At 38.2% G+C, this 72,089-nt stretch overlaps 4 protein-coding genes across 4 annotated transcripts; 1 reads left to right on the top strand and 3 right to left on the bottom strand.

Moving 5' to 3' along the window:
• Positions 1 to 8,901: 8,901 nt before the first annotated feature.
• Positions 8,902 to 11,034, bottom strand: LOC143578276 (uncharacterized). The gene is made up of 3 exons (XM_077061906.1): positions 10,784 to 11,034; positions 9,493 to 9,551; positions 8,902 to 9,398 (listed from the first exon to the last, which is right to left on the bottom strand). The coding sequence occupies exons 1-3, from the start codon at positions 10,871 to 10,873 to the stop codon at positions 9,056 to 9,058; spliced, it is 492 nt and encodes a 163-aa protein (XP_076918021.1). The 5' UTR covers positions 10,874 to 11,034; the 3' UTR covers positions 8,902 to 9,055.
• A 6,337-nt stretch (positions 11,035 to 17,371) lies between these two features.
• Positions 17,372 to 19,239, bottom strand: LOC143578269 (uncharacterized). Its single transcript, XM_077061902.1, has 7 exons — positions 18,977 to 19,239; positions 18,796 to 18,895; positions 18,531 to 18,716; positions 18,388 to 18,449; positions 18,178 to 18,280; positions 17,965 to 18,058; positions 17,372 to 17,794 (listed from the first exon to the last, which is right to left on the bottom strand). Exons 1-7 carry the CDS (start codon positions 19,237 to 19,239, stop codon positions 17,457 to 17,459), a joined length of 1,146 nt encoding a protein of 381 aa, XP_076918017.1. The 3' UTR covers positions 17,372 to 17,456.
• Positions 19,240 to 46,942: 27,703 nt separating this feature from the next.
• On the bottom strand, positions 46,943 to 47,473 carry LOC143578268 (uncharacterized). Its single transcript, XM_077061901.1, has one exon. The coding sequence runs from the start codon at positions 47,471 to 47,473 to the stop codon at positions 46,943 to 46,945; it is 531 nt and encodes a 176-aa protein (XP_076918016.1).
• A 19,768-nt stretch (positions 47,474 to 67,241) lies between these two features.
• LOC143578275 (putative UPF0481 protein At3g02645) lies at positions 67,242 to 69,362 on the top strand. Its single transcript, XM_077061905.1, has 2 exons — positions 67,242 to 68,421; positions 68,698 to 69,362. Exons 1-2 carry the CDS (start codon positions 67,377 to 67,379, stop codon positions 69,183 to 69,185), a joined length of 1,533 nt encoding a protein of 510 aa, XP_076918020.1. The 5' UTR covers positions 67,242 to 67,376; the 3' UTR covers positions 69,186 to 69,362.
• Positions 69,363 to 72,089: the final 2,727 nt, after the last annotated feature.

Here is a 72,089-nt window from a genome sequence, read left to right as displayed (position 1 = left end):
TGCTGCCGCCAAGGCTTCATTCTTTTCCGCTCGCGCAGCATCGAGCTCTTTCTTCAGGCGCGCAACCTCACTCTCCAATAAAGTTTTTTCAGTATTAACCTGCGCGATAGTTTGGTCATGCGCCTCCACTGCCAACTCCAGGTCACGCGCTCGACGCGCGTACTTGGCCGCATCTGCCTCTGCCACTTGCAGTTTCTCCCGCGCAGCTTGCAGCTCAAGCCCGCGCTTCACAAAAGCAGCGTTGGAACTTGCCCGGTTCTCGCTAAGTTCTGCTTGGTGTTTCTCAGCTTTCTCTCGGGCATCAGAAAGATTCCAAGCAGAAATCTTAGCCTCTTGCTTGGCCTCCGCAAGGGCATCACGTACCTTTATATAATCATTGCGAAGCTCTTGGGAGGCAGCAAAAAACGCAGACCCAACAAAAAGGTGGTCATTAAGCAAATCCACGCGAGCGCGGTCCTCTTGAAACCTCCTTTCAGCTGGAGGAACAGAGTGAGCCCAAAAGTCTTCACATACGCCCAAGGATTGGAATGAGCTCTCTTCAGTGATACTCCAGCTCGGGCGGTATATGTGATCGGCTCCCTACAAACACAAAGCAACGCAAAGAAACGTTTTAGTTATCTAAACACTAATTTGGAAGTCTGCACAGCGGAGCAAAATAAACTTATACCTGAGGAGAACCGGCAGAAAGATTAGCGCCAGCTGATGAGCTCCTGCCTGCCCCATGAGAAAAGGGCTGCGCCACGAAATCTCGTGGCGCTATAGGGCTTACGCGGCCACCATCAGAATTTTCAAAATTAACCTCCTCATCATCCTCTATAACAGGTCTCTTCTCCTGCGACTTGGAAGAATAAAAAATAGTCTCACGAGAAGGGCTGCGCGTAGAAGGAGGTGAGGGAGGTCTTGACGCTGTTAGAGCAGCGCGAAAAATAGTCTCCTGCTCTTTAGTGATCCCAATGAGGGGAGATTCAGTACTTGTTGGAGCAGGAGCAGAACTAACAGCGCCATCGCTAACAGTACCACCAGCAGCTTGTGTGCCAGCTATAATTCCTATGAAAAAACCAACAAGGAGAAATGATTCATGACTTGAACTAAAGGAAAAAATCAGACAATCAAAGCGCAATATATACCTTGGCGCACCGCAGTCCGCGAATTAAGCATCGCCATGAAGTCAATTTTTCTCCTTTTTGAGGGCAAAACAGAGGACTTCAAAACAATTTTCGGCATAGCCTTGGCACCTTGCTGCGCCTGAGGTTGAGCCACCAATGTTGCCGGCTCTACAAACATTTGAGTGAACAAAGCTTCATTAATAACTCCATTGGAATCACACTCATAAAACCATAAAATATAAACAAAGTATACCTGTTGGAGAAGACGAAACAGCAGGCGCAGCACCGCTTCCCTTGTCCGCCGCGCGCAGAGATGAGGTAGCAGCACCATACCTCGTGTGGACTGGAGGATTGCCCACACCTTGAGGCAAAGAAGACAAGGAAAACTTGGAAGTAAAACCCTTGGTTTTCTCAGGTTCCTTCACTTGAGTAGGAGGAAGATTCTGGGCAACAGAGGCATCATCTTTTTTCTGTTTTTTACTGGCCCCTGCGCCAGTTTTGCCTTTAGCCTTGCGCTTGAGTTTTTGCGCTTCAGCTTTTTCCTCCTCCCCTCCCTCTTCCACAGGCTCCAACTCATAATTAGCGAGTGCATCTACAATACTCGCAACAGAAATGTTAAAACCAAATTTGGCATTCTAAGGGCCTAAACACAAATACAAGGGCTTACCAGGCGCATCGCTGTCAAAGCAAAATTCTAAGTCGACAGGGATGAACATATCATCGAAGCGATCAGGGAAAGCAACTTCCCCAGCGTCCAGGGCGACAGAGCCACCTTCTGTATGCTCGTCATAGGCGGCGTGGATGTATTCCTTGCTTTCTGCATAAAACAAGACAAGTGATATCAGCAAAACGAATTATACTCGCGCAAAATTAATGCAATGAACAAACAACCCACCTGAGCCATCAACATGGATGACAGGCTCAGTCTCGCTGTCAGTCCACCTCTTGCCCATACCAACCCCCACCAACGCTTCCTCGCAAATATTCTTGGCGGGGGATGGTTCAGCAGTTAATTTTTTAACCCACGCGCCAGATGGATTCTTAAGAACGTCATCATCCGCGGGCGCAGAAGTAATCGCGCGCATGGTCATACGAATGGGAATAACACCAGCCTTGATATAAAAGAATTTTTCAGCCCAGTCATGAAGGCTTTTGAAGGTAACAGTGCAGCACTTAACCTTCTGACTGCACGGTGTGAATGAGAACCAAGAAACTTGGATTTTCGGCTTATAAAAATATTGAAAGCGCCGAGGGGTGGGCTCCTCGCGCTGAGCTTTGCACATGAACTCAAAATGAGTCATGCGCACTAATCCACAGGGATGGACTTGAGATATATGAATCCCGTAAAATTGGAGGAGCGCACCTATAAACCTCGTCATCGGAAGACGAAGATTACAGTGGGTGAAAAAGTGAGAATATAAAGAGATATAGCCTGCGGGAGGATCCGCCGCCGTTTGCCCGGTCGCCGGGAGCAGACAACCATACTCAGGGAGAAAACCCTGAGAGGCGACGAGATTATCAAAATCAGGTTGTTTCAACTTGCAGGGAATCTCATCCCATCTCTTCACAGCCTTGTTCTTCCCTCCCTCCTCCGACGAGGCCTCGGCAACCCGAGTACCCTTGCCGGTTTTCTTCAAAGTAGACATAACCACTGATTTTACACGGCCTTTACTATGGGAAATTGTGGTGTCTGGGTTATCAGACATACAATTGCGAATCGAACAATACGGTTACTTTAAGCACGGAATTCAGGGACAAAGACGAAAGCTCTTAATCGGAATGTAAATGATTGGCAAAAGCTCTGAAAATGACAGTGGAGATGAAGAAAAAACGGTTCAAAAGGTTTGGTTTTATAGGCCCAGGAGAGAGAGAGAGAGAAAAAAGTAATAATCAGATCTACGCTCACGCGCCCCCACTCGCAGGCGTAGGTCAACATAAGCGCGACACGTGTTCCTGACACTGTATGAGGAGACGTGAAAAGCCACTGTAGCACCTCGAGCACACGAAAGGTCTGACACATAACGTCTCCATCTCTGATGCATGTCAACATCAACCAACCATGTGCATTGACGATTCGTTTTAACCAAAGGGATGGAATTTCGCGCAACGCGCGTACAAGAAAAGAAAAAGAAAAAACAAGACCTATTGAAAAAGCAAACTATTAAGTCTAATATCTATCTTACCTCGCTCGCGTGAGACAAGACACACATTAGACTGGGGGGGCTTGAAGGGGTATGCACCCGCCTTAACATCGAGTGGGGCGGGTCAACCCACAAGATATAGACAAGAGGCTTGAAATCAGGATGTCATGAAGACACAAAGCCAAAACCTATGCGCAAGCGCATGAAACATCTGCGCGTGGCGCATATCACATATGCACACAACACACACATTTAGTGTGAGAATAAAGAGAAGACCTTGCGCATCCCCGGGATAGGCGCATAAAGGCCGCGCGTAAGCGACAAACAACAAATGAGACAATAGTCTAATCCAAATCAGGATAAGGACAACCATGATTGTACTCATCAGACAACCTTCCAGAAGGTATCTTTTAAGGAATAAAGAATGTGCTGATGTTGACAGCTGCCAATGAAGGGTGGACAACTCAGCAAAGCCCATGTGCCACCGCGTGATGGTACATGGGTCAGGTGAAATACCTTGGTCAGAGAATAATCAATGAAAAAGCACCAGGTGTCCTAAGTACACGTGGCGCGAAGCAATAGGAGGAGGCCAAAAAGGCCCTAATGGGGTCTGAGCCCAATCATTGGAAACCCTAATACCATAAATACCACACCACCTCCACAGTTGGAGGCAGGCAAGAAAATGTATTCTAAGTCCTTTACTCATTTTTACCTTCTGATTATCCTCTCCTACAATATCTGATTCTCACACCGGAGGGTTACCCCAAAGAAGACCCCTCTGTCCCTTTCTGAGGGGTAAGCTCACGGTGCTGTTCGTTTTGTAGGTGGAAGAACTCGTATCTCGGAAAACCATCGGTGATATAGCACACTCGTACCCGAGGAACGTTGATCGTATACAAGTAAGTCGATACACGCTTCTTCACTCACCAACCTTTGTGTTGAAAAAATCTATTTATGCAATGTTACAGGTTTGACTTTAGGTTGACTCGAGGACTTGAAGAAAAAAAAACGTTATCGGGACTATTAAGATATTAGCAAAACGAACAATATATTATTTACTATGATTTGAATTCGGTTATTGTATGAACAAGTTATGTGACTCTTTGTGTTTTTATGAATTTAAATGAGTTGATTAGATATTGTCACTTAATAGTGTCGTGTGCGATGAACAATTGGTTGCGCCCCGACGTTTCCATCATGGTCGGGGTGTGACACGGCCTAACACATAAAGAAAGTTGTCGTTAAAAAAAATGTATCTAGAAAACATTTAATAAATAAAAATGTCGTTGTATATTTATTTTAGAGTATCAATTTAATATATTTACTTGTAAAGTAAAGCACACACATAAATTATTTATGTAATAAAAATCCGTATCTAGTTAAATTGATATTTTAACACATCATTTTAATAAGTTTTTTTTATGTATGATCAGTCCGTTGAGCATGTTTATTAGTTTCATACTTTCATTAATATTTTTTTCTTCTGGCTGATTTATGTTATGCTAATTACTTGGGTGATCAACTCCTTCTAGTATAACTCTCAACTAAAATATATGAACAAGAGAGCGAGTTAGATCTATGCTTGCTATATGTGGCAAACTCCTATTTGAAGCTAAAGAAAAAAATAATGTCTTGAACTTGAACACACTAAATGAACCTCTAGAGCTTGAATATATGATTCTTCTTTGCCTTGGTTCTTCTTTCTTGAGCTTGATTAAGTCAGACTAGTTTAAAAGTTGCTGTATAGAATGATGAAGGTATTTTTATGAATGTAGTGCATTTTGTCTTGTATGTGCGGGTATATGTGTAGTTGGTTAACAAATAATAGAAATGTGCTTATGTATATAATGTGACATCCTTCGATTTCGAGTCAAATTATATTTATTTTGTATTTGTTTTTATGTTGTAAACCGACCCGATTTATACCCAAACATTTCAAATATATAAAATATTGGATTTTATGTTACTAAAACATTCCCGCTTGTCTAATTTGAAAAACCCCTTTTTCGGATTCGAAAACGGACTTAAAACGCTCAAGATACATCAAAAACGAACTTCTGGACGCGAACCGACGTGCAGACCAGCAGCAGATCAGCAGTTGAGAATTGAGATGTTATGGTTTGGAGTATGTGGTGGTTGATTTATTTATACTAGAATTTTAAGCAGTTAATTGTTACAAATAAATGTGCTTTGACTTTTTATTGTCAAAACTAATACCAAAAAAATAGTGCCTTCAATGTCCAATGTTGCAAAATTTAATGAATTCTTAAGCATTTTTGGAATATTAATTAACGAATAAAAAGAAGGGTAGCATGCATTCACATTATTTTCCAATTGAGAATGATTTAAATGAACTGAATTTAATGTGTTTATTTCATAATTCATAACATTCAATGTGAGATGTTAAAAGCACATCCACATAAATTGTTTGGTTTGAATTCATTGTATTGGTAAATCGATTATTGGTAAAGATTATTGGTAAATCGATTCTGACAATCGTAAGAATTAAGCATCTGTACGAGCAGAAAAAAAAATGGCCTTAAAGACCTAGCGAATTAAATAAATTATTTTCTTTAAACGGCGATTAACGTTATAATAACGATCATGGCAAGAATTTAATGTTTTATATAGATGGTTCAATGATTTTATATTTTGTAAAAGTATATATATAAAAATTAAGTGTCCCTGTAAAAAAGCATTCCCAGGCAAGGAGTCTGACTCGCCTTTGGCTGAGACGGGTCGTAGTATGTTCTTTGATAAAGCAATAATCATATTTTATTTTAATGAATATTTCCTTTCATAAAAATTGTACAATGAATGCCTTTTAAATTTTTATTTATGAATGTGCTTATGGGTTGTACATGAAAAAAAAATATAGTGTTTCTAATTCATGGAACATTTAAAATTCTTCTATTTAAGGTTATTGACTTATTGTAGTTATTTTAGAAGGCATTAACTATTAATAATAAATGCAAAAACTAGACAAAGTGTTGGACTGTTGATGAGTTGGCATAACTTAACGAGTATCAAAGTTAAAACACGTTTTGCTTTTAACTGTTGCTATTTAATGAAAATTTGAGTTCGGCACCTTGCTAAGTTGTCTTGTACTAATAAATATTGCATTTTAATGAAAATTCGTTTTGCATTGAAAAAGTTAGAACAGTCTAAAATTAAAATTCATTTATTTTTACTCTATGAAAATATAAAGTGTGTGGCAAAAAGGTTAAAAACAAACAAACAAAATGCCTTCGGGTAAAACTATTTTGTCACAATAAAAAAGTATAAGAGTGATAAAGATATGCTTTGAGTTGTTATAGCTAAACACATTCAACATATAATCATTTTAAAAAAAAGCCATAAAAAGTATAATGTCACACACGTAATGTTGACTAGAAATAGTCAGAACTGGTCACCATTGTTCTAATGCAAGTCGACTTATTTTTTAAACAAGATCTAATAAACTCGCGATGCTTTAATTATTTTGTGAGTCAAATCATTCAATTGACTTTTTATACAATTCTTATTAGCTTTTATTAACATTTGTTCATTTACAGGTTTTGTTTTCTTTAAATGTAATAAGATTATATTTTATATATTGTATTGTAATCATTATTAGTATAATACAAAATCTTTAAAGTATATTACACTAGTTTTTATCCTCTGTATTACGGGATTTGTTTTACATTATTCGTTCTTATATTTATATATTTTTCTGGATTTTAATTTTATTTATTGTAAGAAAATTAATAATATACTTACGGTTTGATGATGAAAGGATTTCACAAATAAATGAGATGTTATAACCCGGTTTAAAAGTTATATGGGTTTGGTGAGACCCATGACCCGCTTATTATTTTTTCTATAAAATTGTTTTATAATTATAAATAATATCTTTTTTTTAAATCGGATATTAATTTTTAGTATATCCCTATTTCATAAGATTTTCATATCAAATATTTGGTGAGATTAATTTTTAATATAATGAGATGTTATAACCCGTTTAAGGGCTATCTGGGCTTGGTAAGACCCATACCGGTGAATTCGAGTCAAATGCATAAGAATCCTCCATTTACAAATAAAGCAATATGGTGGCTTGAGAGGATGTAGGGAGCAACCAGTAAGATTTTAAAGGTTTCGTTTATATATATTTAAGATTAAGATATTAGAAGTTTGCCTTACTGTCAAAGTGGTGGGTGGTCTCGAATCACTGGTTTCGTTTATATATATTTAAGATATTAGAAGCTGCGTGGAATCGAATCATTGCTTGAAAGAAACGCGGGGCTGGCCTTGGGGTGGGTGGTCTCCGGGAGTCGAAGCTTGCCTTACTGTCAAAGGTGGTGGTGGAAATTCAAATCAATTCGTTCGCAACTTTGTGTTAGAGTTATAAACACCATGCATGGCTCTAACCGTTGGGCCAAAACTATTGCAATAAGTATAAGTGTACAACATTGATATTTATTCAAGCATTAAGGTGATGGTGAGGGTTGGCAACGAGGCGTGCTTTTAGACGGAAAATTGGTGTGGTGACGGCCCGTTGTGTGATAAAAACGCCAAAGATCGGATCAGAGGTCCAATGGTCTTGGAAGTGGTTAAAGAACTTGTGCTTGGATCAACAATGGAGTGATATCGGTATGCTCATGAACGAAATTCGTAAACATACCATAACTAGTAGGGGTGTTTGCAGTCCGGTTTTGATGGTTTTTATGTCAAATCGTAAACCAAACCGTTAGAACGGTTTATTTATTCCCAAAAACCAAAACCGAACCGTTGAACTTTAAAACCGAACCAAACCGTACCGTTACTAACGGTTTGGTTCCGGTTTGGTTTCACGGTTTAGGTTTTATAAGGCTAAAATAATGAAAAATAAAATGACTTGTTAAACAATTTCATTGCATATTATGCTTCAATTTCAGGACCTGCATAAGCACCATGGAATCGATAGGTTAAATTCATTTAAAGCTTGTTAAACTAATTTATTAAAGTCTTTTTTTTCCTCATGTGTCTGTTAAATGGAATTCAAATGAGAAAAGCAATTACAGCTTATTAAAAAATTTTATTAAAGCTTGTTAAACTAAACAATTTCTTTTAAAGTGTAATAATCCATGTTTTATTTATATAGTTGTTTAAACATCATCGTTATGTAGAACAAGAAAAGAAGAATATGTAGAAGCAATTAAAGTAGATATATAGAACAAGCAAAATATTATACAAAATTTTCAAATAAAACACCAAACCAAACATAAATTTTAGACAATCAAATACCAATAATACACAATATAAAAAAGATTAAATAAATTAAAATCTTACGGTCCGGTCCAGTTTTATACGGTTTGAAAGTTTTAAAACCGTAAACCAAACCGTTCGTTACGGTTTGAAAAGTTTGAAACCGACTGACCGAAAGATGACAAAAAAAACCGACCGTGAAACCAAACCTATGACCAGTTTGGACGGTTTCACGGTTTAAAACCGAACCGTGAACACCCCTAATAACTAGAGATAAATGGGTGTTTATTAAACACACGAACATAAACAAACTTCCTAGTGAACATTCGGTTCATTTACAGTACTAATTGAGCCAATGTAACAACCCCACAAGCTAAGCTAAAAAATATCAACTCATCTCCCATTTGCATTACAAGAAATATATTAAAAACACAATAACCATTGCAAGCAAAGGTTTAAATGTTCCATATCCTACAACTAAAAAGACACAATACCAGACTAAAATAATACTCCTCCCTACTACATAACACTAGATAATTGAACATATGATAAAAATACAAGACCTCCAAATTAGCCAAATCATCTCTATTTTCTTTTCTTAGCCGGTGGTTGTTCTTCCTCGTCATCGTCTTCATCCTCATCCTCGTCACCATCCTCATCATCGTCCTCGGCATCATCATCCTCACCATCATCGTCCTCGTCATCATCGCTACCTTGATTCCCATTTGTCTCGGGATCTTCAGCATCTCCTTCATCATCATCGTCGTCGTCTTCTTCCTTTTCATCACCCGAGAAATCTTCATCTCCAGCGTCATCTTCTGGCTCCTCTGCATCTGCATCGTCATCATCGTCGTCGTCCTCAGTGTCACTCCCGTCTTTGGCTTCCGGTTCGGTTTTGCTCTTTTTGTGCAGCTCAGAATGTGGAAACCTGCAAAATTTTGAAATACAAAAAAGTATAAATATCAAAGTTTTGAACTCGAAACTGTTCCACAAATAATATTTGTTCGGCAAATGAGTCTAACCGTCGATCATTCTCAGTTAAAATTTGCAGCGCATGTGCGCCCTGAAGAAGAGATCCCGTCTGCAATTGCAACAGAATCTTTATACTTCAAAGCAGCATATTATTACACAACCTTGCAGCTTTAGATCAGTACTAGTAAAAGTCTAAAACAGTCAAAATCATAGAAGCATAATAAAAGTCAAACTTCAAGAAAACTAAAGATCTTGATATCAAGACCACTGAAATCAACCAAGTAGCAAAATAAGAGTTCTAGCATACAAAAGATCAAAACTTTTTCATACCCGACGGCATAAAATCTAAATCTTTCAAACACCATAAATCTTGATAAATGTAAAAAAAAAAAAAGACTTCAAATTAAAATTTGTGACTTTATAACACCATAAATCTTGAAAAATGGAAAAAGGACTTCCAAATTAAAATCTTTCAAACACCATCAATCTTGAAAAAAAAAAAAAAAAAAGACTTCAACTTAAAATTTGTGACTTTATAACACCATAAATTTTGAAAAATGTAAAAAAGACTTCCAAATTAAAATCATTCAAACACCATAAATCTTGAAAAATGTAAAAGAAAACTTCCAAATTAAAATCTTTCAAACACCATAAATCTTGAAAAACGTAAAAAAGACCACCAAATTAAAAATTGTTAATTTATAACTGTCATACTTCCCATTGCAAATAAACCTTCAATCTTGTAATAATTGAAGAAAAAATAATGATTTTTAAGTAAAACCACATACTGACTATTTGTTTCAAACAACAAAACCTGCTTAACTTAAAAAATACCAAAAAAAAGAAAAAAGAAAAAGAAAAGAACAACTCATTATCCAAAAAAATTCAAACTTTCATCAAAATACCATACCAAAGGAACTGTCATACTTCCCATTGCAAACAAACCAGCAATCTTGTAATAATTCAAGAAAAATTGATGATTTTTAAGTAAAACAGCATAATGACTATTTGCTTGAAACAACAAAATCTGCTTAACTTTAAGAATTCAAAAAAAAAAAAACAACTTATTATCCAAAAAAAATCAAACTTTCATCAAGATACCATACCAAAGGTCAAAAACACAACCCTAAAATTTGGGGAAAACATTATAACACAGCAGCAAATTTAACAAAATCAAAATCCAACTTCATACCACAAAAAAAAAAAAAAAAAAATCTGGTCCAAATTACACAAGATCCAAATATCAAACACCTGGTGTGCATCCCAAAAACAAGTCAACTAAACCCAATTTTTTCACCAAACTTGATAACCAGATGTTATACAAATCAAACTAATTCATACCATCATGATGACACAAGCAAAAGAAGCATGAGCAGCCATTGTCCTCACACAAACCCCCAAATCAGAGCTTAAAGATTTGCCTACTTCCATTGAAATTGCAAAATTGAAAGACTTTAGGGTTCAACTGAAGGATAAAGCTTGTGAGAGAGAAGATAAAGCTTGTGAATTGAGGGTTTTTGTTTGCTTGGTGTAATGAATGCTCTAGGGTTTTGTGGGGGTGTGAATTGGGAATCTGGGTGTAAGTTGTGGGGGTGATTTTGAAAATGTTGACTTTTGTTTTTGTTTATGTTTTTTTAGATCTATAAAATTTGAATTTTGAAAATGCCTCCAGTGTCATGAGATTAAATTCAAATTGTGGCATACATTTCAAACAAGTACTTGTATATAATATTTTATATTTTTAAATTTAGGCGGCTATTAGATTAATGTAGGCGCTGTCTGGTTTTGTTTTTTTTAATTGAATTTTTTTTATTGAGATAACTCTTTAGTAACATCCTTTGAAAAACAGGTTATTTTGTGGGTTTAAGATGACTACCTAGCGGTACGTATGGTGACTTTAAATACTTTGTTAAATTTCATGCCTCTTATGCCTAGACGTCTCTGAACAAGTCTATACATTTAGCATTTAAAGATCAAAATTTTAAATATGAATTAAAAAATCAGGCGGCGCCTAGATTAATCTAGTAGCCGCCTGAATTTTAAAAATCCACCAGGCACCTAAGAAAATCCACTGACGCCTAGATTTAAAAAAACTAGGTGGTGCATGAAACATTTTTGTCGAGCAGGTCAGAAAACGAGTCGCGCTGACAGGAAACATTCTTGACAGGTGTCGCTTGATCATTGGGTAAGAAAAAAATACGGCTTGATTGGTTTCAGCTGGACATAATAAAACCTGTGGGGATTTGTATGAACTTTTGAGAAGTAGCACAATCAAAATAAACATTTTTATCATTTTCCTTTATGCAAATCTTTTTTTTATGAGTTTAAATAAAGACTCAATTACAAATTTTGTCCTTTAAAATAAGACGAATTACGGTTCGTGTCCTTTTTTTAGTTTCCTTGCAGGCGGTGTACTTTAAACTTTTTTTTCCTACAAGTTTTGTCCTTTACGCTAACTGGGTTAGAAAAAGTCAGTTAAATCCCATCACGTGAGGCACATGTGAGGGTAGTTTTGTCCTTTCATATATCTCTGCAACTAAACCCCCCTTTATCAGTCTTCCCCCTCTTTTTAACCCAACCCCACCTTCAATCGATCAGGGTACGATTAGGTCTTCAATCAATTAGGGCTCGATGCGAAATTCAAATACCAGGGCTCAATTGATGATGGCTTACTGTGTTTGTGGCAAGGTAGCAGTTGTTCGAACTTCATGGACTGATAGAAATCCAGGTCGTCGGTTTTTCTCTTGTCCGGACATGGTAAGTGTGTAATTCGATTTAAGTTCCAGTCAATTGTTTATACTTCATGTTTCTCCTCTTTTCCAGACATCGGATTGCCCCTTTCTTGGATGGCGTGACCCACCAATGTGTGAACGGGCATTGGAGATTATCCCGGGCTTATTGAAGTCGAAAAACAAGGTTGAACAAAGTTTAGAGAGTTATAAAGAACAAGCAAGGAAGATGAAGAACAGATTGGTCATTAGTCGGATCATTTTCATTGCAATTGTAATTGCAATGAAAATGTAACTAGTTGACTGAATTTGAAGTTGTTGACTATTTGTATTTTGACTTTATTAGTTAATTTAGGACTTTATGCAGTTTAAGTATTATGTATTTTGACTTTAATTTGGATGTAATTTTGGATCCCTTTTAAGCAATGTATCATCAGTTTATTTTGGATTTAATTTGGATCTTTGGTTAGTTTATTTTGGACTTTTGGATGGATGCTATACACAATCTGCACATTGTGCACTATCTACACATGATGCACAATCTGCACATTGTGCACTATCTACACATTCATCTACAACATCCATAAACCATAAACCAAGAGATGAATACTGCATAATATGATCTGATCTGATCCAAGGGCAAATAAGTAAAAACTGCACAATATGCACAAAAAGATGAATGAGTCATCTGCACAAACATCCATCTGCCAAACCATTAAATTATGTAAAATCTGATCCAATGGCAAATATGTCCAAACCCTTAAAATAAGTAACATCTGATCCATCTGCAGTTCTGCACAACAATTACCAACAACCATAAATGCAAACAACAACCAAGTTAAATAATGAACAACCATATTAAAAGCTACTTGTCATTTAACAACTACTAAACATTAATCAACCATATTAAAGTCAACAACTTAAAGCAACATTAGTCCAGACAACAACTTAATACATCCATACCATGAAAAACTTGAAAAAAAGTCTAACAACTTAAAAATATCCATACCATAAAGTCATAAAAACTACAAAAACAGTCAAACAGTAGGCACATTAATCAGCAAGATTTTTCATGCATGATCTCTTATTGTGACCCTTTTGACCACATGTCCCACAAGTGTTTGATCCTTTTGGCTTTGTCTTTCTCACTGCCTTCACTTTCTGACCTTCACCCTCCACAGTCTTTCCCTTACCCTTTGCATCAACCTTTCCCTTGCCCTTTGCATCAACCTTTGACTTTTTCCTTGAACCACCATCTTCCCTTTCCACTGCTGACTTTTTCCTTGATTTCTTTGGCCTTCCAATTTGCTTTTTGAATTTAGGAGCTGTGATCTGGATTGGGACTTGTGATGTGGGCCACATACTCATACCATTGATGGGACACACCTTGTAGCTATACACTGTCTTCCACCTATCCATTGTGTAAATTGGTTTGACATGTCTACAAGGTATCCCAGTTATCTCCCATCTCCTACATGCACATGTACTTGTGCTCATGTTCACTACACACTGATCACCATATGGACCTGTTACCTGATAATGATCCTCACCATTCCAATGCACAGAGTACCTATCATCCAAATATGTAAACCATTCACATCATTTACAAGACAAGTAAATATTCACATACAACTCACCTGCTTGCTTCCTTCTTCACTGACTCCATAATTTGTGTAGCATATGGTGTTAGTAACCCTGATGACCTATCAATTACCTTCAACACAGTAACAATCTTCCTCATCACATATTCTCTGATGTATTCCAGCAATGTGATAATAGGCTTGTCCCTTCCATCTACCAGCTTTGAATTGAAACATTCACACATGTTGTTGGTCAACACATCAGACATTGCTCTACCTATTATAACAAAACACAACAGATAAAGGACAAAACTTGAAAGTTATGAGAGAATAAAGGATACAAAATTAAAAACTTACCAGAGAAGTGTGACCTTGACCATGTTTCTGGTGGGATCTTAGATACCCAAAGATGACACCTTTTGTTCAAGTTTTTTAGGTTGTTCATCTCTCTCTTATAGTGTGTAGGTGATGTACATCTAGCCAGCTTCCAAAGAGCATCCCTTAAAAGCTTTCCTTTGAAGAGTGATCTTAGGTTATCTTCAATGTGCCTCACACAAAACCTATGCTCTGCAGAAGGAAACAACTTATCTACAGCCTGTATAAGACCCTTTTGCCTGTCACTAATAAAGGTAAACTTGGATCTGTTGTTTATATCCAAGTCATCACCAAGGCATTCCAAGAACCATTCCCAAGAGTTCAATGTTTCAGCTTCAACTACAGCATATGCAACAGGGTAGTATCTATTGTTTGGATCTAGAGCAACTACTGTTAAAAGTTGACCAGGCCAAGCACTTTTAAGGAAAGCCCCATCCAGTCCCAACAGATCCCTACCTATTGCTTTGAACCCCTTTTTCAAAGACCCCAAACAGATGTATATCCTCTTGAATTGTCTTGTCTCAGATGTTGGATCTGAGCATTCTTCTAATTCAAGCTTCACTGTTGTATCTGGATTAGTCCTCTTCAACTCTTCAATATAATCCCTCAATAACCCATATTGGCCTCTGAAATTTCCAATTATATGTTCCCTGGCCAACATCTTTGCCCTATAAGCTTTCATCTCAGACACACCAACTTCAAACCTCCTTTGAAACCTTTCTTTGATGGATTTAACTTTCAGCTTTGGGTCATCTTGAAGATCAGTAACCAAATGGTTTGAGAGGAACCCGGCTGTGCAAGCATAAATTTTCCTAGATTGAAGGCATTTATGTTCATTTATCAACCTTGTAATTTTCCATGAAGCTGTTCTCTTTTGGTATGACAACAACAGTACCCAAGGGCATCTAATAACAAGTGGGTCTTTCCTTTTTCCCCTACCCCCAATACTTTTCTGGACTGGTCCCTCATCTTTATTAGCACTGCTAGATCCAACCCCCTGCATGTGGGACCCATCTTCCATATCTCCTTCACACACAGCCCTCACCCTTACCAAATCATCTTTTCTTATCCTAATTTGTCTTCTTGTTTCAACTGCATGTGCCTTGATCATATCCTTCACCTCTGCTTTTGTACCAAAAACTTGTCCCACATGGAAAAGATAATCCATGTCCCCCTCATTTCTTTGTTTCTCATTATACATCCTATCATTATCCAACATCACATCATCCATTTCTATGTCCAAACCCTCTAAACTACAATTTGCATCCTGCTGTTCAACTTCAAAATCAGTATGCAGTCTGAAATCCCTCATATCTACATCTACATCATGTGTTTCACCATCTTCATAGTTGAAGTCACTATCTGAATCACTTTCTGAATCTTCATCACCATCCCTAGTTTTCTTAACATTTTTAGATTTCTTTTTGTTCTTAGATTTCTTCACATTCTTTGGTTTCTTAACTGGACAACCCTCTAGATGTTCATCATCATCAGAACTCTCATCTCTCATTTCATAGTTAGAATCCCTACTATCATCAGTTCCACTTTCATCTGAACTTGAAGACTCATCTCCACTTTCTTCATCTGAAATTGAAGAATCTTCACTATCTCCATCCCCACCTTCATTGTAATCCATATCCACCTCATTTGTAGGCTGCACACCATATCCACCTCTATCCCCACCTCCATCTACATCACCATTGTAATCAATCTCCACCTCATTTGTAGGTTGCACACCAAAAGCATCCTCTCCAAACATAGGGTCAAATTCTGGATCCTCATGACATATATCAATCTGGTCTTGTTGTTCAACAACACCAACATTATTCTCTTCTTGAACATTCACATTTGCATCCTGTTTGTCTTGTTCCACAACTACCTTTTGAACAACAACCTCATTTGTGCTATCTTGCCATTCCAACAACAACCTTTTCTTAACTGAGTTTGCTTTATCTAGTACGACCTCACTTGCAAGAAACTCCTCATCTGTTATCTCTTCAATGGTAAACTTTGAGGGTGAGCAGAAGTATGTGTGTACAGAGGTGAACTCATGCTCAACATACACATTCATTAACTGATTAAAAGCTCCAATATACTTAGCAAATCCCCTAACATCATCATCACTTCCCAAAGCTCTAAGCCCCCAATCCAATTCTGAACCCGGTACTACATAATGGTAGAATCTAACCTTATCTGTAGGATAGGATAATTCAAGCAAGATTCGATCAAGCTCGTGAACTGAAAACTTGTCAATATCTAGCATGTCAACAAAATGGACAACGGCTCTGTTATAAACCCGTCCAGGAAATTTGGTGAAACTGCCACCATGGTGCAGCTTGATCGTGAACAAATGTGGATTATTTACTACACAAACAAGATTAAACAGCTGTTAGTTAAATAAAACCAATTATAAACCCTAAAATTATAAACCCTAAAGTTTTAACTTACCATAAAACGAATCAGCATTTGATTGTTCATCAGCTTCACGAATGTAGAATCGAGGAGGAGGAGGATCATCCATCTTACGTTTTTAAGTTTTGAGAATGATGTGCAATTTAAGGTATTAACTGTCGGGTTGTTGAGTCGAGTCGGATACGAGGGTTTTTAATCGCCGGGAATTGAATCGATTGAAAGGGAGGGGGAAGACTGATAAAGGGGGGTTTAGTTGCAGAGATATATGATAGGACAAAACTACCCTCACATGCGCCTCACGTGATGGGATTTAATTGACTTTTTCTAAACCAGTTAGCGTAAAGGACAAAACTTGTAGGAAAAAAAAGTTTAAAGCACACCGCCTGCAAGAAAGCTAAAAAAATGACACGAACCGTAATTCGTCTTATTTTAAAGGACAAAATTTGTAATTGGGTCTTAAATAAATAAAGCAATTAGGTTTAAAAATTAAGAACACAATTATTTAAAAAAAAATAATTCAGACGTACCAGGGTTATCGGTTGAAAAGCCCCCCCCCCCCCCCCTTTTTTAAATATACACACACAATAGACTAGTAACCCTATTTCTTACGATGGCATAGTTCCACTCTATATTATAGAGAACCTATTGTGAAGCATTTCCTATGTCTACATAACTAAATATGTTGGTTATAATTTACAAAACTAAGTTACTAACAGCTTGGTTCTAAGCAAATCTACATCAATACACATATTTACATAATTAATACTAAATCAAATCATCCAAGGTTTGAAAACATAATTAAATAGTAAGTAATCATACCATCCAACAGAACATAAAAATTTAACTAAGCCACTAGGAACAACCCATGAAAATAAGCCAGCATATATGCATAATAACATAATAATTATTAATAATTAATTACACCAACACAAGAGCCAAATACTCTTCTATAGCTTCACTCTCTCTAGTAAGCTCCATATCATAATCCGAAAACGCATCTTCACTCTGTAAATCCCCGGTTATCTCATCTTCCATCTCCACATCCCTTGTTTCTGGCTCAAACATTGGTGTGTCTCCATCAGTTGGGACGGTCCCACTCCCGCCATCTGATGAGCTGGCACCACCAGAACCGCTAGAGCTCCCCACATTCTCCGCCACTGGGCCTGCTGCTGGTGCACCGACGTTTGGCGCACCCTGCTCCAGCAGATGATTTAAAGCACGCTCTTCTGTTCCATGAGCACCGACAGCCGCCACAACTATAAAAACATAAAATGTATCAAATTATATGATTAGAAAAATATATTATTATTATTTTAATAATAATTAATAAACTGATTTAGAAACTTTTATGTATTAAAAATACAATGGTGACATTTTTATTTATTTATTTACTTATTAATTTTTTTTGGGGGGGGGGGGGGGTTACCTGCTTCTCTAGGGAACCCTAACGTAACGAGTCTTTCGATAGTAGCATCCGAAGCTTTACGTGATCTCTTCGCCTTTCGCGTTTCAATAAAAAGCTACAAAAATAAAATAAAATCAACTCGATAACACTTTTTTTTTTAATTCGATACCATTTTTTTTTTAATATTATTTTTCAGGAATTACAAGTTTTAAGAATTACACGCGAAACGTTTACCTGTATATCAGAATTAGTCTCAACGTTGGTCAAGTCATCAAGAGCTTTTTGCATTTCATTTTCATTTCTTCTAAGAGATTCTGCAGCAAGTTCTTTCTCAAAACTGCCAATATAAATAACACACGCAAGTGCACAAAAAAGAAACGAACTTATTAATCAAAAAGCAGGCAAAAAAAACATTTTAATATATTTTTTTATTTGTAAACTTACCCGATTGATACTAATTGAAGATCAACTGCTTTCCTAAGGGGTGTAACTCCAAACTTCTTCTGCTCCCTAAATTTACATTTTCGAGAACACAAGTCATACTTTTGTAAAATAATTGTAACCGCTTTTTTAAGAAAATTAAATACTTGCATTATCTCATTTCTTCGCTTAATGTCATCCTCAATCTTTTGTTGTTTTCTAGCTTTTTCCTCAACAAGAAAGTCAACCGCACGCTCGACATTTTGTTGGTTCATGCGTAACGCCCGTTGTGCAGCGCGTTCTCCATACCCCATCCCCATTAACATTGATAGTTCTTCATCTGGAACTTGAAGCTGAAATTCAAAAATATATGAATATTAATATATGCAACATAAAATTTATAAAATTAAGTTAAAAAAAAAAAAAAGGTACCTGTAGGTATCTACTAGCACTATTCAATGATATCTTTGCCTTCTCAATATCGCCGCTATGGTATGACACTATACCTTCCAGTAATTCCAATCTCAAGTGCCTATGTTACAAAATTAGTGTCATGTATAGATACATTATACATATATAAATTTATAAATGCATGCATAATGAGGTTTCTTACAAAGCAAGTTCGGGATGAGCGTTTCCATGAAGAAGTCTAAGACGGGTAGATTCTTTCCCGTGAGATCTTTCAATTCCTTTTCGGGCTTCTTCAAGGCGTTTTCCAGCTACTGATAGTTTACTGATGTCTTTCAGCATAAAATAGCACCAAACAATATCTATTTGAAGTATCGGGACGTTGTCGATCAAAAGGGAGAGGAATGACAATAAAATATATCCCGGTTGCAACTCGTGAACATAGGAAATATATCCCAGTTGCCACATAAATTTTCGTGTTCTTACTTTTACGCAATTTGTGTGTGTGTGTGTGTGTTTGAAATCAGATCCTAACAAGTAATGTTTATATTCGTGTTAAATATATTGTGTCATTCGTGTTATCAAGCCATATATATTTAACGAGTTTACCATATCAAGTGGTGTTGTTTGTGTTATTGAACTTGTTATGTAATCATGTTAGGGTTTAAAGTGAATTGGGACATATAAGTAAATGTGTTGGGTTCAATAAAAGAACTAGGTGAAAGCATAGGGTGGTAAAGCACTAAAGTACAATAATTAAAAAAGCACGACATTTTCAGTATTTCTTTTCTTGGGCACCAAGGAGTAATCTTTTATTCTTATCCTAGGTTTTAAATTTTATATGATTATCTTTTAAATATTAATATCATAATTATTCTTTCCATGATAATCATGCATAATTTACCTAATATTAGACGACAAAAATATTGGTTTGAAAGAAACTTCAAATCTTTCTATAAAATAAGTTTTTTCTTTTTTTTATACGGTTTCTCTTTCAAATTTCAAAGGCCGATAACACTTGTTATAACACATATAAGTTATTAACTATTTGCTAAAGACCATAAACACTTATTATTTGAAAAGTACGTTATATTTAACATATACTTGCTAATTTTGATAATCTTATCAGATCAAAACAATTAAAAACATAATGTTTAAATTTTGAATAAAAAGGTAAAAATTTGAAAATATTTTAATCATATATATAAACCAAAGTATCTCGTAACCATTTACTTGATTAGCATTATGAAAGTCAGACATAACTTTGTATATAACTTCTTTGTCAAGAGAAAGAAAAACTCAAATATTATAAATAAAAAGCGGAAATAATGAATTATCATATATTAAGAAAGATGTGTGATTAAAAAAATACAGTTTGATTGTATTTTTATTATTGTTAAGAAACGATGCTACAATGTGTTGTGTAAAGCACGTCCTCACGTGTTAAAATGTAGACATCACATCCTAATTCCCAAACCAGTGTGAGGTAGACATGGATGGGCCAAGGATTTTTCTACGAATGAAGTGATTTTTTTATATATTTTCTACATAACCGAAATCCAAATGATAACGCAAACCTTTTGATGCTGACCCCAATAAATTTAATTTGCATAGTATAAAAGCAAAATTGAAACACGCCATAGTTAACAACCCCTCTTCTTCTTCACAATTTCTCTATTAGGAAGCCAAAGGTTATAACATCACATCTGAAGAGGTAGGTCCCAGCAGAGCCCAGTTGGACCTGCAAGACTCACCTTAAACAGGGACGTCTGCGCAGAAACCAACTGGATCCGCAGGACCAACCATGCTCAGAGACGTGACGTCCTCACGCGCAGTACGCAAGCTGTTCCCGCAGGAAATGCCTCCCAATGGTGAAGGACTCCGCCTGTCCCCGCAGCCTCGGATACAAGCCATTAGGGAAGGCCACCCGCGCAGCAAGGCTACACGCACAAGGCACTTAGCTCTCAATCATTCAGTGTCACCTGAAGGAATGAGCGAAGCCGGGAACAATCCCGCACAAGGGCGGGAGGGGGAATACTCCCGCCCAAATAAGCCAGTCCGTACGATACGGGAAGATCTTCTGTACTGTACCTGACGAGGTATGGGAAAAAGATCTGACTAAAGATACGACAGCTTATGGACAACAGTATGGCGACCAGCATGCTCCTATACTGTATGTCACTATTAGCCGCTGCCTACTCACCAACTCTTGTCATACCACGTGCGCAGCCGGCAGTTGGTGGAAAAGGAATAGTATACAGCAGGCCTGGTCGCTATCAGCCGCTGCTTACCCACCAACTACCAACAGGCACGTGGGTAGGCTACTGTTGGTGGAACAGGAATACTGTTGCAGCCGGCCACACCTCCTTGGAAACCTACCTTCGGCTATAAATACCACAAATGGTATGACCATCTCATCTTATCTTGTATCATCATATTATACCTGATATCTGCTCTAGCAATCTCTTAATATACATTTATATTTAAAGAGCAATCTAGTCTGATTCTCACGCCGGAGGGTGGTCACAAGGAGGAACCCCCCCCCCCCCTTCTCAGTGACAAGCTCACGGTGTCTGTTTTGCAGGTTATCAGAAGAACCATCTTCTCAGGGTCTAACCCCTCGTGGGAAACATCTAACCCCCAGATTATCTATAATCTGTCCGGGGTCCGGTTAGTGTTTCTTCATTGGCGCCATCCGTGCATAAAGCTAGAACTACATTTTTCTCCAGTTTTTTCAAACTTCTACAAAGATGGTTAGAGAAATTCCGGTAACCACAACCCCAGCTACTGGGGGGAATACCGGCAACACAGTTTTTACAAACACTACCCCGGTTACCCAAGCGGGGGCAAGTGAAGTAAATTTTACGAACACTACCCCAGTTACTCAAGCTGGGGCAAGTGCAGTAAATGATCGCCTACTGGGATCCACCGATACCCAGTTTGAGAAACGAAGACTCCCCCGCCAAACTCTCGATGAAGTTAAGGCATGGGCGGAGGCACGACAAAAGGAATTCCAGGCTGAGTTGGACGAACGCTTGCGTTCCGTACAACAGGCCGACGAATTCGAATACTTGGAGGATGACTCGGAGGAATCCGACTCCGACGCGAACCCTCGCCATAGGGCAAAAGGGAAACGTAAGGAAACGGAATCCCAACCGAAAAGGCATTTTGGACAAGCCTTCAAACCAAAAAGCAGAGGTGGAAGTCCACGAGACTTCTCCAAAACGTTCAGACCAAACGTTGCAAATGCGGGAACGTCCAAATTTGCAAGGGACATTGCGGAAGCAATCGCCCCAAAAAGTGCCAAACAAATGTCAAGCATAGGCACATATGACGGTATATCTGACCCCGATGATCATTTGAACAGATTCATAGCGGGGGCAATCGTCAGTAGTTGGACGGAACCTACGTGGTGTTACATGTTCCAAATGACGCTCGTGGGGGCTGCTAGAGCGTGGTTCGATCGTCTACCGGTCAACCACATCTACGATTGGGCAGACTTCCAACAGAAGTTTAGCCAACACTTCAGCCAGCAAAGAAAGTATACCGAGGAGCAATGGACAATCCTCAAATGCATTCGAGAAACAGATGAATCTTTGCTGGACTTCATCACTCGCTTCAACTCAAAGAAGCTAAGTCTGGGTAACATTAGCGAAGACCTTGTTCGCGCTGCTTTCATACAGGGCGCGAACGACCCAGAGCTCATCCGCATCTTAACAGGTAAAGATGGCATGCCATCCACATGGGATGCCATCATGACAGCGGCTAAACGCTTTGCGGAAACGGAGAAGCAACTGGGTAGAGATCTCCTACAGAGCACAAACCTCTACACCCAGAAAACAAGAGAGGACAACGTTCTCACCGCCCGATTAAACAAAAAGCAGAAGCTAGGCATTTGGCAGTCAAGGGTAAACTTTGACACCTCATCCGGCTTGCAGCATCGGTTAGGCGGAAGGGATAACATACAGTCCAAGAACCCCAGATGGACGCCGCTCACCAAAAGCGTCACCGAGATATTCGCCACCGAGGAGCTCCCATGGCCAAAGCCTCAAATAATCCGACATCGTCACAATGCTGATCGGAGTAAGTACTGTGACTTTCACAGGACAAAAGGCCACACCACCGAAGAATGCATAGACGTGAAGGACATGGTCGAAGCATTCGTCAGAGATGGGACGCTTGCGCACCTCGTGGCGCAATGAACGCTGAGCAGGCTGATGCGTGTAGAACCCCAGCTGGGGGAAACACGAATAAAATTCCAGCTTCAAGGTGGAGACTACACGGTGCGTAAAGAACGAGATCCCGAACCAGGTGCGTATCGGCTCGATGGCACTCCCATCCCAACAACATGGAAGGGAGCTCATTTACACAGTTTGCATGTAAATCAATTCCAAATTTGTAAAGAAAAGGCCAAGAGCCACTTCTAATGGAAATGATTCTCCTTAAAACATTGACGCTGATGATTTTACATTTACATTTTTATGAACCAACACTAATATGCCGGTTTTCACCGCATAATTACGTGAAAAGACGTTGGCTGGCGAAGGCGGCAAAACCCGCATAAACCCAAAAAACGGCAAACCTTCACGCAGGTCAGTTGAAGGGGAAAAGTTCAGTTATCCCATTAAATGAAAGTGCCGGTCTATCCGCATGAATCATGAAAAAGGGAACTGAACACTAACCTATTGACAACCGCGCGTCGAACGGTTAATTTATTCAACACTAATATGCCGGTTTTCACCGCATAATTACGTGAAAAGACGTTGGCTGGGGAAGGCGGCAAAACCCGCATAAACCCAAAAAACGGCAAACCTACACGCAGGTCAGATATGGGTAAAGTTTAGCCATCCTACTAAGTGTAAGTGACGGTTCTACCCGCACAATCACGAAAGAGGAAGCAAAACTTCACACCTATTATCAACCACGTTCAAAGGTTAACTTATCCTCAAAGGATGAGGAAAACCTACACGCAGGTCAGATATGGGTAAAGTTTAGCCATCATACTAAGTGCAAGTGACGGTTCTACCCGCACAATCACGAAAGAGGAAGCAAAACTTCACACCTATTATCAACCACGTTCAAAGGTTAACTCATCCTCAAAAGATGAGGAAAACCTATACGCAGGTCAGATATGGGTAAAGTTTAGCCATCCTACTAAGTGCAAGTGACGGTCCTACCCGCACAATCACTAAGGAGGAAGCAAAACTTCACACCTATTATCTACCACGTTCAAAGGTTAACTTATTCTAAACACTTGGAAAATTGCGAATTTAAACTAAAGTATGCAAGTCATATAACGTTTATAGAGCAAGGAATCCAATAAAAGAAACGGTCTTACCCGCACAAAAGATTTATATTTCATAAATATTCGTTACAAGAATGGCCGGGTAACTACCCGCCTACAAGAGTAAATCTATACTATATCTATCCTAGCAGCGGGAAGGGATCTTCAGGATCAGGCTTCAAGGCCACTTCCACTTGGACCAGCCCCATCAGTAGAGCGTGGCAGTTCAAGGAAAGCTTTGAGGATAGCTAGCCCGTCATCAGCAGCGGCAACTTCATTCACCTTCTCCACCACTGGATGCGGGAAGGCGGCGTATTGATTTACTGCTTGGTCGTATACAGCTTCGGTATCTACATCGAATAAAGGGAAGTTGGAAGGCGGGATGCCTTTCTCAACGAACCCTAGACCAAGCAGAAAGCCGGCCTTTTCCCCATCCTCGTGAGAAGCGTTGAGGGCTGCGCTCATAGCATCGTCGTAAGATGTCTCTGAGAAGACCCGATGCACAACCTACAAAAGAAAATATACAAGTGTCAAACCTTTTCTATTTGCAAAGAAAAGCGTAAAGACATGAAAACATACCTGAGACAACGCTTCTCGAAGAAGCCATTCCTTGGCAGCCAGAGCTTCTTGGAGGGCAGCTTGAGCTTCGTTACGGGCGCATTCGGCTTCACTCTTGTTGAGGTTGGCAAGCAACACCTCTTTAGCCGCAGCCTCTTCGACGCCCTTTAGCTTACGCTCGGTATGGTCAAGCACCCCCCCTCTGGTCCAGGATTTCTTGAAGCTTCTTAGCATCCTCCATTGCCAAGGCATCATGAGCCTGCTGGAGAGCCTCTAATTTTGCTTTAAGCTCTTCATTCTCCACGCGTAGAGGCTCAGCAACAGCTTCAGCCTTGGTGGCCCTCTCGGTTGCGTTCCTCGCAGTTTCCTTAGCCAGCCGAAGCTGTTCATTAACAGCTTGGGCAGCCTTGGAACGGGCCTCGAGTCGAGCCTGAACTTCAACCTCAAGGGCCTTGAAGGCCTTCTCCTTCTCCGCAGCCGCTGCGGAGAGTTTTTGGTTCTCCTCCCGGATAGCCCGCGCCTGAGCTACTTCTTTAGCGCGAGCTGCTTTTAACTTGTCGTTTTCACGACAAAGCAGCTCGACGCGCGGCTGCATCCGGGCGAGGAGAACCCGAAGCTCATTGCTTAGCCTACCCTCCTGGTAGCTAGCCATGGCTTCCCCCAACGCACCACTGGGAGCAGCGTGACGAACCCATTCCACGCACTCCACAGGGGTACGAAGGGTTGTTCCTCGGCGTATGTTCCATCGCGGAACATACACTTCATTGGAATCCGACACTGCAGAAAACAAAAAGCAGTCAGGAAAAGATGATAAAAAATATATATAAGTGAAAAAGGGCCAAAGGAACCCTACGCACCTGTAGGGTCTATAACAGGCCGATAGCCGCCGAACCCATCACCTGAACCCAAAGGAAACCCATCCAAAAGGTCAGGCAGATGGGAAGGTAGCAAAGATTGGCGAGAACCCCCACGCGTACCTGATGGACCGGCCGTCGTTGCCGATGGCGGGGGCATAGTAGCAGCCGCCGTGGTCGCCGCCGCGGTCGCTGCCGCAATGGTAACCGCCGGCTCGGTGAAGGATGCTGTAAAAATCGCACTCACGGCCGGCGGTGACGTCATCTCGGCTGGAACAGTCGGCTCAAAGGAGTGAGCAACTGAACCAGCGGGAGCAGGCGCAGGCGCCTGGGTCGACGCCTCAGGTAGGCTGACCAAGCCTACCGTCATCGGCGGAGAGGTACTCCTCTGCGCTCCACCCTGGAATGCGTCAACATCCACGCCTGCGTAAAGAAGAAAAGTGTTAAAAAGGATAAAGCTATGAAGATAAAAGCTGAAGTTGTACTTACGGGTTTTCTTGAGCCTGAAAGTACGAACGGGCGGGGATGAACCCGATGGAGCCGGCCTCTTTGCGCCGGTCACCGTCGTCTTTTGGGCTCTCCGGAGGTGACAGTAGCAACCTCCGGAGCCGTGGTCTTATCACCACCGGGATTCCCCGCCACCTCCTCGCTCTCAGTCTCCGAGTCAGACAGAGGCACCGGATCGGCAGTGGAGGCCACCTTCTCCTTTCCCTTCCCGCCGGCAGCCTTCTTCTTCCGCACCAACGGAGGACCATCTGCGGATTCCTCATCAGAACAGACGATTAGAGGAATTCCAGCAGAGGTTTCAACATTGAGGGGTCGAGGGTTGAAGAGCGCCTTACCTGGCCGCCTGGCGCTAAGGATCTCATGGCCTAGCGGATAGACCTCCACGAACCGATCCGCAGTTTGTTCGAGGATGGGCAACTCGTTCTCGTCAAGAGCGCGAGTACCCATCCGTACGGGACCGTCAGCCTCCCGCGGGTTAAGGAGCGACTTCAGGTCGTTCCCCTCTAAAATAAACAGGGAAAAAGTTAGAAGAAATTTAAAATCAACAAAAGGAAAGAAAGCATACCGTAAGGAACAGAGTTCGAACCGTATTCGAGGACGATCGGAACCTTCTGCGCGTCCGCCGCCTTCCAGACCCGGCTCATCCCCAACATGACCATCCCGGACTCCGCAAACCGGTAAACCGGAGATTGGATCCGAGATATCATTGAAAACCATTCCGCCTCCTGGTAGTTGGAGGCGTGAAGGCTTGGGAGAGCTTGCCCATTCTTAAACTTCATGGCAAGGGGAATGGCGCGAGCGGAGATAAAGAAGAACTCCCGCTTCCACGCGCGAAGATTGCGCTCGGTCGCGCAAATCTTCAAACCCTTGATACGGGTTGTCAGGGTATACCACCCCTGGATGCACCTCCAAGTGTAGAAGGTCATCAGGCGGTCAACATGGGGCTCGATGCCCAAAATCCGGCACACCCACTCAAAGTGGCGAATCTTGGCGACCGCCATAGGGTGCAGCTCGGTCAAATGAACACCGTGCCTCTCAAGGACACGGTAAACAAACTTTGTCAATGGGAACCTAAGATTCCCATAGACAAAGAATGCTGCATAAACCCCGATCTTGCCTCTGGGGGCATCGTACACGGTCTGATGGGGTTCAGGAAACTCAGGCTCGAGAGGATCGAGCATGAACTTCCTGACAACATACCGGTACAGATCGCCGGGCAGAGCACACTGGCACTCGCCAGCAGTACTCTTGTCATCGGCTGTAGACTCGAGATCACGTGAAGACATCTTGCAGAAAGAAGAAAACGATATCGGGAAAATGCTTGCCTGAAAAGGTGAGTATTTGCCGGAAATCGCTAAGAAGAAGAAGAGAAGGGTGAAAGTGTGGATTACAAAGAGCCCTCTCCCCCTTTATATACTAATCGCAATTAATGCGATGAATTTAATGCGGAGGAGAGAGAAATCGAAGGTGCAATGAAACTATGACACGTGGCAAAAAGCAAGCTGGCAACAGCTGTTGACAGGACGCGTACCATTAATTTCGCGGCCACGCGCCCGAAAAATCGCGCCCACGCGCCTGTAAAAGCGTCTGGAATGACCATGTACTGTCACGTCACCATAACTTCCTGCACGTCCTGACACAGTCAGAAGAAACCGTCGCACGACGTTTCAGAGGTTTGGACTGTTCCTATCTTTCCACCAACCTTTCGAATTTCAAAAATTCAAAATTTAAAAATGTTAAAAAGTAAGCGGGAAAATACCCCTTACCTTGGCGAACAAGTAACCGTAAGACGGATGCGGGTACAGTGTAAAGGCAAAACCCTTCACATACCTAGCACCCGCAGGGAATTGAAGCCAAGTAAACCTTGGCGAACAAGTAACCGTAAGACGGATGCGGGTACAGTGTAAAGGCAAAACCCTTCACATACCTAGCACCCGCAGGGAATTGAAGCCAAGTAAACCTTGGCGAACAAGTAACCGTAAGACGGATGCGGGTACAGTGTAAAGGCAAAACCCTTCACATACCTAGCACCCGCAGGGAATTGAAGCCAAGTAAACCTTGGCGAACAAGTAACCGTAAGACGGATGCGGGTACAGTGTAAAGGCAAAACCCTTCACATACCTAGCACCCGCAGGGAATTGAAGCCAATTATTCCTCGGCAACCAAGTAACTATAAGACGGGTGCGGGTACAGTGTAAAGGCAAAACCCTTCACATACCTAGCACCCGCAGGGAATTGACGCCAGGAATACCTTGGAAGTAAAGTAACAGTAAGACGAGCGCTGGTACAGTGTTAAGGCAAAACCCTTCACGTACCTAGCACTCCGCTGGGAATTGAAACCAAGAAGGATCTTCTGGGCAATGCTTGCGGAAACGGAAATAACATCCCCGCATAGCGGGAACGTCGAGAACTACGTTGTTTGAAGCTCCATGATGGAATTGGTGGTTTTAACATAATTGATCACTATGTTCAAAACTACCAAAACCTCATGGAGAATCCACACAAGTGGGACTCAACGCTCCTGACTTGCGAGGAGGTTACAGACCTACCCGCATCATACCCAAAGACCAAGCAGGAAACTCGGGAATTTCTGCAAGTGACAAGGACTTCCGCGGGAAGAATCCCCATGGAAAACCTTAAAAAACCCCTTTTCAAAACCCTTTGCTTAAGTCCAAAAGTTCACCTCACTTTATTAAACACGCATGAGAAGAACATTGGACTGGGGGGACTTGAAGAGGTAGGTCCCAGCAGAGCCCAGTTGGACCCGCAAGACTCACCTTAAACAAGGACGTCTGCGCAGAAACCAACTGGATCCGCAGGACCAACCATGCTCAGAGACGTGACGTCCTCACGCGCAGTACGCAAGCTGTTCCCGCAGGAAATGCCTCCCAATGGTGAAGGACTCCGCCTGTCCCCGCAGCCTCGGATACAAGCCATTAGGGAAGGCCACCCGCGCAGCAAGGCTACACGCACAAGGCACTTAGCTCTCAATCATTCAGTGTCACCTGAAGGAATGAGCGAAGCCGGGAACAATCCCGCACAAGGGCGGGAGGGGGAATACTCCCGCCCAAATAAGCCAGTCCGTACGATACGGGAAGATCTTCTGTACTGTACCTGACGAGGTATGGGAAAAAGATCTGACTAAAGATACGACAGCTTATGGACAACAGTATGGCGACCAGCATGCTCCTATACTGTATGTCACTATTAGCCGCTGCCTACTCACCAACTCTTGTCATACCACGTGCGCAGCCGGCAGTTGGTGGAAAAGGAATAGTATACAGCAGGCCTGGTCGCTATCAGCCGCTGCTTACCCACCAACTACCAACAGGCACGTGGGTAGGCTACTGTTGGTGGAACAGGAATACTGTTGCAGCCGGCCACACCTCCTTGGAAACCTACCTTCGGCTATAAATACCACAAATGGTATGACCATCTCATCTTATCTTGTATCATCATATTATACCTGATATCTGCTCTAGCAATCTCTTAATATACATTTATATTTAAAGAGCAATCTAGTCTGATTCTCACGCCGGAGGGTGGTCACAAGGAGGAACCCCCCCCCCCCCTTCTCAGTGACAAGCTCACGGTGTCTGTTTTGCAGGTTATCAGAAGAACCATCTTCTCAGGGTCTAACCCCTCGTGGGAAACATCTAACCCCCAGATTATCTATAATCTGTCCGGGGTCCGGTTAGTGTTTCTTCAACATCCTATAGTTTTTGTGTGTTTTTTAACGGCATATACACACCCCTTTTAATCCAACTTTAAAATACATATTGTTGTTTACTATGGAACCGTGATCTCATAATAATTGATATCATTTTACACACTTTCATATCATTATGTTAAAAAAAAAAGGTTTGTTCTTACATTGCAAATAGAATGATGGTGTCATTCAAGACCCCCAATTTCTTATTTGATTTGATTTATCCATTTAAACTCTTTAATAAGCATTTAACTACATTAACCCTTTACATTCTAATTTATCTTAACAATTAATTATTTTATTATATTTTATATTATAACCTTTAATTTATTAATTTATAAAAATTAAAATCTCATGTATGTTTCCTAAGTCCTTCCTTATTTACCATCAATGATTTATTTCGGCTAATAAATATTTAATATCAAAATTATGACGTAATAATTATAATAATTTGGTATTTATTGTCTAGAGTTTTCAAAGATATAGGAAATTAGAGATCACATCAAAAGGGACTCACATGATGAGAAGAATTTATGAAATTGAAGAGGTAGGTCCCAGCAGAGCTCAGTTGGACCCGCAAGACTCACCTTGAACAGGGACGTCTGCGCAACGACCAACTTCTTCCGCAGGACCCACCATGCTCAGAGAAGACCTTACGCGCAGCACGCCAGCTGTACCCGCAGGAAAAGCCTCCCAATGGTGAAGTACCCCGCTTGTTCCCGCAAGTTGCGGATACAAGCCATCAGGGAAGGCTACCCGCATTGATAGCAAGGCTACACGCACAAGGCACTAACTCTTGCTACTTCAGTAGTCACCTGAAGGAATGAGCAAGGCGGGAATACTCCCGCCCAAATGAGCCAGTCCGTATGCTTCTGGAAGATCTTTTGTACTATACCTACCAAGGTATGGGCAAAACAGACGATCTGACCAGAGCAGCCCATGAACCAATCACAGGGTGACAGCTCACCGACAACAGTACGAGGAGGAGCACCCTCTAGTACTGTTTGTCACTATTAGCCGCTGCCTGCTCACCAACCCTTACTATGGGACGTGCGCAGCCTACAGTTGGTGGAACAGTGCATAGCCGGCAGTAAAGGAACAGTATACAGCCGACCTTGTAACTGTCGGCCGCAGCCTATCCACCAACCAGCATGGCTTGTGCGTAGCCCACTGTTGGTAGAACAGGAATACTATTCAGCCGGCTGTACCTTCTAGGAAACCTACATTCGGCTATAAATACTCCAACACCTTGGAATGGTAAGGACATCATCTGATATCTCATTATCTTATCTTCTCTAGCAATCTCTTAATATACACTTATATTCAGAGCAATCTAGTCTGATTCTCACGCCGGAGGGTGGTCACAAGGAGGAACCCCCCCTTCTCAGTGACGAGCTTACGGTGTCTGTTTTGCAGGTCACCTGAAGAACAACTTTCTTTGCTGGACCTCATCCTCGTGGGAAACATTACTTAACCCCCAGATTATCCGTAATCTGCCCTGGGTCACTTAGTGTTTCTTCAGAAATAAATGAAGAGCTATAAACAAAATCTCAAGTGCCTTTAGATAACAAGACTAAAATCCAGTTGAAAGGAAAGGTTAATGAAAATCGGCTTACACCTATGTGTTTATTTCGCAAAAAAATGGAACAAATTACAAACTCGAACAATGTTTAGCACAGACGATATCCAAATTTAGGGCTGTAAACGAACCAATGTTCGGAGAACTATTCGTGAACCGTTCGGCGGGAAGTTCGTTTATTTAATAAACGAACGAACATGAACAAAAAAATTGTGTTCGTTTAATTAAACGAACGAACATGAACACATGTTCCGTTCGTTCATTTATGTTCATGAACGTTTATTTATGTTCGTAAGTCTGTTTATTTATGTTGGGTTATGTATTAATAGAAAATAATTAAATATTATCTAGATAAGTCATCTGCTTAAAGGTTTTGTATTTGTTAATTTGTGTTCATTTAAGTTCGTTTACATTTGTTTGTGTTCATTTGCATTTGTTCATATATGTTCGTTTATCTTTGTTAAGTTATATTCGTTTAGATTTAAAATAAAGGAACACAAATGTCCCTTTTTAAATAAACGAACATGAACATAAATATTTGTTTGATTAGGTGTCTGTATTCTTTTAAAGTTAAGTGAACGCCCTTGTTCGTTTTCATTCGATTCATTTACAGGCTTTCACTATTTACACTGATGAATACATCAGTCTCAATATCTAGGCTCTACCGATTTTTTATTGTGTTCGTTTTTGTTCGTGAACCGTTCATGAACACATTAATTTCCTTAATGAACGAACACGAACACGAAATCTCGTTCGGTAAGTGTTCGTGAACCGTTCGTGAACACATTATTTTCTTAACGAACGAACATGAATAAAGCCTTGTTCGTGTTCGTTCGGTTCGTTTACAGTCCTGTCCAAATTTAATACTTGGTGTCACATTCGAAACCCGACGCATAATTTTTTTGTTCGGTTTACTAACTCAGCGTCTTTCGCAAGTGTCATAAGCTACTTTCAGGAATGCTATTAACATAATTGTATTATTGGAATGTGAATTACTATATATGGCTCACTCATAGCAACATTAATAAATGTTGTTGGATTTTGGATCTTTATTTTATGAAAGTCTTTTCATCCATAATGTGGATTAATGGCACTGTAAAGTAGGGCTGTTCACGAGCCGAGCCAAACCGAGCGAAGGCTTGTCCGTTGCTAGGCTCGTTTACAACTAATCCGAACGGCAGAAATTCAAACCGAGCGAAAAACGAAACGAGTCAGAATCGAATCGAGCATTTTTCGATCGAACATCGAGCGATTACGAGCATTATTTGTTTCTTTTTTCACTTTAAAAATTTCAATAAGAAACAAGTTTGAAGGCCGTAAACAACATATTTTGTAAACAAATTAGTAGTTTTCAGATAAACGTGTAATATGTTGTAAATTTTTAGAAGAAAGAAGTTTGAAGTCATATATAATGAACATGTAAACAAACTTTTAATATTCTGAAAACTTGTATCAGACTAATAAAACTATAAAATTGACGGAATATGAAAATTTTAAAAGGATTTAAAAATTGTATGCTTATATTTTATGTGTGTTGTTTATATATTTATATATTTGTTCATATATAATTATATATAAAATAAATTAAAAATACTTGAGTCGAACCGAACCGGGCAGAGTGGCTCATTTACAATCGAGCAAAAAAATGAGCGAGTATTTTTCGAGCTGTTTCTGAGCGAACGAAGAGCGAGTTCGAGCCACGAACGATTTGGACGGCCCTAGTGTAAAGTGTAAAGGAAGTGGTTAGTCTATGAATTGGTTATAGAGGTGTACAAAAAAACCGGTTTCACCCAAACCGGTTCCCAACCCGACCCAAACCGTCAGTTTCAGGACCGGTTCCCCTTAAGATCTACCAAACCGGTTTTAAAACCGAACCGGTTTGAGAAAAACCGGTTTAAACCGGCTAAAACCGGTTAAAAACCGGTTAAAACCGGTTTATAAACCGAACCGAACCGACGTGACCAGGTCGGCCTATCTTGTGTCTAAACCGGTTTATAAACCGAACCGGTTTGAGTCAAACCAGTTTTGACCAGCCATTGATCAAACCGGTTCGGTTTACAAACCGGTTCGGTTTGGGTTTAAAACTGGTTTTGTACACCTCTGATTGGTTAAGTGATGACTTAAAATAGTTAAAATGGGTTTACCATGAAATGGGCCGGCCCATTGGACTGGTCTGGAAACAATTAAAGTTTGTCTTAAAGCGTGTTATACCAACATCAGCAAATGTTCCGATACAAGTCTACAACTATGTTTAGTCCCAAGATTCTAAGAAAAATAATTGCACGAATTCAGTTTGATTAATAATAGTACATTATTAAATGGAATAATACAAACATATATTGATAAATCTAGATCATTGGCTATATGCCTATATCCATATAATTTGTATGTTATAGCTTTTACTTACACAAGCATTTAGCAAAACCAAAACCAAAATCAGAAGCGAAAGATTTTCAAAAATCTTAAAAATAAAGTTTTGTTTTTTGGTTTAGTTTCAGCTCTGACTCAACCCAAACCAATCCATAGATGCCATTAGACCGTCCATTGTGGTTGTGCTTGGGCATGCCATTTCACCCCGTAACCCATCAGGCCACCACCAAATCCCACCACCAAATCCCACCACCTTCCCTGTGTCAAAATTTCTCCCTATTCGCCATCTCAGTAACGTTTAGGAAGGCTCAAAAAGGTGGGGTCCACCTCATTTCAATCAATCATATTTTTTTTTTGTCTTTTTTAATATTTAGTTAAACCACAACAGCCTTGTTAAATAGTTGGTTAGTTAAAGCTAAAAAAATTTTGGGCTGTAGACAAAATTTTTTTTGAACCTTAAGTAAAAAAAGTATTTTGTTTGATTTAAACAGTCTAATTTTTATATGGGCTTAGTTGGTTATAATATGGCTTGCGTAAAAAACTTTTGCATAAAAAAATGACCAAACATGTCACAAGGGTATAACACACAACCTCTTGATTGTGAGTAATACCCGATTGCCACTAAACCAACCAAGTGGTTATGTAATTATGCTTAAACATTAAATATACATATTGTTTTTAATAAAAATATATATAACTTTTTTCAAAAAAGAAAATTTCGGGCCTAACGGGGTGTCGGGTCTGTGGCCGTCAACCACCCAGCCATTGGCGAAGCTTCCTTAGGGCCGGGGGAGGCCCCGGCCCCCCGGTTTTTCCCCTGTCCCCCCGGTTTTTTCTCGTAGTAGTGTAAACTTACCTGTTTTCGCCTGAAATTTTTTATACGTAGTGTAAATTTAGGCGTTTTCGGCCAAAAATTTGAGTCCGCCCCCCCATCGTTTGTGAATTTTTGCATACATTTTGAATCCAGCCCCCCAGTGTCTTAGTCCAAGCTTCGTCACTGCACCCAGCCACACCTATGGGCCAGCCCCCACATGAGGGTGATGTTAAAGCTTATGATCCCTAATGTCACAGGTTCGAAACATGCCTCAATGACAGTTTTTTTCCATGATGGGTTTCCTCCTTTATGCTATATTTAGACGAGTCACACATAAAGTGTCAAAGTAAAAATCAAAATCAGTATCGACGATTAACGTTCCGTTTCAAAATTTAAAAAACCTTTATAAGTCCTTGGATTCTAGAACCCACTATTCTCCCTACCCTTCACTTCATTCCCAACACCACCATGGCCGGCACCGGCGCCACCAAACGCCCCACCACCCACCACCAACCACCACCACCCACCCGCCGCCAAACCCTCCTCCACCTCATCTCCACTGCCTCCTCCGCCACCGCCGCCGCCCACTCCTTCCTCACCACCCACGACCTCACCCTCCACCCCCAGCAAACCCTAACCCTTGAATCCAACATCTCCGCCGTCTCTCTCTCCATCTCCAACCTCTTATCTCTCCTCCACCACCCCATCGCCTTCGCCATCCCCAAACCCCCACCACCGCCGCCGTCATGGTTCCACCGCCTGATGACGTCACTTTCCGATCCCAACACCAACCCATTATTATTCATCGAATCGTTTCGTATGTCTAAACAATGCTTTAATAATCTTATACCCATCTTAACCCCATCATTAACCTCACTCCCAATTACCCCCAATTACGCAATTGGGGCGACATTGTTTAGACTCGCACACGCGGCATCGTTTAACGCGGTTGCCCGTCGATTCGATATCGATTCGGCGACTGCGTGTAGAGTGTTTTATGTGGTGTGTAAGGCGATTATCGAAAAGTTAGCTCATTTATTCGAATTACGGTCTGATTTGAACCGAATTGTATTGGGGTTCGGTTGGATTTCGCTTCCGAATTGTTGTGGTGTGTTGGGGATTGATAAGTTTTCGGTAAAGGGTAATCTTTTCGGGGAAAATGGGTCGGTGATGGTGCAGGCGTTAGTCGATTCGGAGGGTCGGTTTCTTGATGTTTCGGCGGGGTGGCCGAGTAGTACGAAGCCGGAGCTTGTTTTACGGCAATCGGAGTTGTATTCTGCGGTGGAGGAGTCGAGGGAGTTGTTGATGGGGCCGACTTATGCGTTGGATGACGGGGGTTCGGTTCCGCAGTATATTTTAGGGGAATCTTGTTTTCCGCTTTTGTCGTGGCTGATTACGCCTTTTGGGAAAGATGATGTTGACGATGAGGACGTTGGCGATGATGTTGATGATGGGTGTTTGAATTTGAGTTCTTCGAGACGGGCGCTTAATTCGGTGCATAGTCGCGGGATGGAGTTGGTTGATACTGCGTTCGGGAGGTTGCGGGCGAGGTGGAGGATATTGTCGAAGGAATGGAAAGAGGAGTCGATTGAGTCGTTTCCTTACGTTGTGGTCACGTGTTGTTTGCTTCATAACTTTCTTATTAAGTCCGGTGAGGAGTTTCCGGATGAGGATTCGGATTATACCAGGAATCATGATCTATCGGATTATGAAGGCGAAGGGGATGAAACGGGCGAGCGGATCAGAAATGCGATCGCTTCACATTTGAGTCGGGTAAGTCAAATCCGGTCAATTGTGTTTATAAAGATTTTTTTTATGTTCTTTGTTGATAAACATGTAAACGTTATTGTGTGCACAAAGTGAAAGCAGTATTACATATCTTTTCATATTATTGTTACTATTGTAGGAGGTAATAATAATATTAACTAGTACATATCTTTTAATAAGATGATATAAAACTACAAGATTTTCAATCTTTTTTACTTAATATGCATCAATAAGTGAGTTATATGCTAAGCAGTAAATGGGGAATCGGATATCGGTCGAGGACCGATATTTGAGATATCGGTTATCGAGGTGAGATATCGGTGGGACATCAGTAATTTTATGATACACAATTTATATATATAGCACTTTAACACTAACAATTCAGTATACTCTCCTACTATTAACAAATTATTCTTTTGCAACATGCAAAACACTAACATTAAAAACTAAAAGTTGAAAATTAAGACTTAAAACACTGATATCGGGAATATCGGTGATATATCGGTCAATATCGCTGATATTATCGATCGTACCTTTATTTTGACCGATGTTTCACATGAGGACCGATAACTGAGATACCACCGAGATTTACTGCATAGAGTTATATGTCAATTCAAGATTTACTAATTAAATTATAATTTGACTAGTGCATTTCTATTAATAAGATGATATAATGATACAAGCTTTTCAATATTTTTTTTCTTAATATGCATCAAGAAGCAAGTTATATGTTAATTCAAGATTTACTAATTGATTATAACTTCTGTTATGTTTGACTATTTCAGTGGGAGGATTGTTGACTTGTTAGAATAGAGAAGCAAGGTATGATTTTGGATATTGCAGTGATTTAGTTTTTTTTTTTTAGTTTTTGTATTTTTTTTATTATGTGATGTTAAGCTGATAAAGTGTGTTGGTTGCAGAAATTGTGTTGGTGTGACTTGGAACAACTGCAGGTGAAACTTGATCAAGGCTTCAAATTTTTGTAGATACCTTTTTAGGGTTTTTTTGATTTGGAAAGAAACGATTGTCGGGTCTGTTGGTACAGAAGTGGATGGTTTGCTAGATGTCGAATCTTGAATCGAAAGTATTATCTTTTTAGCAGTTTATTGAAGATTTTATGTGGTGTTATGTTGTAGGTTTTAAATGTGTTGTTTTGATTAGGAGTATGCAACAATGCATATGCCAAGTTTTGATACTTTCTGTTCTTGCTATTGTTCGTGTCTAACGTTTTCATAACTTGTGGCTGATGACGTCGGTTTATGATGACGTAGCAAATGACGTTTTCATAACTTGTGGCTGATGACGTCGGTTTATGATGACGTAGCAAATGACGTGGAGGCCGCCACATAAGTTAAAGTTACCACAGATGTATACAAAAGCAAGAATCTAAAAGTTTGGTACATTAAAAGGTTAGTTTAAAGTAGACGTGCACAAAAAACCGGTTCCGGAACCTAACTGGTGGAACCGAACCGGAACCGGTTCCAGTTCCAACCCGGTTGGTACAATACCCGGTTTGGGTATTTTTGTACCCGAAAATCGTACCCGGTTCTCCTATTTGTATGTCAGTATCAGTTCCAACCCGGTTCCTACCCGGTTCTTAATTGGAACCGGTTCGGTTCGTACCTGGAAAAACCGGTTCCGACGGGTTTTTTTTGAAGGGTCAAACAAAAGTCAAACTAGCCGTTGGAACCGGTTCCAACGGTAATATAGCCGTTGGAACCGGTTTTTGAGACAATAGATCCGTTGGAACCGGTTCCAACGGTAATATAGCCGTTGGAACCGGTTTTTGATGCCCAAACCTATATATAACTTGTTTCCACCACTTGTTTCACCACCAAACTCAAAAACAAACTAAAATACTACTCCTTTAGCAAACCCGTTCCTTTACCCGACCATCCAACTAAATATTATAATGGCACCCATCAAAAAAACTAACAAGAAGGCTAAGAAGAGTACTTTTGTTGCCCCCGTTCCTGTTACGGAGGACCCAAGGGTTGTTACGGTAGTCAACCATAACCGCAACCAAGACATATGGAAGAATTGGGATTTGATTGTGGATGACGAAGGTTATCAAAAGGCTCGTTGCAAACTATGTGGTTCAATATTAAAGCACGATTCCAACTCTACTTTGAGAAAGCACATCGAGAAGCCATATTGCAAGGCGTTGAAAAGGATTGGCACGACCGATCAAATTGACTTGGGTAAAGATGGTACACTATTTCGTTACAACACGACTCAAGTTCAAGATAGAATGGCAAAGTTCGTTATTCAACGAGGTTTGCCGTTTAACCACTTTGATGACCCGGAGTTGACGTCGTTGATTCGCGAAACTCTACAACCGAGATACACACATGTAAGTCGTACTACCTTAAGACGTCATTGTATCAGGTTGTGGGAGTGTGCTAAAAAAGAGTTAATCGAGTCTTTTCATTCTTTAGAAGCCATGGTTAGTTTAACTACCGATGTTTGGTCGGCACCACAAGGGTTGCCCGAATCATACATATGTGTCACCGCTCATTGGGTTGATCCGGTGACATGGCAATTGATGAAACGCACCATCGCTTTTGAAAACTTCCCGTTCTCACATACCGCCGAAAAATTGTTTGAATTACTTGATGAAGTTATAACGACTTACAACTTGAGAAATAAAATATTTTCGATTTCGTTTGACAACGCTTCAAACAATACTAAGGCGGCTGAAAAATTTATCATTAAATATTCATCACCTTGTTTCGGGGATTTTTTTCATGTCCGATGTGTTGCACATATCATCAACTTGGTTGTTCAAATAGGTCTTGACAATGAAAACATTTGTGATGATTTAAAATACTTTAGACTTATGTTACAAGATGTCTTCAGAAGTGGTAAAAGAAGACATCTTGAATATAAGAACTATTGCAAGTCGGTTGAAAGAAAGTATTTGGGGCCGAATTGGGACGTTCCAACCCGTTGAAACTCAACTTGTCATTTGTTAAAGTGTGCTTTTGCCCAACGCCAAACTTTACAAGCTTTTCATAACAATCTTGTTGAAGAACGCGAGGCCGATATGTTTCCGGAAAGTGTTTGGGTCCAAGTCGGTTATTTGTTGGAGTATCTTGACATGTTCAAAAAGTCAACAACAAAATTTTCGGGAGTCTATTACCCTACTAGTTGTTGGGTTTTGCAAGAATTGTACTATATGTCTTGTGTTTTTAAAAGCTTTGCGGAGAAGAACAAACTCTTCGAAAATATTGTTGCGGTGATGAAAGAAAAGTTCATAAAATATTTTGAAAACATACCGCCGGTCTTTACTTGTGCCGCCGCAGTAAACCCCTATTGGAATGTTAATGGGGTTGAAACAACGATTGAGGAAATATTCGACAACTTAGGTATGCACGAGATTGACCCGAAGTTGTCGACGGAAGCGAAGGACAAGTTCAACAAAAACCTTCAAGACCTTTATGACCATTATTTTCAAATGTATGGTCCAAGCACGAGATCGTCTTTTGTGAAAAAAACAACTAGTAGGCCGTGCAATGACCCACTTATAAACTTGATGAATGGGATTCGTGAATCGGCATCTAAGAGGCAAAGAGGAAACACACCAAGTAGCGAACTTGGTCGATATAGTGAAGCAAACTATGTTGAGGGCGCAACGGTCGACGAAATTCGCAATATTGATTTGTTGGCTTGGTGGAAAGGTAAACAAAACGAATTTCCCATTCTATCCGCCATGGCTCGTGATTTGCTTGCCGTACAAGCCTCAACGGTTGCTTCCGAATCGGTTTTTTCTCTTAGTGGGAGGGTGTTATCTATGCGAAGAACAAAACTAACTCCCGAGTCTCTAGAGGTTTGCATTTGCCTAAATGACCATTTGGATGCGGTGGATCGTGTACAACACAAGGCGAACTTTGAAGACGAAATACCAATAGAGCGTTATATTCATGATGAGGAGGCGGAGGACGGGGTTTCTTCCGATAGCGAAGACGAGGGTGAAGACGAGAATGAAGACGAATAAGAGTTGTAATTATTTGTTTTGGTAAAATTATTTGTAAATTGTTCAACTAATATTTAGTTTTGATTTGTTTTATTATAATTACTTTTGTTACTCATGATTAATTTTTGTTACTTTTTTAATAACGACGAACATTTTATTTATTTAAAAAATAACTATTACAAACATTATTAAAACATAAACGATACTAAACATAACAACTAAAACATAAAAAACAAAGTCCGTCGTTTTAATCCGGGAATACTTATTTTTGGGTTGTAGAGCCGGACGACTCTCCCACTTCCGTTTTTTTAGCTTCCAACCTTCTTTTATCTCGACAATACTTATTCGTATGTTTTCGTAATGTCGAGTTGGACCCTGCTTTAAGAAACTTCGAGCAATATTTGCAACGTGCCAACTCATGTGAGTCGGTCATGAGACACAAATCGTAATGAACCCAAACATCGGGGCATCTTGTTGTTTCGATCACCATAACAACGTCATCATTAGTTGCCATTTGTTGTCGGTTTAAGGTTAATTGTGGTTTGGAGTGTGTTTTATAGTTTTGGAAGTGGTTTAACAAGTACACAAACAAACCTTGCTATTTATAGTAAGAAAATAACCTATTTGTAGTTAAAAAACCGGTTCCAACGGTCAAAAACGGCCATATAGCCGTTGGAACCGGTTCCTAACGGCTATAATATTTAAATTTAAAAAAAAACCAGTGGAACCGGTTTTTACGTAAAAACCGGTTCCGGTTCATACCCTACCCGGTTCTTAAAAGTTAGCATATCTGGGCATCGTTTCGGGTCGGGAACCGAACCGGTTCTTGATTGGAACCGGTTCCATTTTACAACCCGGTGTGAAAAAACCGGTTTCGAACCGGTTCGGGTTTTCCAGTTGAACCCGATTTGTGCACCTCTAGTTTAAAGGAATGTTTTAAAGGCTAATGCATACCAGTTGATGTAAAGTTGGATGCATACTTTTTCAAGTTTTTTAATACAAAAGAAAGGGAAACAGGCTGAAAGCCTGAAATAGTTTAGCACTTTAGCACTTGCAAAAGAGTTTAATGGGCCGTTTGGTGGCCATGTTGGACCTGGACTTGTTGGACCTATGCTATAGTTATACGAGCAGGCTGTTTGGTTTGCGCATTTGGGCCGTGTTGGACCTGGACTTATTGGACCTATGCTATAGTTATACGAGCAGGCTGTTTGGTTTGCGCATTTGGGCCATCTTGGACCTGGGCTTATTGGGCCTATCTTATAGATTTTTTTTTTTGACATAATGGGTAATTCAGTTTATTGATCAAGCAGGTTTGGCTTGTTACCAGTTACTTGGATACTTGAAAATGTGTATTGTTGTATTGGTATGATATTTGAAAACTTTAATTGTTGTGTGCGATCGAAAGGCGGATATGTGATGTGGATCAAAGTATTGTACATCATCAAATGAACCTTTGATGATGATGTGAAAATAAAGTAATGTATATAAACTATAAAATATGGAAAAAGGATTATATATTTTCCAAAGGGAACAGTATAGATAATAACTTGTAATGATTAATGAAGATAGGTTTACATGGTGTTTTTTTATAATTAACTGATACATGAACAAATTTGTGCTAAAAGTTTGGTAAGAGATAGCTAGTTAGTTGGGAGATTGAAAAAGATATTCCAACCAAAAAATACATAATGATTGAAACCTAACTGAGACAAATTGAAAGTTGAGTGAACTAATTAAATAGATTTTACAGGGACGATCTCAAAGCGATTACAAACTGACAACTTATTTTGGTCTCAAAACTCATTTCTCTCAAAATATATTTTGGAGTTGTTCAAGGGTGGTGGAGGTGCCCATGATGATGGCAACCGGTAGGTGTTGGTGGTGACAGTGCCTATGGCGACGGAGGTGGTGGCGTGGGGCAGCTTCATTGGCGGTGGAGCGATCACTAGGTGGTGACCATAGTGATAGTTTTCAAATTGTTTAATACCCTTTTGTCACTTAAATTTATTTCAAAATAAAATTCCGTTAAATTTCAAATTCTTTTAGCGAATTTCAATTCTAAATCCGGTTTCATCAGATTCTTCTCTCTTGATTTTTTTCTTTTTTCTTTGACAAAATCATTTTCTTCAAAAAATTATGTGGAGTGGGGTTGTATTTATTCTAAGAAGTCTATATAAATTAATAAAGAAAATCCATTAAAAATAATTTTAATCGCCAAATAAAATCCAAAGTAAGTCACTTATTACTTATCACGTCAAACAAAAATATATAATGATCAAAATAAACTGAAAATTTGTTCCAAATTCGTTCCGTCTTAAAAGTTAAAACCATTAAAACAAGTTTGAATGGGTAACAAGTAGAGGTGTTAAACAAGACCGCTCTAGGTTCATGACAAACCGACCCGAACCGGTTTGATAAGGAAACCGGTTTCACCCAAACCGGTTCATGAACCTACCCAAACCGCCGGTTTTTATACCGGTTCCCCTTTTGAACAACCATACCGGTTTTAAAACTGAACCGGTTTAAAACCAGACCGAACTGACCTGGACCAGGCCGGCTTATCTAGCTTCTAAACCGGTTTATAAACCAAACCGATTTGAGTCAAACCGATTTTGACCAGCGGTTGATCAAACTGGTTCGGCTAAGAAACCCGATTTTGTACACCTCTAGTAACAAGTAACAACTCATGCCTATCGAATCGCCCTGGCCCCACAACACATTATTTTTTTCATGATCATAGTGGACCCACTTGTGGCATCAAGCCCAACGGGCCGTCCTTTTATAACGCTCCAAAGTCCTACCCACTCTAATATTCAACATGCCCATCAACTCTATTAACTTTTAAGCAAGAACACTTTTCCCCTTTTTTGTGAGTTTGTCTTCCTAAGACTTAAGCTAGTCCGCATATGTAAACATCGTTAGTCTCGCCATAGTGATGGGAAGATCTCTATGTGACTAGACTCCAACCCGAATTTAATTTATAAGTGTGATAAATGCGAAGTAATTCATGATAACCGAATGTCTACCCCTACACAAAGGGAGATGTACTTATACTTTATAGGGTAAAAAGCCATTCGGCTTATTAGCCCAGTGGTAAAATTCGAAAACTCTTTGAATACCACCTGGGTTCAAACCTGGTTAGGGAGTAGTTTAGGGGCCGTAAAACGAGGCCTTGTTGTTGTCCATTACTGTTTACCGGGGCCACCAAATGTTTATTACTCATGTACCGCGATGTCTCGAATGGCTGAATGACTTCTCATTAGAGCCGTCCAATGCGCTCGCCGCTCGCTCGTTTTTTATCTCGATTGTAAACGAGCCGCTCCGCTTGGTTCGGTTTGCAAACGAGCCAAACAACGAGCAAAGGTCCGCTCGGTTCGGTTCGGCTCGAATATTTTTAGTTGATTTTATACGTGTTATATATAGGTTCGTTCGTTGGGATTGAATTATTTTGTTTAAATTTATTATATATATAAATATAAATATAATTATCTAAATATGAATGAAGCATGAAGGCTGAAGCCCATTCATTTGATATTTAAAATAATCAGTCCAATACCAAAGCCCATATAAAAGTAAACCCTAATTGTAAAAATGTATCATCCTTCACTTCTTGTTATCTGCTCTCTTCCTCTCCTCTCATTGTTTCAACCCTAATGCAACATCGCCTGTCATCCGCCACTCGTCTGCTCCGCCGCTCCGCCGTTCGTCTACTCCGCCGCTCCACCGCTCGTCCGATAACCTAATCAAATCGAAGCTGCTAACACGCAACAGTTTTACTCGAATGATGCATCCTTTTATTATTATTATTATTATTATTATTATTATTTTTAATTTGAGCCAAATCGAGCAGAATCGAGCCGCTCGGTTGTAAACCAAGCGAGTTCGAGCAAGGCTTTTCTGCTTGTTTCTTTAAATTCGAACCGAACCGAGCCGCTCGGTTTCAATTCGAGCCGAGTTCGAGTAGATGCTCGCTCGGTTCGGCTCGGTTCGTGAACAGCCCTAGTTCTCATCCATTCTGAACATTGCTCGATCGAGCACCGCAGCTTGTTGGATTTGCCTGGGCCAAAACTTTGTTTTTAGTATAATTGGATTTGCTATCCAAAAGAGGGTTGCGGTGCAGCTTGTTGCCCGCTTACCTGCCACTTCATTGTAAATCATTTGGTTGTTTTTTAATGGTTATTTCATATGTTTCTATTAAAAAAAAACTCAAAAGTTTATACTACTAAGACTTTTACCAATTATATTCTATGTTAATTTATAAAAGTAATGATCTTTACAATAGACATGATCACATGAAACTAATTGGACAAAAGGGAAAAGTTTGGTAAGGCGGTGGGCTCCCATAACACCTTCACTTTAAAAATCTTATCTGTTGGAATATGAATCTCAACTTGAATTTTTCCTTTCGTTTTCTTAGATTTGATATTTTTGTGTAACTTATATAGCATTGTATGCACACGGGAGGGACACGGTAAGCCTTGGAGCCTGTGGCAACACCGGCCCTTTCTTTCGGCCCCGCTAAAGATGAGTCTAGCCTGGATTTTTCCGTCTTTTTTCATTGTGCAATAGTCATTTATTTAACCGTTTAATTGGTGCTTCGAGTATTTTTTGCTAAAAAAAATTAACTTCTTTTATAAGTATCAGATCAGTTCTTTTTTTTTTACACCATTTCTAAATCTTACTTTATCAAATTTCATTAAGTTTCGACAAAGAGTTTTACACGAATATTTGTTCATTTCAACAACTCATGAGAACACTCAAATATAAATAAATTAAATACACATACATACATACACATGAATATTTTTTGCACCCGTTGTGCTTAGTAAACGATTGATACACCATCATATACATAATTATACATGATCAAAAATTCAAAATGCTCCATCGTTCATGTACTCACATATATCTCCTTTTAAGTAGAAAAATAAAAATAATTTCACCATATCATATACATTTGTGTAACATATAATTTATGAGAACATATGTATGTAAAAAAATGTTTAATTTGGTGAGATTCCGTTGTAAAAGTAAAGAATTTCATATGAAAGTCACTAGATTGTTTTCAGGTTGTCTACCAGATCTAAGACACAATTAACCTCATTAATCATTATTTTATCCTCATACTTAGGCATCATCGTTTCCATATAACTATCCATAGTCTATAATATTATTTTGTTCCTTGACAGCTAGCTACCACTCACCAAACAAGGTTGCACCAACATTAAACCAGCTCCTTTCTTTTTTAACATGTCACGAGTCTTTTAAATGAGCCACTGACTAAATTTATTAAACGTAATTTCCAACTTAATAGGCCCATTACGTGTAGGTGATCTGGTTGGAGGTCAGTAAGATTCATTAATATGTAATGAGTTTATGGTGTTGCAATTAGGGTTTTATTCAATGTTGTAAAACTCCCGAGTAGGCGGCCGAGTACTCCCCGATTACTCCCCGCCTAGATCAAGTACTCCTCGCCTCGGCCAAGTACTCCTTAGGTTTTTTCCGAGTAATCCCCGACTACTCCTGAGTACTCGCAACTCCCTAGTCGACCGCCTAGGATCGCCTAACGACTTTTACAACATTGGTTTTATTATATTTGGTAATGTCTTGACTAGCAAGTTAGGTTAGTTTATATAAACTGAGTTATGGTTAGACACTATAGAACATGTGAGATGCAACAGAGTTAGAGTTCATCTAGAGATACACACAAGATGTAACCGAGTCAGGGTTCATCTAGATGCAGCCAAGTTAGGGTTCATCAACCGAGTTAGGGTTTGAGATACTGTAATATGTTTTTGAGTTGTTTTTTTTATTAATGTAAACGAGAGTTAGTCGTTTAGTTCGTGTTTGATTATCGACCGGGACTTGAAAATTCAGCATATCGGGAACATTCGCCTTTTGATATGGGAAAAACTCTCACCTAAGGTTAGTACCCGTGAACCCTCACTCGAAGGAACAATAGTGCGATAAGATAAAATCCGTTGCATTCAAGGATCCAATTAGTTAACGCCATCTACTCGCCGAGTCTCTCATCATCACCTTGGTGCCGCTGAAACTAAAAGCTGGAGACAGAATTCGAACCTGGGTCACACGAAACACCAAATCTCTCCGTTACCACTCCACCACCAGCTCATTGACATTAAACCAACTCCTAATTATTTATATTTGGGTTCATTTTAATTATAGACTTACGGTTAAAAGTTTAATAATTGTAAATAGTCCACGAGCCCTCCAATGCATAGGCAAATTAGGTCAAGTGTGGTCCAATTAGTTACCAAAATCGAAGTCATAACCAGTATACAGAATCCAGCCTGTCAACAACAACGTCCCTGCAAAAGCACATAATATTAGACCCACAAGAAAATACTAAAATACATTTCTATGAACATTATTTTAAAACAACTTACTTTTGCTATTTATAAACGTTTAGCAGTCCAACTTATTACCCGTTTGTCTTATATTTTAAATTTTCAATATAAACATTAGTTTTTAATGAATGAACAAACAAACAGATCGTTAGCGTAGTTTAGGTTGAATCGAATTGAACTTAATTTCAATATTCAGAGTTCAAGATCGGTAGTGTAGTTTAGGTTGAATTGAATCGGATGATATTATATAAGATCCTCTATATACACAATTAAAACAGATCGATCTCTAATCATGTTATCACGTTAGAGCTCGTTTTCTAGCTCTAACTCTTCAAAAGTCTGTCGTTACACCTTCGATAACAAACGTATCAAAAATTTAACAAATCTAAATATCCTCCGCCTTCAACATGACCGAAAGCCGACTAGGCCTCGGCTGAAACGACAGTCTCCGTCTTTGTTGATGAGACGAAGGTCGAATCAAAGCCGCGAGTGCTCGTTTCACCAAATCACCACCTTCGACCGTTCCTATACGTACAAGCGAGTTAGTCATTGCGGACCGCCTCGCATTGAGGCGGTTCGATGGATACATATTCATATTGTGATGATTGTTTCTTGTAATATTATTATTCGAGTCTTTAATTTTATGCAAACTACATCTGAATGATCCGGGATGCGACGTAGGCGAGCACATACACGTCTTCTTCTTCGGAGTATTTTGTTTCTTTACCTCCGACGATATCGATCGGCTTGGAGAAATCGGACGGGTATTGTCGAACGAGAAGCGAACCGACGACGCTGACGATGTTGTTCCGTGTACGTTAGGAGACGCGGACCGGTTTTGGAAAATGGATCCGGAGGCGGAAGGCGAGTGAGAGCGGAGAACCGGTCCGCTTGTTTTGCGTGTCGAAAATGACATTGAATTGAAGAGATAATGTATTTATTGTTGTAAGGAGTTTGGGTGTGTAAATTGGCGAACATTGGTTTAGTCATGTAAAGTATTTATAGGGCTGGAAAAGGGGGTTGAAATTATCAAATTAAATAAGAATTGAATAATAATAAATATGAAACGAGTTGCCGTTTGGGTTGTTTGGTTTTGGTTACGGTGGGTGTATAATGTATTGTTTTTAATAGGAAGTTGGTTTCGGTGGGCGCCAAACGACAATAGTGAGAGCCGTTTTAAAAAACTGTTATAAGGTTGCCAATAATGGTAGGACATAATATGATAATAAAGTTATTTATTTTAAAACTTTTTATTAGCAGGAATCAAAGGTTTTTCACCATAGTGGATTAATTATTTATTTTTTATTAATAATGTTGGGTTTTAATATTTTAAACTTTTACTTGTTGATGATAACAATTTTAACTTTTGATTTGTTACACATCACTTCCAACTCATCCTATTTTTTTCTGTCATTTTCTCACTAACAGACGACGTGGAATCCTGATTTTTGACGAAATAGACGATCGGAAAAGAGAAGAGGGAAGTGGCGCGGCTAGGGTTTTCGGCGAATCCTGATTTTTTGGCGAAGGAGATGATTGGAAACAGAGAAGAAGGAGGCGACACGATTAGGCTTCCGATGTAGCTGGCGGTGGCATGTGATTCAGGGTGGATCGAACATCTTCCGAAGGCAGATGCAACAACTCGAAGGTCCGATTGACACAAAGGCGAATGCAGCAACCCGAACCAGTCGATCTTTTTGGGTCAGTTCCTGGGTTAATTTTCTTTGTGCAATTGTGTTCAAACCAAAATAACCGAAACAAAAAAAAAATATTGCCTGAATTTTTATAAACAAGAGTAAAACAATATGAGAGGTATTAACTGTTACATATGGGTCTTTTTTTTGGAACGACCAACTAAGTAACGCCAGGTACTCCGTACGCGGCCCCCATTGGCTAAAGGTTGCCCGAGTCGGCCACGAGTCCGGACGGACGGAGCCCCTAACGGTCCACCTATTGAGGGATTACTCGGATAAAACCTGACCCCCACGCCCGCCAAACGGCACGACAGCGAGGAGTCGGTAAAACCGGGTGAGATCAGGACTCGAACCCTGGCAAGCCAGGGTCATCCCTCATATCTCCCATATAAATTGGTGATAGTAGGATTTGAACCTCCTACCTCTCACTAGTAAAATGAGTGCTTCACCATTAAGCTACATCCAATTTATATTACATACGGGTCTTAGCAAGTTTGAAAACTAAGCCTACAATTTTTTTTAAAACAAAATGAGAGAAGATATTTTTGGGAATTGCGTTAAATTAAAATAATATAAAGCCTCTTTGGTTGTTTATGATAAATTATTATCAATGTTTAGCTTTAAGCAAGGTTAATTTCATCATTATCAACACCAAATCTATCTATAGGCTTTGCCAACTGATACAGACAGAAAGAGAAAAGTTAAACCTTATCCGATCAAATTGCCACTTGCTCTACGATAGCCTACATTGTTTAGACGGAAAAAAAAAGAAAAAAAAAGTGTTCTTGAGCTATGATAGCAAAGTATAGAATGAGTCTCTAATAGCTATGTTGAGCTATTAAAAGGTAGTCTCAATCCATTAAAAGGTTTCATAAACTATTAACATGTGTCTTTTAAGTGAACCGAACATACTCTACCTCTGATCGATTTAGAGGTAAACTATAAATGAATCATTAAGAGGATACCAAACTATAATTAAGGAGTTGTTTGGACAATCTTGTGTTAAACCATTAAAAGGCTTGACCAAATAAAAGATGTCATCCGTATAAGGATGACTATGTAACCAATCCATTAAAGGCTCTATTAATAATCATTAAGAAGTGTCTTTTTAAATGAATCAAAAACACTCTACCTTAACAACTTTAGAGGTAAGACGATGGTCAAGATCAATGAAGTGAGTCTCCAATGTTTAAAAATGTACAACGTGAGCCATATTGTTTTAGGCAAATTGGATTATAATAATCCCATATTTTTACGGTTGTCCGATAATATTTCCAATCTAAAACAATTCTTGCCACAAGTCCCATCATTCTTCACAATTTTTCTCATTGGATCTCCGTTAAAAAAAATAAAAACTTAATTCCGTTAAGTTTTCTTTTTCTTTCGTATTTCAAATTAATGTTTTAAGACTTTTGATTGAAATAATAATACGAGCCAATTGATGTAAAACTTCCCATGAAACGATGCTCCAAACGTCTCAAACGATTCATGTATCTTTATTCATAAGTTATCATTTCACAATTTCTTTATATGTTTACTTTTAACCGGGGCCGTCTTCATTAGAATTTGCACATGCATGATTTTTTTTTTAAAAATGTTGAAAAATTATTGGTAACTAATTATTGCATAATAAAATGATAATGTAGCTCAATAAGCAAACACATATACAGTAGAAACTCGATAAATTAATACTCGATTATTTAATAAACTCTCTAAAATAATATTTTTTGCCGGTCCCGACTCGGGGATAGGGTGCTAAATTAATAATTCGCTAAAATTATAAGATAATACATTTTTGATAATTTCTTTAGACCCCATATAAAATATAAATTAATAATTCCTTATATATAGCATATTACATGAATGATTTATGAATGTTTCTTGAAAAATGACTCAATTGTCTTTTGTGTTTTGTTGAAATCAATTTCCTCTTGAATCTCGTCTCTAATTTTCCTTAGCATGGTAAGAACTTCTGGTGTTGTTTTCTCATAGCTCAACAAGAAATTGTTCAATGTGATTGCCGCTTTAATAGCTTCGTTTCGCTAAGGGGGCTCCATTGTAGAACTTTCATCATCTTCTTCATCGATATCATCTTTATTAATTCTAATAACGCTTTCAATAATTTCTTAATCAGTCAACAACTGTGCAACTACATTTTCTTCTGGGTGAGTCAGAACATTATACTATAAATTAATAAAATATTAATTAATCTATAAATTAATAATTATTAATTTATCGATTAATTAATAACTCTTTTAATTACTAAATTTTGGTGGTCTGTATTATTTTATAGAGTTTCTACTGTATTAAAATATTGACTTCCGAAACAAAATTGTATGCTCTCTTCAGATTCTACGGTTGGGAGTATCTTTAACTAATCTTTTTTTTTCTTAATAATCATTTTGTATTATTTATTAAAAGCAAATTTTGGTACACAAAATAAATAAATAAACATAGTCAATAATTTGTAAATTTTAATAGGTGTGGTCTCATGATCTTTTGAGGAAGTTCTTGGTTGCCTCCATAAGAAACCCTTGTTTACTACCTCTAATACCTGGCTCCCTTCGTCATGACTTGAAATAATCGGGTTTTCAAGAAAATTGATATTTTCGTTTGGAAGCCCGATTTATAGAGGATTTATTCGCTTTTGGCTTTATCTAAAACACATATCGATGTTCTTTCGGTGACTTGTAGGATATGTGGTGATTATGACGAAACATGTGACCATTTGGTAACTTTGTGCTACTTTGCCACTCGAGTTTGACACGTCATTAGTAATCGGTGTCAAATTCCTTCCATTTATGCATTTTTGTACAAGATTTGCTTAAGATTTATGAAACAAGCACTCTCGATCATCTAAAAAGAAAGGCGATCTACGCATCATTCTAATGGCATGTTGCTGCGTTTGGAAACATGAAATGAAGTTATCTTTTCCAACAAAACAGCTTGTCAAAAGTTTTGGAGGAGATTAAATCTTTGAGTTAATATTTGATAAAAAAAAATTGCTCGTCTTGTAATTTGGTTGTTTGTTATTTGGTCCCTAGCTTCTTGCTAGTCGTTTAATGAATTTTTGCAGTTGCTGAAAAACGAAAATAAATTTTACAAGCATTATTACTAATACAATTATGACTAACAATTTTTTTCACAATAAAAATGGTGAGTGACATAAAAGCCATTTCGTTTCTTTGAATCAAGAATAGAAGAAAAAATGCGAGTCTTGGGAAAGATAGTGCAAGTTCAACTTTATTAATTTTCCATTTTAGTTATCTTTATTGGTTGTGTCAGACGTGGTTGTATTTGTTTTGTTTCCTCTCTTTGTATGTTTGAGCGACTTGCTGCTTGTGAGTCTTCCATTTCGGGTTTTAATATAAGTTGGCATTAAAAAAAAACAGTTTTTTTTTTTTCATAGTTTTTCTTAAGGATCAGAATATCAAATATATTTAGAGTTGTGGGTAACGCTGAGTGTTTTAAGTCTACTTTTAAAAATGTATAGTTTAGGATGTGTGAGAAATTATTATTATATATAATAATTTAAAAGTTTGGTGCCGTAAACTCCTAATGAGCCACTTTGCGGCACTATATTAGTGGTATTTTATGCTTTGTTTTTTTTTGTTTTAGTTTCAACATGTATGAACGCAAATGAAACTAAATGAATGTCAATTTTGTATTTGTTCTCTTTTATCATTTTGCTTTAGTTACGGTACGTGACGGAAATCGACCGAATTTGCGTAGACTTACCGCCTTTTGTTTTAGTTTAAGTACCTTAATGAAAATTGACCAATTGTTGATTTTGTTTTTTTAGTTCCGGTACCCTAACAAACATGACGAAAACGGACAAAATTTGCGTGGATTCATCGCCTCAACGTCCAGGATCAATAACAGTTGGGTTTTACAAATGATCGAGTTTTACTGACTGACGCCACGCCATTGGTCCACTCCAATTTTTATAACTTTTTGTTATATTTTTGTCTTAGTTGTGGTACAATAACACACGTATCTGAAACCGACCGAATTTACTTCGAGTTACCGCATCAACGTTTGGGTTTTACTATCGTCTTGATTTTACCGTCATGTCCGACGCAACGCGTCGGGAAGAACAGTAGTTACATTATATTTAAATGATATTAAAATTCAAAATGTCTGTTATTTCATCAATTTAATGAAGGAGGTAGTGACTAGTGAGGGACCTTTAAACGAACGGCTCACAAATGGTTGTGGGAGGATCTTAAAAGGACCGCTAATTGAGAAGGTGGAATGAGAATGGGTCAACAAAGAATAGTACTTCAATGACCAACATAATTAGCTGATTTTGGTTGACTCTTGTGGCGTTGGGCACAAGCTTTGGACTTCCCACTTGATGGGAATAACATTATTTTTTTCATTCTTTAGTTAATATATATATATATATATTACAAATCAATAATATTAAAAACATTAGAATGTCTATTTTCTATTTGATTGGTAGTTCTAGACAATGGTCACCTAAGTCCTAAAACAGTGATGTGCATGTATGTGTTATACAACCAAATAATCAAATATTGTATATATTTTTCACTTTTAAGTTGTATATAGGATTGTGTTAAAGTAATCTTGTATAACTACTGGGTAAGAACGAGATCAAAGAGAATTCTTTCAAAGCATCGGGCGAGAAGTCAAGGTAGAACACGCAAGTAGAGATTGTCAAAAGGCCGATATTCTTTTGAAAGTGTTACCGAGACTGAAGTTCACCGATAGATAAGGGGACTCGTTAGAGTCACAAGATTACGAAGGTGATTGTTACAGTAATATGGTGCAAGTATAGAGAGTGAAAGTGTGTGTGTGTGGTGGTGGTGGTGGGGGTGGGGGGTTGGATTTGTCGTACTTACAAAACCCTAGAGGTTACTTGTAAACACTATTTAACACGATAATTAATATACAATCAAGTTTAGACAACTATTTGATATCGTTTAGACTTTTATTATGATCGTAACTCTTTCACTTGTAAATTCCAATATTCCAAGTTGAATATCGATATTGAATCCACTCCTTAAGAAACTTTTATTAGAAAAGATATGAATGATATATTGTTGATTACATGCATAATTATTTATACGTATTTCACCAACTTTATTCCAGCATTATTGACATGATTTCTTGTTCCTAGATTCCTTCAACAAGCACATGCATGGGCTAATATATTAATTCTTGGTGTTTGCTATGCGATTCTGTTGGTATAAACAAAATGGTGCAAGCTCTTCCCATCTTAAGTATATGACATGTTTAGTGTATATATAAAATTAATCCACACCAAAGAAGGCCCAATGGTATCTGGAGTGGTGTAATAGAGATCAAGAGTTTAAATCTTACAGTAGACAAGTTATATGAATTTAGGAGTAATAATACTAGCTGTTAAAAAAATATATAAAACTAATCTGCAACCTCGTTTTACACCTCTGTATCAGAAATTGTTTTAACTGCAGTGAATAAAAATTAAATTTAATATCTAATTAATAGGTTTAATGATGGTATAAAAACCGACGGTTTCACTTAATGATTGTAGTTGCAACTTAAAATAATTAAGCGTGAACTTAAAACTCTCTAATACCTTTTTGTTTATTTTGAATAACAACCAATCTACCACAAAATACTCATACAACCCGCATGTATCAGACCTTGCAGGATTTGAACACCCATCTGATAGATGTGATACACCTCTAAGGCTCTAATACCTTTCAAGCCAAATTCCAAGCAGAAACTATGAAGATATCTCACATATACGCCGTATATGTTATACCGCGTATAACATATGAGCCGCATATGTCTTGTCTATATATATAGTTTACTTTTTTCTATGATGATGATGATGTAACTTTTTATTATGATGAAATAAAAATTTCTTTCATTACATTTTCTCTTCTTTTCTTCTATGTCATCGTTCTTAAACGATTACATAAACAAGTTCTTGAAATTACGAAGTACTAGAGCTAAGACCAAAATTTGCACGCATCGGCATATATACAAAGAGTATGACTAGAACACCATTAAAGAAGCTTATAAGGCATCTTGACTCCTTTCTTATACAAATGTACTAGATTAATTGATCACCAATCACATTAACTGTTTTGGTATAATAACTTATTATTGATGTTTTATTGATTTAGTAACATGACATATTGATGTTTTATTGTTTTAGTGTACAAATTGAGTGATTATAGCTAAAAGTATAATGCTATAGTAACTTATTAGCATGTTCCAAATAAGAGTCTTTGTATATACACACATGCACACATATAAATTTGTCTATAATATCTTAATATACAATCAAAATCATTACAAAACTTTTACAACTCTATATACCATAGTTTAATTAATTACAAAGTGCATGATCAAATTTAAAAAAAAAGCCCTTAACAAATGAATTTAATAAGCAACTTATAAACAAATGATCAATTCACTAGTGTGAGTCTGTTCCCATTGCCTTTCAACATGCAAAACCTACTAGGCTTCTGCTGAAAGTTCCTCCTCCTTTGATGATCACGGTTTGATGGCTGTATCATCATTCGAAGAAACACATTCACCGGGTTGGATTTAGCCACCACCGCCAACTCCCATGAACCACGGCTGGCCGTACGTCTACTAGGAACCTTGTTAAGGTTCCGGTGGCGGTTGCACCTGAACGAGCCTGGATGGCTGGTTGGAGAACATAAACATGCCCTTGGTGGTGGCTGAGGCTTCGTGTTTGAGTATAAAGTGGTAGTTTTTGTGGCCATTTGTGAAATATTTTTGTTCTCCAAAATGGTAAAAAGAAGAGAGTTTAATTTGTGAGGCAAACCAAGGAGAAGCTAACTTTCTGGTGTATATATAAGACTTTTTTTTGTTTGGAAGTTACGTAAATGCCCTTCGGTTTGGTTGAATATGACTTGTGTAAGGCACTTGATTTGGTCAATCAATGATTAAAATATCAAACTTTGGTTATTTTATTATTATCATATTCTAGACTGGACTAACAATCAATATTGATATGCTTAGTCAAACTTAGAATAGACCACTACTTCATGAACACAATTCTGTATTTTCACACATAAAACATAAGATCACACCATTTTATAAGACCAAAATACAATTAAGTATATATATTTGAAGACCAAAATATATTTTATATAATGTTTTACGTTTTGATATATCAACACTTATGTCATTAATATTTTGATATATTAAATTGTTTGTGATCGTTTTAAACGAACAATGAATAAAGCCCGACTATTCGGGTTAACCCAATGCCAAAAAGCAATGCTACGTTATACTCCCGCGATCGCAGATAGCGCTAGCCGCTGAGTAGTCCAAGTTCACCGTCTCCTGTTTCGGGGAAACCTATCGCCAGAAGACCCACTGCAATAACCCGGTTGTAATCGTATTCAAATTTGAGATCTTACGGTCACCAAAGCAAATAACAAAAAAGTTTATTTTAAGACTAAAATATACTTATATTGAATACAACCTGTTATAAATAAAAGGAAAAATTATCAAAATAGCAATTTTTGACTAAGCTTTTCCAATTCTAACCCAAGACCAAAACTAGTTCCCAAAATGGCCAGATTATGCCGTCAGATCCGACGGAAACCACTCTGATCCGATGGAATTTTTAACTTATCCTGACGCGCCACGTAGCATGCTTTTCCGTCGGAACCGACGTTTTAAGGTTTTGGCTGACCGATTAGCCGAACGAACCGTCGGAGGCAAAGACAGTCGGATCTGATGGTTCAATTCAGGCTTCCGTCAGATCCGACTGCCTAATTTGTCCAACGAACCCTAGATTTTTCAATTTGGGGGTTTTTGATTTTGAGATCTAGAGTGAAATCGAACAATATGGTTGTGTTCTCCTCGAAAAACTAAGTAATTTGCACTATTGATTTGCTTGATTTTGTGAAGAAATAAGAAAGATGGAGATGGAGGTTGGTTATGGAGGTTTATAATTTGAGAGGTAGAAGATGAAGAATTCAGTCGGACCCACTAAAATTCAGTCGGATTCGATGGAATTTTAAGAAATTCCGTTGGATCCATTGAAACGTTGGCATGTGGCGCGATTTTAAAGGTCCAAAAATTCCGTTGGACTGCGTTAAAATTCAGTTGGATCCGATGGAAAAAATGACTATTTTGGGGATTTTTTTAAATATATATGCTACTATGATATAGCCCGTGTGATACACGTGTGGTTAAAACAATACAATAAAAAAGTTAAACTGAATAATATGTATAATAACATAAGATATAAATAATTTTCTAAAATACATAGATTAGTAAGAATAATTTGTATTTGTATTAAAAAAATAAAAATGAAAGGTTGTGAATCTTTACCAATTAAGAAAAAGAGAAGGTTACCATCAATTTATTTTAGTTGAGTTGGTAAGCCAGAAATATTTTAAAAGCAAGGTAATGTGTACGACTTTCACCAACAACATATTTTTCATTTTATCATTCATAAAGTGGAAATAGTAAAAATGGAAACTTGTACACTTGGCAGTCTATGTGATGTGTCTAGTTGAATGACATATGGAAGGATTGTGTTGCTTTAATAATATAGGTAGATTTTTGAAATAAATTGGTCAAATTTGATTATTTTGAGAAATTTCCCTAAATAAAATTTATCTGAAAATATAAAACTTATTTATTACAAAACGTGTATATATTTAGACTTCAATCCGTGACTATAGAAGTACAGATCCAATCAAAGCGAGAAGGCATGCGTACTCGAGATGATTAATCTCATAATTTCTAAAGAATAATTACAAATACAATTGCTCGCAATGACTATTTTGAATGCAACCATGTTACATCATCGCCTAAAAGGAACATGTGACATTTGTCAATTTCGGGTTATTTTATACTTGTATTCTTAATGTAAACCCGACCCGTTTTGTATCCCGAACCTTTCGATATTATCAAAATGATGCATTGTATGTTAAATATTTGTTTTATAGTTGTTGGATAAAAAAAACACCATTTTCGGTTCTTAAAATTCCCCGAAAACGCTCAAAACGAACTCTAGGGACTAAAACTACCAAAATGGAGACTTGAATGACCCATTTGTAGTTTGTGCTTTCTTGGGTCTATAACCAACCCATTTTCATGAAACACCCTTTATGAAAGACCCATTCAACTTACCCTATATATACACACCCATCTTCTTCATTTGTGCTTGCTCATTTCTTCATTTCTCTCTCAAATTCTTGAATTCTAAGGTTGTTCTTCATAAGCTAATCTTTTATTTTAACTAACTTCTCAATACTTAAAGCTTGATGTTACAACATATATAATATACACTCCTTGTTTACCTTCGGTCTTTCATTTCTCCGGTCTCGGCCGGTTAAAATGTCGGGCTAGTAAGGCAAGGTTACATGGAGGACTTTGTAGTCCTTGTTTATATATTTAACAAATCTAACCATATAACTTGTTATACTTGCTTAAATTCTACATATTTAAGTTTATTTTTCATATTTTTCAAGTTCCATGGTATTGGGTATGTGGTGACTAGCCTCGGTTTCATCCCAAGTTGAGAACCGAACCAAAAACCGAACTTTTGTTTAAAAGCATTATTGTTAACTTTTTGAATGTAAAACTTGAGTATTATTATTTATAAGTTATTTTACAAGTTCCATGGTAATTGGGTATGTGGTAACCATCCTCGGTCTTATTCCGAGTCAAGGACCGAACCAAAAACCGAACTAAACCGAGTTCACTCGCTTAAGACACACAAGTGTGTTTTTAGCCACCAAAACTCATATTTTTCTTCAAGATTATATTTTAAATCAATTTTAGTTAATTTCTAAACATACTTGGCATGTCGGTAACCAACTTGATCTTATAACAAGTTCGAACCGATAAGGTCGTATACTCGCTTAACGAACGTTAAGGTTCTTCACAATAGAACTACATACTTGGTTAAGTCTATTTTGATTTTATTGAGTTATCTCATAACATTTATTATTTTGGGAAGTTAACTGTGAGCTTGGTCAATTATCAAGTCTCGAACCGACAAACCCGAATACTCGTTTAAACCTCGTTTTGGTATTCTTATAACCAAGGGTTTTGCAGTATCGCATTTTAACCCACATTATTACTTAACATAGGTTGAGTAAAAAAAGAAAAAAAACTAATGAATAGAATACCGAGACCCGGTTTCGAGTAAACTTATTTTACAAAACTTGTTTCTTTAATTTCTCAAATATTTACATTTTTAATCCCTAAACTTTATTTATTTACTTTATTTGTCATGTATTTTATTTTAAACCCTTCCAAGACTACCTACTAACACAAGACCAGTTTAATATAGGTCTTGCTCGTTAAATCGATCTCTCTGATTATTCACGACACTATCTTTCAAGTTACTTGTTAATGTGAGTACTTTTTCATCCCCCTTTTTCCATCTTTCGTTTTGGGGGTGGCATTGCATACTTATTCAAATTCAAATGATTTATACTTGAGTCTTAAACCACAACACGTATTGTATATGTTTACTTAAATAAATGCTCGATTTGGTTTTATATGCTTTACATGATTATGTGCAAATTCTTGAATGCTAAGGCGGGTAGCCTCTTGAATGCTAAGGCGGGTAGCCTCATCAAAGTATGATCATACGTTAATTCCGAGTATATATGGTATCCCCATATAGAATGATGTCGTCAATGTATTCTTATTGACGATTTCATTATTGTCGTCAATGTATTCTTATTGACGGTTCGTCAATGTATTCTTATTGACGGTTTTATTATCTAAATTGTTGCTATTATTTATTGTTTTCATATACTAGTTGTGGATTTCATACTATATACTTATTGTCCAAAACTATGAAAATTGCTCACCAACCTTCGTGTTGACAAACTCTATTTTATGCAATGTTACAGGTTTGATGTTAGCTTGATTGGATTACTTGAAGAAACTTATTATCTTGGCTTTAGGATATTAGAAAATAAAAGAACAAGTTATTTGTTTATCTATCTATTTGGCATTTTGTATGAACAATTGTTGTGTTATTTATGATGATATGGATTTAAATGAGTTGTTTAAATATTGGAACTTTATAGTGTCATTGTGCAATGAGCAATCATGTCGCGCCTCGACGTTTCCGCCTTCATTGGTCGGGGTGTGACAGAACATATTAGCGACTATACTTGCATGCTTATTTGATTTCATGCTAAACTCGTCTAAGTAATTGTAAATATTTGTAGTGCACTATAGCATTATTTCGACTTGGTTTGGTATTATTATGCTTTATGATCGATAAAAATTTTATTCTATAGTTAATAGCATCTGCTTCTTGGAATATACATATGAAACCAGAAGGAACCCGAATATTCTGGCTTCTTGCAATATATAGACGAAATTGACTTTGAATTTGTAGATATTAATTTCCCTTGGCACCAAGTTGTGTCATGGCTGATATTAAAGACGGCCGTGGAGCCCCAATTTATTGATGATTAAGTTATTTTCTTAAAAACATTTTATTTGAAGTCCACTCCTAAATTACACATTATCACTATAATATAAATAAGAAATTTATTGTCGTAAGTAGCCTATTGGGCCACTTGGCAGCACTGTATTATTCGATTAATTTTGTTTTTTCAGTTCAGTTACTATAATAAATTTAATTGAAACCGACCAAATGTTAATTATTTTTGTTTTGTTTTAGTTCCGATACTATAACAAACTTGAAAGAAACCAATTGAGTTTATGCAGACTTACGACCTTATTTAAAACTCATAACCGACAACGCTCGGGTTTTACCAATACACAAGTTTACCGACCACCCCCCCCCCAAATAATGGTTGTTGGTCCACCTCAATTTTTATATTTGTTTTCCGTTTTTTAGTTCCGGTGTCATAACGTATGTAATAAAATACGACCGAATTCGTGTCAAGTTACCGTCTCAATGCTCGGGACCACAACGATTGGGTTTTACCACCGCCCAGGTTTGCCAACCAAATAAGCATCGCCTTAAATATTTTGTTTTCTTATATGTTAATGTTTTTATGCGCTAATTTGATGAAGTAATATTTTGGGTTTTAATGCTCAAATTTTACCAATGGTGTCTATATCTTTACGAACGCAGCTAATACTGACCGAACTTGTGTCGATTCATCGTTGTTACGCTTAGATTTTACTAACATCCGTGTTTCAACATTCGGCTTTTGCTAGCTACCCGACTCAACACGCCGGGTAGAAAAAACTAGTTTTTAATAGTTATGGAACTCGAAATCACACCGTTACACATTTGTTGATACTACTGTCCTTTGTGGTACAGTGCTAGAATTCAATATGTTGGCCGATGGAAAGCTAGGAGACACTAAATGTCTAAATTAGCGTTAGGGGGTTATCTTCCTATGTTTTCATGTTACATTTTGTATGCGTTAAATCAGGCTAACCCTAATATACTTTTAGCTATTTGCACGGCTCGTATTAATACACAATAGTAGAAGAAAACACTTACATGTTAGTATGTTACACTTGTTGTTTCTTTAGCAAAATGGGGCCATTTTTATATATAGGTGAGTTGTCACATTTTTATCTACCAAATTCATGTCTTGTCTTATACAACACACATTATCTTGTCCACGACTTGCCTACAATGGGTATTTTTTTTATCCTCCTCCGCTATCTTTCGTGGTTGAGACTAGCGATGAGCAAATTCGGTATCAAATCACTACCAAAGGTTCGAGTTTCTGTTTCGGTACGGTACCGATCTCATCCATAGTTGAGACTGACTTATTTTTCTGCACTTAGCGTATCAACTTCATTCCCCATTCATCTTCGTGACTACCTTTCGGTATTTGCTTGGCTTTGCACCCTTCGACTCGTAGAGATGAATTTGGTCTCGCTTGATGTATTCACATGACCGACTACTTGTTCATCTTCTGTTTCCACTTTATGAGTTTATGGGAACTCTTCTCTACTCTCTAGTTCTATAATCATTATCATCTTTACTCTCCTCCTGGAACCCTATTCGTATATAGTAGGCATTCATATTTGATATTCATCTAAAATGAATAGAGTATTCATAAATATAATCAGTAGAACGTTTATCTTATTGCATATATACTTCCTATGTATGGATTTGAACACGTCCAAAATCACCAACGTTATGTCTATCTTGCATCTCCACTCTATTCTTAATCATCATGAATCGTACATTAAATTGATCGTCTTTCGTCCCCATTTTTGGATTTGAATCATCCATTCTTCTTTTGGCTTCCAAGCTTCATCTTTGGAGGCAAAGTTTAAAATTCTTTCATGTATCGTTTAATGATATCACGGATATTCTTTTTACCTATGAATCAAAATTCCTTAGGCTATGTGTAGTGAATGAATACAAAATAAAGTCGGATTTTCGACATATGCCGCAATGTCAGCAGAGAGGCAGTTTTTATTTTAGGGGTGTAGTTGTATTGTAGTTCAAAATCGCCCCCTTTTTAATTTTTTATTATTATTTTCAACACATCCACAGGTGACAAATCCTTGTCGCCCCCCAGTCGCCCCACGTATCGGGGGCGGGGGGTGCCACCAAATGTCACCCAAAAAAATCCACATTTTTCGCCCCGCTATGCTCAGTCTTGGTATCTACCTTTGACTTTCCCCTCATGCCAGATGAAACTGCACCATTTATCCCTATGGCTATCTCGTAATTCAGGTTCATTCTTCACCCAACGAAAACATATTTTCCTTAGTATCTTCGACATCGAAGGCCGCTATTTTGTTGAAAATTATGTGTTTCTAGAATTCTGATGCTTCGTCCATATTTGTCCAAAGCGTACATGAAAACAAAATGTTCGCTAGTATTCTATCGAACATTAAATTACACATATATGTCTAGATCACATATATTTATGCACGTACCAGCATTATGATTAACACTTCTTAATTTTTGTGTTCTAAGACATGATCAGATGATCTTCCCATTCTCCTAAATATTTCTCTACATGTCAGTTGATTTTTGAAAAAGTTAAGGATTTCGTTTATGCGTCATGCAAACTTATTTTTTTTTAGGTTTTAACTAATATTATTATTCGCAAAGTAATGCTTAAGAAGAGAATCACTCGAACTCTTTTGTTTATTAAATTACCTTTAGTCCATGCATGTGACATAATTCTTATTACTTAATATATAATGTAAATGTTAGGAACAAAGCGGCGATGCGGAAGCGAAACAACACACAAACGGGCACAAACGATATAAAGACGCAATACGGAAAATAAGAAACGACACAAGAATTTTAACGTGGTTCGGCCCCAGTGGAGGGCCTACGCCCACGGGCTGCAACTAGGGTTTCTCTTTATTAGCTCAGAACCAAAGGTTACAATTACATGACATGATTACATATAGAGATAGAATTAGGGTTTCTATCTTGGTGAACAAGAAAACTAAACGGACCCTTAATTAACTTAATAAAACTGGCCCACCATTAATCTTTTAACCAAAAGCCCAATGGCCAAAGACTTCAAACCCAACAATCTCCCACTTGAAAGCCTTGCGATAAACTCTAGCTCGCCATCCAAACAAATAATCAACCCAGTCATCCAGTAACTTGAGTAATCTTCAATAACAGAAATCCACCAAGCATCCAATTCCAAGAACAAGTTAAACCTCAACAACAGAAGTTCTCCAAACCTCCAGTTCTCTAGGAACAAACTAAGATTTCAACCAATCCACCTAGTTGCAGTAGCCCTTGCATCAGTTTCCCGAAAGGCTCATTGAAACTCGAGAGCTTTAATCCGGTCACAACAGACCCAATAATGACAAAACCTGCCAATGACTCATTCTCAATCTCAACCGGCTCCTACTGATTTGCACTACAGGCTCAAGAGATTTCAAGAGGAAATAACACTCTCGAAAAAACTACAAGCACCCAGGAGAGATTTTACCATTCGGAATCCTGGCCTCAAAACCCAACGCCACATTTTAACTGTGCCGGAACACCACTCGCGCTCCCACTGTTACAAAATCCCCGTCCAGATTTAAACCTCCGAAAACGCTCAAGCTGACATCCCTGTGGCTCCAGGATTCATGCTTGTAAAATGAATCCACTTAGCTCTACATGATTCAGCGAGCCAAGACTTTACCACACGGAAGTTGGTTCACTCCTTCCGACGATACATAAACCTGTACCTTCCCAAAGTCTTCAATCATAAGATTCACCAATACTTCACAACAGTAGGAAACATGAAATGAAGTATACCAGAATCTCGAACCAAGAGTCTCCACTGCCTTCCACTAAGTTCCCAATGCATCAAACCCAGACACATTCCCAGAAGCGGAATTTAAATATCTTTGGACATCGACTCTAAAAAATGTCCACACCTTCATACAGCCCCACAAGTCAACTATGCTCAACTCCCACTGTCCCTGTTATCCCAACCAATGCCAAACCAACACTCCATAATATGAATCCCCAATTGTACTTCCCTGGAAAATGTCTTCACCCAGCACAAGATCCGGGTCATCTCAAATGTTGTACCACTGGTCACCACCGAACAAGATAAAAACTTCACAGTTCCAAATGAACAAGAAGTAACGATCATAGTTCCAGACCAACTAAAAGACAAACGGTTATAACAACAGTAGAGCTTTCATGAAAACAAGTGGTAGCAAGGGTTCTAGAACCGTACACACAATCAGTTAACGCAAACCCTAACCGAAAGATCATCCAAATGAGCAATAGTTCACATGACTTGCCGCTGACCGTTTTTTTTTCACTTATGTCGCCACCAGCACACATAACATGAATACTTTACTCATAGATGAATCCATACATGCTTTTGACAGAGCCCCCATGTGGTCTCCATGATACTGAAAGCAACGCTCCTCGTCAAACAAGAGTAATCACCTCCTTGCTTTCATTACCAAAATATTCCAAACCCGCTGGTTCCGTTTTCACAGGTTTATCCCACATCAGTACCACATCCAAGTTCTCTTGACAAACCAACCAACCGAAATCCGAACCGTTAAACCTTTCGATCACGACCATCCTGTCTTCAACTATAATAATAACAAACAGAAAACATAGATCGAAGACAGTGACAGACACGACAATGGCACAAGCCTGAACTTGACGGTTGTTCTACTCAACACTGTCAAAACAACCGATCTGTTCCTACGATAACCGACAGCTCAGAAACTGTAAATATGCCATATACAGTTACCCCTGACCGATCTCTTGCAGACAAAAAACTGACCCAAATAGTTGTTCTTCACAAAACACGGTTCCCAAAACACGGTTGATAATAACTAGTCATACCCGAACTAAAAAACAAAACAAACATAGCCCGTAACCTAAACTCGATCAATGGCAGCTTAGAAAACAGGACTTGGCGGCTAAACAAAACCCCAACGCTAACAAATGGCTGCCCAATCGAATTAAAAAAATAAATAAACCGTAGACTAAATTAAACATTTATCTTAGCACCTCCTTGGTCTCAGTCGATCAAAACAAACAACCACAAAATAAAACTTGTTTGAAAAATACCTTGTAATCTTCGTAATGCAAAGAAAAAAGGAAATAATTTCCTTTGTTGTGTAACTTCGTGCACATGCAAAAAACAACAACAAAATTTCCTTTTTTCAAGGCACAATACCCAAGAACAACACATCACCCCCAAACAAAGAACAATTTTGCAAAACAGTTTCTTTGATGACCGACTTCAAACAAACAAAATACAGCGATCTACAAGAATTCTTTGGCTATCCAGAAAAAAAAAAGTCACCAAGTCGACTGAAAAACCAGAATCCTAAATCGCAACTTTGATCTTCGAACAAGTATCCTAAACCTTTTGCAAATCGTCTCAGTGCAAAACTGTGTGTTCAACGAGCCAAAGCTCTGATACCACTTGTTAGGAACAAAGCGGCGATGCGGAAGTGAAACAACACACAAACGGGCACAAACGATATAAAGACGCAGTACAGAAAATAAGAAATGACACAAGAATTTTAACGTGGTTCGGCCCCAGTGGAGAGCCTATGTCCACGGGCTGCAACTAGGGTTTCTCTTTATTAGCTCAGAACCAAATGTTACAATTACATGACATGATTTAGAGATAGAATTAGGGTTTCTATCTTGGTGAACAAGAAAACTAAATGAACACTTAATTAACTTAATAAAACTGACTCACCATTAATCTTCTAACCAAAAGCCCAATGGCCAAGGACTTCAAACCCAACAGTAAATACGTGCATCGCTTTGCACTTATAAGCTTTCGCCTACTATATATTAATATTATGTTTATGAATAGTTCAAACTTTGATTTCTAAAAAATAACTTTTGAATATAAAGTTAATTGAATATTATTTCTTCAAAATAAGTAAAACTTCATAAATTTCAAAAAGTGAAACTAGTATTATAAAAGTTTCAACTCTAAAGCATCTCACACTATGTGAATCAAAATCAAATACTTAAGGTATTTATATAAATTAAAAGGCAATACATATTATTTACAGAATTATGGTTTAAATCAAACTCTAGAAACCAATAACTGAAAAAGTGAACTTAAAATCCACAACTTGATGTGTTTTTCGTACACACTGTATGCATCTTAATCATATATAGGGAACAACTGGTGTTTAAAGTTCATAGGGAACACGATATACGGTGTATTTCTGAAAATCCAAACTTGCAATATTGTTCCTGAAGAATTGTTTTTTCCCCCTGTTATTTTCTTAATTTTTCTGAAACTTGGTTCATTTATCATTAAAACAAATAACAAAGTAATAGCCACGGTACGCTCATTATATATTTGAGAGATTATATTACTACAAAATCGTATACAAAACGTACGAAATGACACATGATATAAAAAACTTACACTTTTATATGAACATCAACAAAGTCTGGGCTTTCGACATATTTTTAGAAATTCGAACCATTTGTCTTCTATGAGGATTTCAACATAGTCCTCGGCTTCAATACGTTAAGGGTGTGGCCAAGGATTTCCCTTTAAAAAAATTTCGAGTCTTTCCTTGAAGAACGACTGCCTCCCAAACAGACCGAGTAGAATGTACCGCCAGATATGGCTCATACGCCCGGGGTACCATTGAATAAATGTTGACGCTCTTCGTGATTAGGAAAGGAATAGCAGAAGTTTGTGCTTGTAAGAGTTATCCTTTCTAGTCGATGGCTTGTCTTTAACTGTCATGACGAGACCCGTAGATCATGCATTATACTGGACTTGACTGACTCGATCTACACTTATATACTTAATTGTAGTTTTAACACTTTTAATATCTATAGCTAGATGATATATATTTGACAGGTTCTTGTCTTTTGTCCTTCTAACTTACAAGTTGCACAATGTCTTCCGGAAATGCTAATATATAAATTGTAGTTTAACACTTTTAATAGCTAGATGATGTATTTGACAGGTTTTTGTCTTTGGTCCTAACTTACAAGTTGCAACGGCTGTTTAATTCAAGAAATTCGTCTCAATGGATAAGGACTATAAAGCTTATCTAACACATGGAGTTACGCATTGCTGTAAAAATCCCGATTAATTCCAATTTTAATCTCTAATCCTCACTCACCGCCCGACTAGCGACTACTGTAACACTGGTGTTACGCATTGTTCCAATCCAATAAGTTTCATAACAATGTAAATTATGAATTGCCCAAAGTAAATTGCAACAATAGACAATTGCATTCCTTATGTTCACGTGATAAAAGGGGGTGGCGTCACAGCTTGTTGCCCGTTTACATGTCTAAATTTGATCCTTTTATTATAATATGAATATTATTAAAAAAAGTGATAAAATATGTTCATCTATTTTCTACAAATATATTGTAGTGTTTCTCATGTATTTTATAAAGAAAAATCTATGCTAATTTACAAACATAAAGTTCCGATATATATCAATTAATATTATAATGAGCAGACTTGGCTTACATGTTTTTTCTTTTATGATACACGTTTTTTTAAAGACGTTATACCACCATGAGAGTTCATGAACCTAGCTATAAAGTTTTTGTCTTGTACGTTATGCCCTCAATTTTTTAAAATATCACAACTATACCTAATTAACACATTTCCCTTTACTTTTCGTTAGCCGGCTAAAGTCATTAATTAATAGTATAAATATTAAGTGATGGTGGCTTGATTCAAGCAAAGAAACATGAATCCCAATTCAATTTTGAGTGATGATTTTAACGAGCAGCAGTGGGTGGATCAAATCAGCAAGAACTTTGAAGACGAAGGTGGCGACGACATAAGCGACATTCCCGTTTGTGTGTTCAGTGTCCCAGAAGCAACGAGCCGATTCAAGCCTGAGGCTTATGTACCTCTAGCTATAGCATTGGGACCTTACCATCACTTTGAGACTCGTCTATACCAAATGGAGAGGTTCAAAGTTGCTGCGGTTAAAGCAATATTGACCCCGGATCAAGTCTTATCATTCGAGTCCTTGGTGATCAATAGGCTCATAGAGAAAGAACCCGCGATCCGTGCTTGTTACCATAAATATATAAACGTTCAAGATGACACATTGGCTTGGATTTTTGCAATTGATGGCTTGTTCTTGATTGGTCTTTTTACACATTATCTTGACATATCAAGCTTGATGCCTAAGAAGTTGATAAACAATGGTGTACTTTATAGAGATGTAATGGTGCTCGAAAACCAGATTCCTATGTACTTATTAGACGAAATATGGAAGGCTCTTAGACTCTCACCAACGAATCAGAATAGTGATCACGAGTTAATCTCCATGATGAGAAAGTTTTGTGAGGTACACTCACCTCTCAAATTAGCAAACGATTTGGATTACAACGTTAAGACGGGTTGCTTGCATTTGCTTGATCTTATGTACCATTCGATTGTCAACAATCAAGATGCCCCACAAGCTCCTCTAGGATTACTTTGGGAAGACAATGATGATGACATAAAAAAGATTGCGAATGCTGATGACGACGACATAAAAGAAAACATAGAAGAGGTCATGGAAATGGGATTACGCATTGGAATGAGAGGAAAAGCTGATCGTCCGATAAAGGTCATCAAGAACATTCCCTGGGAGAAGATATCGAATTTGCTAGGCCTGAAAATAAGGAAACAAGACAAAGAAGAAGACGATGATCAACCCGTTGTCACAGAAATTGAAATCCCTTCGGTGTCGTCTCTTAGCAAACACGCTCAAGTCAAATTCAGACACACGTATGGAGGTATTAGCCGGTTATACCATTTTCGTTCTTTATTATGGTTATTGTTTAGCTTTATCTAGCTACTACACTTCTAGGAAACTGGGCAACACTGTTATTGGACGTAATTTCCATCTTAATAGGTCGCCACAGGGTAGTAGTGTAATTAAGTTTGTTTATTAGCTATTTAGATATTGGTTTTGGAATAACTATTGATAGTTATTATTATCTTGCAACTTCTCTATAAATTATAGAGATGAAATTCTATTGATTATAATGAGAAATCATGAATTCTATCAGGTGGTATAAAGGACATTAAGTTCGACGAGAACAAAGCGACTCTATATCTTCCAACAATCACTCTTGAGGAGTACTCTGAAGTCATATTGAGAAATCTGCTGGCTTATGAAGTGGCAACATCTAGCTCAACACCAGAACTGGCGCGATACGTGGACTTGATGAGCGGCATTGTTGACACCGAGGTGGATGTCACGTTACTAAGAGATAAGGGCATAATTAAAGGAAACATGAGCGACAAAGACATTGCGGATCTCTTCAATGGGATGAATAAGAGTAGCTTTTACATGAGTTACAACAAGACAATTGAAGACCTCAAAGAGTATTACAACAAAAGACCAATGATCAAGGCTTGGAGGTTTGTTAAGAAAGATCTGGTCTTCTCAAAGAAAGTTGCAACTGTTGTTTTGGCAATTTTCGCGAGCTTGCTCATGATTCTATACTCGTTCTGTGAAGTTTATGGCTGTTCAAGGCTCTTCGATAGGAAATAAGGGTTAAAAACAAGATGTCATAATACTTAGATGTGCATATAATTAGTTTTGTAATTAAGTTTGTTTTATATCTTTCTTACATAGTCTCACTGCAATAAGAATATTATGCTTCATCAATATGCGAAATATAATAAGCTTAAATCTAAATAGAAATATGTGTGAGCTGAGTATTTGGTAGGATCATCAGAGGTAATACCAAATGTTATTTTTGAGTTCGCCACCTAGGCGACACATACAATGGCGAGGCTTGAGAAAAAAATCCGGGGGGGGGGGGGGGGGGGCGTAGTTATGGATCCAAAAATTTTTAGGTCAGCGGTTCGGTTTGAGTCAGGTCAAAGACAATATAAAAATTTTCGAGTCAGCGGTTCGGGTCGGGTCGGGTCATGATATACCTATTACCTAATAAAAAAGCAACAACACGATTCAGTTAAATTACAATACTAATTAAGTAATTCTGAGTTCATACAAGCATGCTCTGAGTTCATACAAATCGAGTTCTGAGTTCTAAAAAAAGCAACAGTACGATCAGTGGCGCAGGTTAGATGATTCGAAACTAATTTAGTAATTTTAACCCAATTCGACTCTGAGTTCATACAAAATCGACCCTATTTTAACCCAATTTAACTCTAATTTCAACCCAAATTAAGTATAACCGGTTACGAAGGTCGATCTCTGGTATTCTGGTCGGCGTTGGTGGCGAGAAGAGGTGGCACTTCAGCTGGGGGCTGGGCGCCGGCGGCAGTGGACGATCGCTGCAGGCTGCAGCTATTGCCGTTTCACCTTTTGACGGACGTTTGGAATGCCGCTGGAATCTGGAGACTTGTGCATAGGCGCAAAGGCAGAACCCTAATTCAAACCGTCATTTGTTATTTGATATATTTTATTGATTTAACAACTTTAGCATATTTACAATACAAGCCCTTAAAGTTTGGGATTTCTTTAAAAAAGCAAATTATAATAACAAACAGACTTTATATAAAATAAAATCAAATGTCGGGTTTTTATAAAATAAAATCAGTAGGAACCAGTATTATTCTATGGAGATTATTTTTGGGGGCCGGGCTCAATACGTATAAAAACAATCCAGGGGGGGCGGGATCAATACCTATAAAAATTTTCGGCCGAATATCGAAACATATACACTACTGACCGGAAAAAGGGGGGGGGGCTGGCCCCAACTAACCTGCGCCACTGGACACATAGATTGTTTGTATTGTGGTGTGCGTGAAATGTGAAACGTGGGGTAGAGTGAAAACATTTTGATAATTCTAGAAAAATGCTATTGATGTGATTTTTCAAGGTTGGGATATGACAAGAGCGATACACATTTAGCCTAAACATGCTTTATATATTTCATAAAAAAATCGCAATCTAGCATAAATATTTGGGCATGAGGACTCCAAAAAAATTCAAGGAGACATTAACACAATATTTCGATTGCAACATGAGCTAAAAGCATTCTCGTCTTTCTTTTAACATGCTCAAGCCATATTCATGACATGCAAGTGTAAATACTCAATGTCTCCAACTTGTAGAAGACCATTCGCATTGGGCTCCTAATCCCCGTCCATATAATGTAGCTAAAAAAACACTATATTCTTGTGAAACAAAGTTAACATACCATATGTCACATTTCTCACGTTGGGAGAGTACAGCGTACTAAAAATTAAGGTCATCGTGTATTCACAAGTGAGAATATGGAAATTGGTGAAGCACATGATAAGACACATATCTAGGAAATTGTTTATTACTGTAGGTTTGCGAAGTCTTTTTACTTTACTTAACTTTTGTAAATTTTTACTTAATTAACTTTGTAAATTTTAAAAATAGTTACAATTATAATTTCTATACGTTAATTTCATACATTAATATTTTTTTAAAGAAATTGCACTAAAAAAATAGCATATTTTTCTCTTTAATTTGAGTATGATCTTGTTATAGTTTTTTTCTAGTTAAAAAAAATTAATATTTTACGTACGACATTTGCGGCCTGGTTTTGATGGTTTTAAATTAAACCGTGGGCGTAACCGTTAGCAATGGGTTTTTCGTCGAAAACCGAAAACAGCCGGCCAAAAGATACATAATGAAAAAAATCAAGCGTGAAATCAAACTAATGACCGGTTTGAACGGTTTTAAATCAACCAACGAATACTTATAAACTTGTTACATGATTACCAAGGTATGTGTTTCGTGCTGCGTCGCGCGGTCACCCGTCTAGTATATAGTATGTGTGTATAAAAGAGGGGAGGACCCACCCTACACTACAATGGCGGATTCTTGCCATCTCAAGTTTGTCTTCATTGCCAAATCACCCGGACCTTGGAGGGCATGGCTTGATATAGATGCTCTTAGTGATACTTATTCACCCGGAGATTACTGCCAAGTGTGCACTTTTATCTTTTTCTTTTTGCGGGATCCGCTGTTAATTCGTCAGTAATGCCCGACATATCTCATTCGTCGGTAACATGCCGTCGGTAATACTCGAGCATTTTTCTAATAGTGAAATAATGATTCACATAAGAGACCAATGCATGAATCCGATTATGATTTCGTGTTACTTTCCTTCAATGTATTTGATAATGTCCAAAGATTTTTTCGAAGTTTTTAGGCTTTCATTTATGTGTTAATTCTTTTTTAGTTTCAATATTATTATTGCACATGGGTTTAGTTAATAATATAATTCGGAAATTTAATGTGAAGAAGCGAATTATAGAACTCTCTTTCGTCGTATTTATTATAATTCTAGTACGTGTACCTTACGCTACATAATACACTGCATGCTTACCATTTATGTACAATTTAAATACATCACGTAAGCATATGTGACTAATTCTTCAAATGAAGCAAATGCAAATCTCCATTTCAATCCCCTATTTGGTATATTTCTAAATATATTTATATCCT

The sequence above is a fragment of the Bidens hawaiensis genome, unplaced genomic scaffold (assembly GCF_021521415.1).
Source record: "Bidens hawaiensis isolate Kalapana, Puna unplaced genomic scaffold, B.hawaiensis_p1.1 tig00029107_1, whole genome shotgun sequence".
Taxonomy (NCBI): Eukaryota; Viridiplantae; Streptophyta; class Magnoliopsida; order Asterales; family Asteraceae; genus Bidens; species Bidens hawaiensis.
Note: the sequence above shows the minus strand (reverse complement) of the source record. Positions and strands in the feature narration are given on the sequence as shown.

Excerpts from the sequence above, each read along its gene's own strand:
- LOC143578276 (XM_077061906.1), bottom strand. The coding sequence starts at position 10,873 with ATGGAAGTAGGCAAATCTTTAAGCTCTGATTTGGGGGTTTGTGTGAGG. Across the intron at positions 9,552-10,783 it reads TTGCTTGTGTCATCATGATG|ACGGGATCTCTTCTTCAGGG; the intron begins GTATGAATTAGT and ends TTGCAATTGCAG. Across the intron at positions 9,399-9,492 it reads TTAACTGAGAATGATCGACG|GTTTCCACATTCTGAGCTGC; the intron begins GTTAGACTCATT and ends AAAATTTTGCAG.
- LOC143578269 (XM_077061902.1), bottom strand. The coding sequence starts at position 19,239 with ATGTGGCAACTGGGATATATTTCCTATGTTCACGAGTTGCAACCGGGA. Across the intron at positions 18,450-18,530 it reads GAAGAAATGAGATAATGCAA|CAGAAGAAGTTTGGAGTTAC; the intron begins GTATTTAATTTT and ends AAATTTAGGGAG. Across the intron at positions 18,281-18,387 it reads CTTCAATTAGTATCAATCGG|TTTTGAGAAAGAACTTGCTG; the intron begins GTAAGTTTACAA and ends TTATATTGGCAG.
- LOC143578268 (XM_077061901.1), bottom strand. The coding sequence starts at position 47,473 with ATGTCATTTTCGACACGCAAAACAAGCGGACCGGTTCTCCGCTCTCAC.
- LOC143578275 (XM_077061905.1), top strand. The coding sequence starts at position 67,377 with ATGAATCCCAATTCAATTTTGAGTGATGATTTTAACGAGCAGCAGTGG. Across the intron at positions 68,422-68,697 it reads ATTCAGACACACGTATGGAG|GTGGTATAAAGGACATTAAG; the intron begins GTATTAGCCGGT and ends GAATTCTATCAG.